Source organism: Neoarius graeffei, chromosome 17 (assembly GCF_027579695.1).
Source record: "Neoarius graeffei isolate fNeoGra1 chromosome 17, fNeoGra1.pri, whole genome shotgun sequence".
NCBI lineage: Eukaryota > Metazoa > Chordata > Actinopteri > Siluriformes > Ariidae > Neoarius > Neoarius graeffei.
The window spans coordinates 14,972,466-15,044,554 of NC_083585.1; the positions used below are offsets into that span (position 1 = coordinate 14,972,466).

Here is a 72,089-nt window from a genome sequence, read left to right on the forward strand (position 1 = left end):
TGATTTAATGAGACTGATTTGATGAGATTGATCATTTAAGACCAACTGCACCTACATGCATATCAAAAATACTTTCCTCTAATCGGTGTTTTTTCTCAAGATGCCGAATACTATTGACAAGTGAGATGAAGCGAAGGTACGGTACGTGAAATTGATGCTGGTATAAAAAACAAGTTTAGCAAAAGGAAAGCAAGAGAGCAGAAGAGAGCTAGGTTAGAGCATGTAAAAACACAGGAGGTGCTGGCTAATGAAAGAAAAAGGGGAAAAAAAGAGAGGACTGATAAGCTTTTGGCTTTGGCCAAGAAGCTGAAGTCTAAATGATCAAATGAAAATTTGTTTCAAAAATAACTGGGAACTGTAAACAACTTTTAACTGTAAAATGTGTAAATAGATATTTTCCTTTTGAAGAAAACATACAAGTGATGTGGACAATAAGATAAAGACAGTCCCCATAAAATATGCATTTGTTTGATTCAATACATTGAATATATGATAATTTGAATTATAGCTGACAGTGTTGATAACTATATAACTTTAAAGTTTAAATAGGCATTGTGAAGAAATCATATACAAGTAATGTGGACATTAGGAAAAGGTCAGTTTCCATAAGATATGAATGTTTTTATTTAATTCAATATATTGAATACAGGTAGTCGTCGACTTGCGACCTATGCGACTTACGACCGATCAACTTTACGACCGTCTGGTTATGACTGGCAAGTGTTTCCAAAGGCAAGTAGTTTTAAAGATATCGCCTGGAAACGAAAACATCACCAGACGGACAGAACCGGTTTCTATATCCCCTGCCGAACTTTGTTTGGGCAGGGGATAATTGATCTGGCCACCATACTAGATTTTATTGAAAGATTTAAAAATGTGGGCAGCACAGTGGTGTAGTGGTTAGCGCTGTCGCCTCACAGCAAGAAGGTCCGGGTTCGAGCCCTGTGCCAGCGCGGGCCTTTCTGTGCGGATTTTGCATGTTCTGTCCGCGTGGGTTTCCTCCGGGTGCTCCGGTTTCCCCCACAGTCCAAAGACATGCAGGTTAGGTTAACTGGTGACTCTAAATTGACTGTAGGTGTGAATGGTTGCCTGTGTCTATGTGTCAGCCCTGTGATGACCTGGTGACTTGTCCAGGGTGTACCCCGCCTTTCGCCCGTAGTCAGCTGGGATAGGCTCCAGCTTGCCTGCGACCCTGTAGAAGGATAAAGCGGCTAGAGATAATGAGATGAGATTTAAAAATGTGTTGCCTTATAAGAACTGTTATTTATTTATATATTTATATATATATATATATATCCTCCTAGGGCCTAGCGGTCACATACGTGGACAGCACTTTTTAGAAATTCAGAACAAGAATCCACATATGTGGACATACTTTTTCTCAAAAAGTACATCTTATCAAAGATGATGCTTAGTTTTTATTCTAATCAGGTTCTAATAAGCCCAAATAGCAAAAAGAAATAAAAAATGCATGTAAAAAAAACAGCTTGGGTCTTAGGAGGTTAAATATATATATATATATATATATATATATATATATATATATATATATATATATATATATATATATATTTTTTTTTTTTTCAGATCTACTGTGACATTTGTGGAAGGTGGTACTACGAGTGTGCACAAAAGCCTCCACTGGACAAAGACTACCTATGTCTGGCATGTACAGCCCTGTTTCCAAAAAAGTTGGGATGCTGTGTAAAATGTTAATAAAAACAGAATGTGATCATTTGCAAATTATGGAAAGCCTATATTTCATTGAAAATTCGTCGTCACTGCCACTCAATTCAAGTAAGCCGCCATGATACTTCTTATGTGTCCGCAAATGGGAGAGAAGGCCAGTGCAAGTTTGGCAAGCATGGCCACACTTTGGACACACATGGTCTCCTGTGATGTCAGCCATCTTATTTGCTGTCGCCTTCCTTTTTTCTCTTGCAGCAGTTTCTCGGGCCACTCGCTGAGTCTCAAAGTGGAGGACTCCATCATGCACTGTTCTTCACCACTTCTTGTGGTCCACTGCAAGAGCTTCCCAGTTCTCGGGATCTATGCCGCACTTCTTCAGGTTGTACTTCAGCTCATCCTTGTAATGTTTCTTTGGGGCACCAACCTTGCAAGTTCCTTCCGATAGTTCAGAGTAGAAAACTTTCTTTGGGAGCCTGGTGTCACTCATGCACACCAGATGTCCAACCCAGCAGAGGCGGTGCTTCATAATGGTGGCTTCAATACTGGTCATCTGACATTGCTCCAGTACGCTGATGTTGATGCATTTGTCTTGTCACATCACTCAGAGAATACGTCTCAGGCAGCGCTGTTGGTATGCTGTGTAAAATGTTAATAAAAACGTGTTTTTATTAACATACAACTTAATATGTCTTTTGTAGGTGGTCCAAGTTTCTGCACTGTACAGCAGTGTTGGGACAATGATGGCTTTATAGACCAGGATTTTGGTGTTCAAAGTGATGTCACGATTAGTGAACATTCGCTGTTTGACTTTGCCAAATGCTACTGCAGCACTGTTTATCCGATGCGCAATCTCCTCATCACTGATGTCGTTGACGGATATCATTGAAAATAGTACAAAGACAACATATCAAATGTTGAAACTGAGGAATCTTATTGTTTTTTGGAAAATGTATGCTCATTTTGAATGTAGTGCCAGCAATATGTTTCAAAAAATTAGTACGGGGCAACAAAAGACTGGAAACGTTGTGTAATGTTAACAAAAACTAATTAGGTTAACTGGCAACAGGTCAGTTTTGGTCTAAAAAGAGCATCCCAGAGAGGCTGAGTCTCTCAGAAGTAAAGCTGGGGAGGGGTTAATCACTCTGAGAATAACTGTGTGGGCAAATAGTGTAACAATTTAAGAATAATGTTCCTCACTGTAAAATTGGGGATTTGGGGAATTACATCATCTATGGTACATAATATCATTAAAAGGTTCAGAGACTCCAGAGAAATTTCTGTACGCAAGAGACAATGCTGAAAACTGACATTGGATGCCTGTGATCTTCAGGACCTCAGGTGACACTGCATTAAAAACAGGCATGATTCTGTAGTGGAAATCACTATACGGGCATAGGAACACTTCTGAAAACCATCGTCTGTAAACACAGTTCTTCACTGCCTCCACAAATGCAAGTTAAAACCATATATAAACAATATCCAGAAACACTGCCACATTCTCTGGGCCTGAGCTCTTTTACAATGGACTGAAGCGAAGTGGAAAACTGTGCTCTGGTCTGACAATTCAAAATCTGAAATTCTTTTTTGAAATTATGGAGACTGCATCCTCTGAACTAAAGAGGAGAGGGAACATCCAGCTTGTTATAACCACACATTTCAAAAGCCAGCGTCTGTGATGATATGGGTGGCATTAGTGAGCATGGCACATCTGGGAGGCACCATTAATGCTGAATGAAATATGCAGGTTTTGGAGCAACATGCTGCCATCCAGACAAAATCTTTTTCAGGGAAGGCCTTCCTTCTTTCAGCAAGACAATGCCAAACCACATTCTGCATTTATTAAAACTGCATGGCTCCAAAGTGAAAGAGTTAAGTTAAGTTAAAGTCCTTCCTGCGCCATGTGGCGCATCGGGCGGCGCCGATCTCCGTTTCCGCAGCCCTCGGCCTCTCGCCTATTACATAGCTAGGGTTACAGTGGGGGGCTAGTCCTCTGGTAACCACGAGAGTAAAGTGAAAGAGTCTGGTTGCTAAACTACACTCCAGACCTGTCTCCCATTGAAAACATTTGGCACATTATGAAATGAAAAATATGACCCTGAAATGTTCAGTAACTTAAATTGTATATCAGGCAAAAATGGGACAACATTTCATTTTTAAAACTACAGAAATTGGTCTCCTCAGTTCCTAAACATTTACAGCGTTGTTGTGGCTACTGCCTCATAGAGGCTGTAGCCACTATGTCATCGTGTTGTAAGAATGTAAGGATGAGTGTAACAATAACACACTGCACATGCGCATACGCATATGTGTTCCTATTAAAATGTCCGGTGAGTGTATACACTTCGGTTCACCATTCAAAATAAATGGACCAGACTAAAGAAATCACTTTCAGACATCCATCCATCCATTCATTATCTGTAGCCGCTTATCCTGTATAGACAAGCTGGAGCCTATCCCAGCTGACTATGGGTGAGAGGCAGGGTACACGCTGGACAAGTCGCCAAGTCATCGCAGAGCTAACACATAGAGACAAACAACCATTCACACTCACACCTACGGTCAATTTAGAGACACCAGTTAACCTAACCTGCATGTCTTTGGACTGTGAGGGAAACCGGAGCACCCGGAGGAAACCCACGCGGACACGGGGAGAACATGCAAACTCCACACAGAAAGGCCCTCGTCGGCCACTGGGCTCAAACCCAGGACCTTCTTGCTGTGAGGCGACAGTGCTAACCACTACACCACCATGCCGCCTCACTTTCAGACACATTTATGCTTATTACCGAGGGAAAGTGCGTTCCTATTTTAAAATATACTCCAGTTTGTCCCCTTTTCCTCACCTTCTTTGGCCAGTGGTCCCATGTGTGATGTAGATGTGACGCACTTCCGAGTTGTTACAGGAAGTTGTTGAAAAGAGTATTGAGACCACTGAGCTCTAGCGCCAGGCCTTTTCCAGGAAATAAGAGTTTCAGTCATGGCGACAGCATGTGTATATCAGCTTCGGTTTGGAGGTTTCAGTTTCGAAAACTGTAAGATTTAAGAGTAGAATAATATAAAGTACAGATACTTGGTATATTTTACTTCTGTGATTTTTTAATTGTTCATTTTTAGATTACGCTTCATTTTTGTGGCTACTGCCTCAGAATAAATATATATGCTATATTTACTGTATGGACATGGTATCAGAAAACAATTTTATTAATAAGCGGTAGTTACATGTACTGATAGGGTACCTATTTTTAAAAGTAGAGGTGATGCAACACAGTGGTAAACATGCCCCTGCCCTAACTTTTTTGAAAAATGTTGCTGGCATCAATTTCAAAATGAGCATATATTTTTCAAAAAAACATAAAATTTCAGTTTCAACATTTTATATGTTGTTTTTGTACCATTTTCAATGAAATATAGGGTGATCTGCAAAATCATGGCATTCTGCCTTTATTTACATTATACACAGCATCCCAACATTTTTGGAATTGCGGTTGCAGATAAAGGTTCAGTTCTTGCCAGTTTTATTTGTTAGTTGTTGTATTTATTTATTGGTTTATTTATTTGTTTGCATTCTTGCAATTTTAATTTCTACAAACTTTATTTATTAGTTATTTGTAAAATTTATTTTCTTGTATTTTTTATTTGGGATTATCAGCTTGTTGTTAATTTACTAATGTTATTTATTATAGCTCATTGTTTTTTATTTTAACTAATTGCTTGGAAATTTTTCAGAAATTTGAGAGTTGTTTTCTTCTTTTCATTATCAAACAAAATTCAACCACAGATCCTTTGTTTTGAACATAAAATATGAGGTTATTAGCAGGACTACTAAGTCAACAATTTTATGACATACAGTAATACCAAGGAAGCTGTCCTATCATCATTTTAATACTACTGCATATTTCAATACAATTGACTTCAGTGGTATTGTTAACACAATTTAACACAATTTAAATGTAAATGGAGTGGAATTACTAGTACATATATAATTACAGTATGTTTTCTTATTTTCATCTATTTATTTTACATGTGCAAGTTTCATAAGTGTAGCTACAATACAGCAGATTAAAACAGGGAATATCTTTTCTGGCAGGTGGATGCTGAAAAAAAGCATCCCTCTTATTTTTGCATTTCTGTTGCTCCCATCATCAAGTGCTTTAGTATCACTCATGTTTGAGAGTGGTACGAGTTACTTGTACAAGTGTCTCATAACACTATAATCAGATTTCACAGAGGGATGCATTTCCTGGCAAGTAAAATACATCCCCTTTGTTATATTTATACTTACCCCAGCATCAAGCATAGTTTATAAATACAGTTTAGAGACAAGTAAGTGTCATTAAAATGTGTGTGATAAGTGCAACCCCAATTCCAAAAAGTTGGGACATTGTGTAAAATGTAAATAAAAACAGAATGCAATAATTTACAAATGTAAAAAGACATTGTCTGGATGGGAGCATATGTTGCACTAAAACCTGTATATACCTTTCAGCATTGATGGAGCCTTTCTAGATGTGCAAGCTAGCCCATGCCATAGGCACTAATGTACCCCCATACCATCAGAGATACTGGTTTTTGAACTGAGTGCTGATAATAAGGCAGATGGTCCCTCTTTTCTTTAGCCTGGAGGACACATCATCCATGATTTCAAAAAGAATTTCAAATTTCAATTCGTCTGACCACAGAACAGTTTTCCACTTTGCCTCAGTCCATTTTAAATGAGCTTTGGCCCAGAGAAGACTGCGGCGTTTCTGGATCATGTTCACATATATTTTTTTCTTTGCATGATAGAGCTTGAACTTGCATTTGTGGTGAACTGTGTTCACAGACAATGATTTTGGAAGTGTTCCTGAGCCCATGCAGTGATTTCCATTACAAAATCATGCCTGCTTTTAATGCAGTGCCGCCTGAGGGCCCAAAGATTACGGACTTCCAATATTGATTTTCAGCCTTGTCCCTTGCGCACAAAGATTCTCTCAGAATCTTTTGATATTATATACTGTAGATGATGAGATATTCAAAGTCCTCACAATGTTATGTTGAGGACCATTATTCTGAAATTTTTCCACAATTTGTAAATGCAGTTTTTCACAGATTTGGTGAACCTCTGCCCATCTTTACTTCTGAGAGATTCTGCCTCTCTAAAATGCTCTTTTTATACCCAAAAACTACAGACCTGTTGCCAATTAACCTAATTAGTTGCAAAATGTTCCTCCAGCTGTTTCTTTTTAGTACCACTTACTTTTCCAGCCCCCATCCCAACTTTTTTGAGACGTGTTGCTGCCATCAAATTCAAAATGAGCATGTATTTTTCATGAAATAGTAAAATGTCTCAGACTTCCGGTTACAACATAGAGAATTAGGCAGCAGGACATCAGATCTCTTGATAGTCAAATGTAAAAACTCCCCAAAAACTCGAATAAACAGAGCTAGAAATCATACCTGCTGCAATGAGAAGGGGGAAGAGTAGGAATGAATAAGAAAACTCAAGCTCATCAGACTAAAAACATGGTGAAAGACAAAATGGAAAAATCACCAGCAAACCGTGAGATGGAAGAAGATGGCAACCATGAAACAACACACCTAGCTGGAGGTGAGGCTGAGACGTGCTCGCACCTAAAAACTATCAGCAAGGAGATACGAGACCTGAAAGCAGAAATTTAAGATGGCTTTCGTGCATTTGGAGAAACACTGAGGAACAGTATGAGAAAAGACTTGGAGGATTTCAAACAAAATATAAACCAACAACTTGTTAAGCTCACCACTGAACAGCAGCTGCAGAGTGGCAAAGTAAATGAGGCAGAGTTGTGGATTGAGAAGCTAGAAAACTGGGCACAGGAGGCAAACAATGCTTTCATTACCTCCTTGAAAGAACAAAAAACTCTCCAGGAAAAATTAATGGAGTTGGAGTCTAGGTCAAGAAGAAATAACTCTGTATCTACGGGGTTAAAGAGGGGGAAGAGGGCGAGTCTGCTGCCAAATTTGTGCAAGACCTGCTTAGACGCGAACTTCACATGCCAGAGGACTTTAACTTCCAAATTCAAAGAGCACATCAGTCGCCTGCACAGAAGCCTGCAGACGGGGCCCAGCCGAGACCCATCATTGTGAATTTCCTGGAATTCGCCATTAAAGAGAGAGTTTTGAGGGAGGTATGGAAAAAGAAAGTACAACTAGGAAGCAAAATACTATCATTCGATCATGATTATGCGATAGAGGTTGTTCAAAAGAGAAAGGAATACAATGCTGGTAAACAAGTCTTGAAGGAGAAAGGAATTTGGTTTCAGACACCATTTACCAGGATGAGGATCCACTGGGAGACGGGAACCCGAACCTATAACAGCACAAGGGAATGAGGAATTGGAGAGACGTGGGCTCGCAGTGTTGACACCAAACTAGGTGGCTAATTCAGGGGCTGGAGATGTGGCTCCGCATGGCAATGGAGTGGCGGCACACAGAGGGATCCCGGAGTAGCAACGCAACAACAGCAGTGACACGAGCTAAGGAAAAGCTACAAGAATTTAGAAGATCTCTTGACTAAAGTCAGAAAATATAAAGAAATGAAGATAGCAAAACTGGTAGGAATGTTCTGATTCTGCCTGTGTATTGAGTAACCTGAATAATGATCAGCATACTAACCATATGTAAACAGAAAAGTGACTATCAGGGGTCTGAGGGTTTTTTCTTTTTCTCTTTTGTTTTCACATTGGACTCATTTAGTATGACTAAAACCTTTACTGTAGGTGCTAATGTCAAATGATAGATACTAAGTTAGGCCCCTCTTTGAATAAGAAGTTATTCCCTAGGTCCACCAAAGGAATCGGAATATTGGAGGGCGAGAAGATCTTCTGTTATTTGGAAGTTCATCTGTTTTATGTGTTTTGTTTGTTTCATGCCACCATTTTGGCAATGTTAGTGGGGCCACTGATATTTTCTTTTGTTTTTATAAGTGATGCAGTGTAACAATGTGAGGATAGTGTCTTTAAATGTGAATGGTTTAAATAATCCAATTAAAAGAGGAAAAGTAATGGCTAAAATGAGGAAAGAAAAGATTCAAGTGATATATTTACAAGAAACACATCTTTCTCAGCAAGAACATGATAAACTGAGATTTGGATTTAAAAATACCTTCTTTAGCTCTTTTAAGAAGGGTCCAAAAAGGGGAGTTGCCATATTAATCTCCAGCTCTGTTAATTTTGAAGTCAATAAAGAAATAAGTGACAGAGAGGGGAGGTATGTAATTGTAAAAGGGAAAATGGATAATAATGTAGTTACTTTCATCAATGTTTATGTGCCACCTAATTGTGATAGAGCATTTCTGAAGTCAGCATTTGAGATCATAGCCTTGGGAAATGAAGGAATTCTAATCTGCGCAGGGGACTTCAACGTGATTTTGAATGTGAAACTGGACACAACCAACAATAAGAGAAATAAGACCCAACTATCAAAACTTGTCAGCACCTCACTAACTGAACTGGGGATGTTTGACATATGGAGGGAACTCCACCCCTTTAAGAGGTTAGAAAACATTTAGGGAAGAATTAACTCCGTTACTTTTAAATTCTTTCAATCTAACTCTGACAGAGGGTAAAATACCCCCCTCATGGAAAGAGGCTATAATTTCAGTTATTCCAAAGGAAGGGAAAAATAAAGAACACTGTGAATCCTTCTGATCCATTTCAATCCTAAATGTAGATTATAAGATTTTTACTTCAATAATTTCTAAAAGATTTGAAAACTTTGATTGATTTGATTGATGAGGACCAGTCAGGTTTTATAAAAGGTAGACAGACTCAAGATAATGTTAAGCACATCCTAACATTAACATAATAGATCAAATGACCCTAACACATAACTACGTCATCGCTTGTTTACCGCAATGCATTATGGGCGATATCCGGGGTCAGCTCTGCCGTATTGCTTACTTTCGCCTTTGTTAAACACTGCATTGTTCTGTCGAACTGGTTTTAACCATGCCGAAAGTGAATTTCTGTGTGCCTTACTGTGTCTCCACAACAAAGAGAACACCTAATTTGAGCTTTTATCAGCTGCCAGTTGAGAAGAAGAGAAGAAATGGACAAGTTTAATCCGCAATGAAAACCTTCGAACTGAATCGGAATGGACAAGTGTTTGTAGCTTACATTTCTCTGATGGGAAAAAGACATACTTACACTGTGACCCAGCAATATTTCCAAGGTCTGCGGAATGGCCTTCGGTTATAGAAGATTATAACAATCGACACTGTTCATCGTCTGAAACTAGCGATATTCCAAAGCCTGTGTAATCCGGTTAAAAACATGAGGTATTAAGTGATGCTTATAGTATCATTTAGTATTCAAAGCATATAGTGTGATTAAAAAGGTTGAAACTCATTTTTAAAAGTTATGATAAAAAGGTTAAAAGCAGTTAAAAAAATATTATATGTTTATTGTTTATCTAAAAGACAATGTATTTCTAAAAACTGTCTAAACCAGCATTTATGGGGTTAATAACGATCGGCAGGAGTGTCAGGTCTCAGGTGTTTCAGCATGGACAAGGGAGAGAGACAGCCTACGAGAGAGTGGCGAGAGTGAAGCTAAAGAGTGAGCGTGATACAGAGATTTTCGGTGTTAATTTGAAAGTTAGGAGTGCACAAACCAGTGTGTAACTTGTGTTTTATGATTGTTTGCACGAAAATCAGTGAGAAGAGAGACAAGCTGCATGTTGAGAAACGGGAGGAATTTCTACATGAAGTTCAGAGACTGTTTACGTTTTGTGTTACCGCTAATACTAACACTTAGCCACCTGGAAGTATAAGCTTGAGTCAGTCCATTACAAGTGAACAGACATTTTCTAGTTAAAGTTTGACTCCATCAGTTGAACTGTTTGAGGGGTTTATCTGCTGCTTTCAACTTGAAGACAGAGAAGAAACCCAGACAGAGCTTAGAGCAACCAGGACTGCACTCGTGAGTTCTTCTGGCAATGTGGGAGGAGAAAAGAGAAACCGACAGAGTCTGTGGTGAGATGCTGATCTGATGCTGAGCCTGCACCTGTAACTGTGGGAGGAAGGACGGGACTGGAAAATTAACTCAGGTATCATTCATTTTGTTTTGCTCGCTGACGAGTGAAGCAGCCATTAAGTTTTGGGCCACAACGAACACAAGCTAAAATGTACATTTTAGTTTTATAATAATTTTAGTTGCTGGCTTTAGTAGACAGTGCATTAAGGTGTGCGTGGGCCCACAAATTATGTTTCTTTAAGTGACCTTGAAGTTTGTAAATTGAACTTTTCTGAGTTAATCATTTGGAGGGTTAAGTGTTTATATTGTTGTTTATGCATTTATATATGTGTGGCAGCGGGGGCGTGGTCAAGCGTCGGTCTGTGAACGGAGGGTGGAGTCAGGGAAGGCAGTGGCAGAATCACTGCACCTGATGTCAGTTAATCTGTGTTTGTGTGTCTTCCCCAGTGACCGCGCCCTATAAAAGGAGAGAGCAGAGGAAGAGAGCTCTCTCCCCAACCAGACGACTTACAGTGGTGCTTGAAAGTTTGTGAACCCTTTAGAATTTTCTATATTTCTGCATAAATATGACCTAAAACATAATCAGATTTTCACACAAGTCCTAAAAGTAGATAAAGTGAACCCAGTTAAACAAATGAGACAAAAATATTACACTTGGTCATTTATTTATTGTGGAAAATTATCCAATATTACATATCTGTGAGTGGCAAAAGTATGTGAACCTCTAGGATTAGCAGTTAATTTGAAGGTGAAATTAGAGTCAGGTGTTTTCAGTCAATGGGATGACAATCAGGTGTGAGTGGGCACCTTGTTTTATTTAAAGAACAGAGATCTATCAAAGTCTGATCTTCACAACACATGTTTGTGGAAGTGTATCATGGCACGAACAAAGGAGATTTCTGAGGACGTCAGAAAAAGTGTTGTTGATGCTCATCAGGCTGAAAAAGGTGACAAAACCATCTCTAAAGAGTTTGGACTCCACCAATCCACAGTCAGACAGACTGTGTACAAATGGAGGAAATTCAAGACCATTGTTACCCTCCCCAGGAGTGGTCCACCAACAAAGATCACTCCAAGAGCAAGGTGTCTAATAGTCGGCGAGGTCACAAAGGACCCCAGGGTGACTTCTAAGCAACTGAAGGTCTCTCTCACATTGGCTAATGTTAATGTTCCTGGGTCTACCATCAAGAGAACACTGAACAACAATGGTTTGCATGGCAGGGTTGCATGGAGAAAGCCACTGCTCTCCAAAAAGAACATTGCTGCTCGTCTGCAGTTTGCTAAAGATCACGTGGACAAGCCAGAAGGCTATTGGAAAAATGTTTTGTGGATGGATGAGACCAAAATAGAACTTTTTGGTTTAAATGAGAAGCGTTATGTTTGGAGAAAGGAAAACACTACATTCCAGCATAAGAACCTTATCCCATCTGTGAAACATGGTGGTGGTGGTAGTATCATGGTTTGGGCCTGTTTTGCTGCATCTGGGCCAGGACAGCTTGCCATCATTGATGGAACAATGAATTCTGAATTATACCAGCGAATTCTAAAGGAAAATGTCAGGACATCTGTCCATGAACTGAGTCTCAAGAGAAGGTGGGTCATGCAGCAAGACAACGACCCTAAGCACAGAAGTCGTTCTACCAAAGAATGGTTAAAGAAGAATAAAGTTACTGTTTTGGAATGGCCAAGTCAAAGTCCTGATCTTAATCCAATCGAAATGTTGTGGAAGGACCTGAAGCGAGCAGTTCATGTGAGGAAACCCACCAACATCCCAGAGTTGAAGCTGTTCTGTATGGAGGAATGGGCTAAAATTCCTCCAAGCCGATGTGCAGGACTGATCAACAGTTACCGGAAACATTTAGTTGCAGTTATTGCTGCACAAGGGGGTCACGCCAGATACTGAAAGCAAAGGTTCACATACTTTTGCCACTCACAGATATGTAATATTGGATCATTTTCCTCAATAAATAAATGACCAAGTATAATATTTTTGTCTCATTTGTTTAACTGGGTTCACTTTATCTACTTTTAGGACTTGTGTGAAAATCTGATGATGTTTTAGGTCATATTTATGCAGAAATATAGAAAATTCTAAAGGGTTCACAAACTTTCAAGCACCACTGTATGTGTGTGTACGTGTATGTGTGGCTGGGAGATCGTGAAATCACTGAAAAGTGTAAAAATAAAGAGTTTTTGGAAACTCAGTTCTGGCCTGCCGTACTTCTGTGCTCCACCCACTCGCTCGAAGACCTACAATATGGTACAGCATTTACAGTATTTTCCTTAAAAAGAGGGATTTTTTATTTTGAAGGTTTAAAAGAACATTCATATTTTTATTTAATTTTCTTATTTCATTAGAAATAATCATTTCTTTATTAAGTAAATAATTGAGACGTATTTTTCTAAAACCCTGTGTTGTGTTACTTTATTACTTACCTGGAAAAAGGGAATGAGTTCATTCTGAGAGAGACATATACAGACACATTTGGTTAAAAATCTTTATTAAAACTATAACTGAAGAAAGGTGATTTCATAGGTAGGTTAAAAACATTTCATGTGTGTGCTTTAAAAAGTGATCCAAGATAATATTTAAAACTGAGTTAATCAGGGTTAAAAAAAACATTTGATAAATACCTTAAAAGAACCCAAAAGCCCTGCCCTCATCAATATGGCCGTAGAAATTATGGTAAAAAACTGACAAATAGCAGCATTAAAAGACCGTAAAATGTAAAATAGTATATCACCGTAGTAAATACAGTGAATTATTGTAAAGAAATTATTGTAAGAAACAGTACATAACTGTAATTTTTACGGTCATAATATGTAGGAAACAGGAAAATTTAAAAAATTTTAAATTAATGGGAAAATACCATAATATCACAAGCATGCAAATACCATAAAATTAACAGTATTATTCTGTCTAAATTACAGATTTTGCTGATGTGTACATTTAAATTTACAGTATAAGACCGTTAACCATTCAACAAAATCATACCTTCTTTTCTACAGAAAGATGTTAAATATATGGTATGTTTGTTATATAATGTTGATCTCAAGGAAAAACATATATGTTTAAATAATATAATTTGCTGTTATTTTATGTAAGGCCCTAATAAGTATGAATATAATCTGATACTTTATGCAATAAAAAACTATAGATAATGTCTTATTGTCATATTCCAATATGAACAAAAGACTACATATGGTGTTGCTGTCTTTTCAACCGCTGAACTGCTGATATACAGGCGTTTTCCTCATTTTAACTTTAAGCTATACCAGTTTTCTCAACAGTCAGCAGTAAATTTAGCCTAGAGCAGTGCTTCTCAATTATTTTCTGTTACGCCCCCAGGAAGAAGAAAACATTTCGCGCCCCTCTACTCTCCGCCGCGACTATAAATAGTATAATTTGTCTAAAATTGTTAAGACTTATAACAATGGTGTTAGGTGTACTTATAATAAGTACACCTCTGCATAATATTGTATCCTTATTAACATTAAAGGTCAACTAAGTTAAAAAAACAAAATTCCACGGTGATCCAAATGTGTTTTCATGTATCCAGAGTGATACCTTACATTTCTGAGCGTGATTTTGTGAATGTGCACTAATTGCTGGAAAGCGGTATTTCATCTGTTTTTCAGGACCCAAAGCTCCACCCTTCAAAAAATAAACTTATGAGCACGAGATACGTCACGCGACCTCGTGACGTATGTTTCAGAATAACACAGTGGCATAGTCGTTGCACCTGGACTGAAGTGCTGAAAGTAATTTGAGTTGATTTAGTTACTTACAAAGACTGAGTCCAGAGTTTTTGCCTACAGTCTCCAGCCATGCCTACTCAGTGTATAATTGCAGGTTGTAGCAATACATATAAAGACGGAGTAAGCTTTCATCGCTTCCCCAAAGATGAGACCATCAAAAAGGTATGGGTCAAGAAGGTGAGGCTGACGCGAGCGAAATGGAAGGGACCATCGGCCTCCAGCTCACTGTGCAGTGAACACTTTGCTGACTCAGACTTTCAGGACTCGGGGAGCTATTACACGCAATTCGGCATGAGGAAAAAAAAAACTCCTGAAGTCCACAGCCATACCCAACGTAACGCTGGGAGTAAAGCGCTCACCAAAACCTCAGCCAACAAGATCTGCTTGGATGAAGAGAGAGAGGAAGAGGGTAAGTTGATGTTCCATGCATTTATCTTCTCATGTGGGCTTCGATGAAAAATATTGTGCGTGTGGGACATGTTGGACACGTAGCCTATCTAACAGACGAGTGGCAGTAGACCACTAGGCTAGTTCAGTTGTTGGCGGTGGATTTATGTTTACGTTTATTATAATCCCAACTCGTTTATTAGGCCAGTTGGCTAATTCATGCTCGTGACCCACTGTCCCGCTAAACTGAAGTGTACGTTCTCGGCGAGACTATAATTCAGTCCTCCTCCTTATTAGCATCATTAGGCCAAAAAAAAAAGTGTGTGTTTCCGGTTACGTAGATTTCAAAACTAGGGTCGGTAGGCAGGCATTTTTTTTTTTTTGAATTTTTTTTCAAGATGGCTGCCATAACCTATATTTAGACAGGAATAATTTCACAAAATATAATTAATTTCTTTGCAGGTCACCTGAGTTACCACCTTCTGATGAATCTGATGCAGCATGAGACACCTTTTTAACATGAATTTTTCTGTAAATATAACAGCTCAATACACCATGTCTGTTTCAGTTCAGAGAGAGAGAGCAGCCCCCCTCCCCTCTCTGCTCCCTGAGTGGAGCTCGTCGCCTTGGTAACGGTGCAGGGAAAAGACACAATATAACAAGCATAGAGCGCTTTTTCTCAGAGTTCCCTCTCCTCGAACAACGCTGATTTACACAGAAACGGAAGGAGCTATTCACAAAATTCTTTCACATTGAGTGCTACAAGGCTCCTATGAACACATTAATGTAATTTTTTTTTGTCCCTAGTGTAAAAACTGTGGACACTAGAGCGAGTTAAAAACAAGTGACTTTTCTGATTTTGCAGTAAAAGCGCTGCCACGTTTATAATGGGAGTCTATGGGAGAGCGCGGCTGTCCTCTCCTTACTTTCAGGCTTCTCATTCAAAAACTGTAAATCCTATCGCTCAGGGAGACACTTGTCTTGATTCACACAATGTGTGACTACAACTTTTGAGAAAATTGTGTGTGTAGAGTGAAAATTGTGGCTGAGAAAACAGTTTAAATGAGAAAGTTAGAGCTTTTTTTTTCAAGCTACCTACACTCTAAACTCCTGAGCTCCACTGGTGTGTAACGCAATAGACACCCATTATAAAGCCGGAATTTCTCCAGATTTGCTCATGGTGTTTGATCTGTGACTGATCAAAAAGTATAGAACCTAGCAAAAAAGTTGAATGCCAGATCCACACAGGAGAATTTTGTCTCCATTTTAAAGTTTGAATCATGTCTCTAGGTGAAAGACAAAATAAGCGTTATCTCTGCTTCTGTTCCCTCCGACGGCCCCGACACACTACTGCCTCCGCCGAGTGCGCGCCCACACCGCATGTCGGGGCCGCGGATGAGTTACTCTCCCCTGATCAACGAAGTCTGCGGGGAATTTGTGATTATTATCGGTACAAACAGCGCGAATCACAACTTAAATGAGTGCGGTTCAGTTTGACATTATTGTCAGTCCGTTAGATAAACATTTAATTTTATTAAAATCGAAAATTAATATTTAGAGCCTGTGGGCTACAAAAATAAGTCATTAAAGTAGCCGGCTGGACTTAATTGTGTAGTCAGCTGTACGTCCGGCAGCCGGCGCTTGTGGAAAGCCCTGATTTTCCCAGTGAGTGACAAAAACTTCCGGTTCACGCGGTTGGGTTATATGTAAAAGTCGCGACTGGGAAAAAAACGAAAAAAAAGTTTAGGGTCGGGTAACCGGAAACACACACGTTTTTTTTTTTGGCCTTATATAAGACAGTAATACCATCATCAAATATTTGTCCTGTTGAATGGGTGTAAGCTTTTGCTCCAAATCCTGTTGTTACTAAAATTACGTGCACACGTGTATCGAGATTCATAAACTTTTCAGCAGTGCAGACTTCTTTCTATGGCCGTAATAGTTTACAACTCTCATAACGTACAGATGGAAGACTAGCTGCTTACTGTTACGAATCTGTCCTATATTATTCCCTCTTGTCCTATTCATATTCAGGTGTTGGAAGAAGCACTTTCAGGTGTGCAAACCGACCAGGCTTCTCCACATCAATCCGAGTCAGAACATGAACCGGGATGCAGCAGTTGGATTGAGGTAAACATCATCTAATGTTACAGGGAATCTGTATAATAAACCTTGTACATCATTGCTGGTCTTATTCTGCTTCCCTTCATCAAAAAGAAAATGTTGTGCTACATTATGAAAATACTACTGCAGTGATTTCGACACAATAACCCAGCATATTGCAAAAAATACTGCACTTGCAATGCAGTGTTTTTCACAAGGCTATTATGATTGTGAATGTCATTATTATGAATGTTATTGCTATGTCCTTTTCTGCAACAGCAACCTGACACTAGCAGGCAATCTAGCCAGTCTGCCGGTACCCAGACATGGGTCCCTACCAGTTCTACGGGAACCCAAACATGCAGGTCTGCCACATCATATGCAAAGCGTAAGTCTGAATGAAATTTTCTAAACATGTACCTAAAAAGTACACCACAGTCATGTTACAGTTTGAATAAACAAGAAAATGCACATGTAGCATTGACAATGTGGAAGTCAGTCTGACATCAGTCTTCCAAAAGATGACCACATATCTTTAGTGCAGACATTCATTATGTCATGATGTGAAAAATGTGAAAGCCATGGCTCATTATTGTCATGTATTTGTCTCATTTCATTTGTCTTTATACAGGTATCCAGGTGTCAGTACAGACACGTGATGCTTGGACACAATACATTGCACTGGATGTGACTGGAAGGAGCAGAGGGAGCTTTTGCGACCTGTCAGAGGAGGAAGAAGACCAGATGGACTTTGAAGAGGCGAGGGAGGAGGAGAAAGGCGCAATATCTTCCGACTTCACACCTGGCGGTGATTCCGACCCTGAGTCTTCTGATAGCCAAAGCACGCCTGAGAGACCCACACAAAGGCTTCGGAAATTGTACGTATGAAGCATTTCATATAATACTTAGTCCATAGCATAGTAAAACAAAACCCAGAAAACCGAACCATCGTCATGAATTCACCCCTAATACACCGATTCACTAAGTCACCGATGTGTGATGTTTTAGGATTCTGTTACACAATCTGGACGACATATAGAAAACTACTACTGAGTGACAATGATTTGTCATGTTTATCATACTGTATATCCTGTCACTGCAGACAAGGTGGAAGAGCTCCTTCAGTCGAAGTGAGGCACAACAGGCTTATTCCTCCCCATGAGGACACTAAGTACATTGTGTTTGAGACAAAGCTCCTGGACCTCTTCAAGCTCTGCCGGGATTGCAGGTCAGGCAATGTCTGCATCAGCAAAAGACTCATGGGCACACTACTGATTATAACTGTGGAGTGTTACTCATGCACCAGCACAAACAAGTGGGAAAGCCAGCCTTTCTATCAAAGTCGTCCAGCAGGAAATTTGCTGCTATGTGCTGCAACTCTATTTGCTGGAGGAAGCTGGATGATGATGTGGCGCATCCTTTCCCATCTAAGACTCGTTTGTATTGCTGACCAGACCTTCTATACCATCCAAAGAGACATCCTGCAACCAGCCATTGAGTGCCGATGGTCAGAGGAACAACAGCGAGTCGTTGGACAGCTGCAGTCAACCGGTACCCCTCTTGTTATCGCCAGCGATGGACGGGCTGACAGCCCAGGCCACTCTGCCAAATTTGGGGTGTACACTGGACTGGAGGCCACCCTCAACAAGATTGTCGATCTGGAACTGGTGCAGGTATTATGTCTTTCATTCATTATTGATTTTACTAAATATGCACATATTACACATTGTAAGGAGTTCCATCTTTTACCTTAGGAAGTTTGTTTTGATATCTTTCCATTTCCCAGAGCAATGAGGTTACGTCCTCATACCATAAAATTAGCTCATGTTTTAAGTTGTTCAAATTCTGTAAAGCTGCTTTGCGACAATGTTTATTGTTAAAAGCGCTATACAAATAAACTTGACTTGACCATATGGAGCTCGAAGGATTCAAAAGACTCCAGGGTTTCCTGTCTCACCATGGACTGCAGATTGGTAAACTGATCACCGATCGCCATCGTCAACTGGCCAAGCATGTCAGGGAAAACCTACCACACGTCTTGCATACGTATGATGTCTGGCATATAGCAAAAGGTAAACAATGTGTGGTTTTGGAGTCACAAATGTTTGCATGAAAACACCACATGGAAAAATCTGATCTAGTACTTTTAGATTCTTTCATATGTCATGTTTACACACAGTAGAAAGTGTCATTTGATATTCTTTACTTACACCTTTGTTACATATAACTATCCCCTGTGACTTCTAGACATGTTCTCTTATTTCACCTGGCGATTATATATTCTGTTCTCTGGTTTATCAACAGCTGTCCAAAAGAAAGTCCATGCTCTCGCTAAACAGAAGAACTGTGACGATCTTCTTGGTTGGGAGAAGAGCATCAACAACCATGTGTATTGGGTTGCATCTTCAACTCGGGACCAAGAAGAGGAGCTTCGTGGTGCAAAATGGAATTCCTTGGGAAACCACATACAGGGGATCCACTGTGGACATTCAGCCATCTTCCCAACCTGTCTTCATGGAGACCTACAGGAAGAAAGAGCCAAGAATTGGCTCAAGCCAGGTAAATGTAGTATTTCAGCTTCATCTGTCTTGACCTATCCTAAACAGGAATACTATGAAATAATATATCATAACATCCCCTGAGCTGGCCAGGAGACCAGGGAACCTATAATGTCCTTCAAAATAGTGAAGCCCTGTGCATTGAAATTGATTACAAAAGTTAGATATAGTTGTCTAGACATAGCTATCTAGTAATAAGTTATGTTATAGCTGTAATATGAAAATGACAAATCCTCCTCAATCACCAGCCATGCTCCAAACCATGTTTGATAAGCCATGTTAATAAAAAGTAGACTTGTATTGTTCTGTATTCTCATGACATCTTGTGTACTCTTGTTCTGCCCAGGCACAAAAGTGGCCGAAAAGTTTGATGACATCATCAATAATACAACCTTGGTGAAGGACATCAAGAAAATGTCATCAGGTCACCAGACATCTCTTGAATCCTTCCATAGTGTCATCAATCAATTTGCGCCAAAAATGAAGTCGTACAGATATCATGGCATCCTCAGCAGGTAAGTTCATACCTCTCCCTAATCTTGATAACTCAGAATGTTGCTGTTTTCATGCTGATAATAGATAACATCACATTCAGTATCAATATTAACAGCATCAACAAAATCATTGTTTCTTTCCTATCATTTCTATCTCAGGATTCATTTGGCAGCACTACACTACAATGCAAACAGTGACAGACAGCAGGCAAGGACAAGTAAAGGGGACTGTAGCGAAGATTGCGTGTGGGTGGAGCACAGAGGACGGCAGGACAGAGATCAGGTTTAGCTCTCGGCTTTATTGCCACACTTTTCAGGTTTACAATAATGCTCAACAAATAGCGAGAGAGACACACACACAGCGTCTCGTCCGGGGATGCTCCCCTCTGCTCTCGCTCTCCCTCCTTAAATAGGGCGGTTTACTGGGGAGAACACACAAAACACAGGTTAATGACACTCAGGTGAAGCGATTCTGCCACTTACCTTCCCCAGCTCCGCCCTCCTGTCACAGACCGGTGCTTGACCACGCCCCCGCTGCCACATACCCCCACCGCCCGACTCAGGCCGGGCGCCCGTCCGGCCCGCAGCCGACTCCCCCCCCCCCCCCCCCTTGACGGGAGAGGAAGTCCGCCACGACCATCTGCGCCCCCGGCCTGTGGACCACCTTGAAGTTGAAAGGTTGGAGCGCCAGATACCAACGGGTGATCCGCGCGTTGGCATCCTTCATGCGGTGGAGCCACTGGAGGGGCGCGTGGTCCGAACAGAGGGTGAAAGAGCGCCCCAGCAGGTAGTAACGGAGGGCGAGGACCGCCCACTTGATGGCCAGGCACTCCTTCTCGATAGTGCTGTAGCGCCCCTCACGCACTGACAGCTTCCGGCTGATGTACAACACGGGGCGGTCCTCTCCCCCCACCTGCTGGGACAAAACGGCCCCCAGCCCTCTGTCCGACGCATCCGTCTGCAACAAAAAGGGGAGAGAGAAGTCAGGGGAGTGCAAAAGTGGCCCCCCACACAGTGCAGCCTTTACCTCAGAGAAAGCCCGCTGGCACTGCTCCGTCCACTGGACCGGATCTGGTGCCCCCTTTTTAGTGAGGTCAGTCAGCGGGCTGGTGACGTCCGAATAATTAGGTATAAACCTACGATAATAGCCAGCCAGCCCCAGGAACTGTCTCACCCCCTTTTTGGTCTTGGGTCTCGGGCAGGCCGCAATCGCTGCTGTCTTATTAATTTGGGGACGCACCTGCCCGTTACCCAAGTGGAAGCCCAGATACCGTACTTCCACCCGCCCAATCGCACACTTCTTCGGGTTGGCAGTGAGCCCCGCCCGCCTCAGCGACCTAAGGACGGCCCTCAGGTGTTGCAGGTGCCGCTGCCAGTCATTACTATAAATGATGATGTCGTCTAAGTAAGCGGCCGCATAGGTGGCGTGGGGCCGGAGGATCCGGTCCATCAGCCGCTGAAACGTAGCGGGCACCCCAAACAGCCCAAACGGAAGTGTGACGAACTGGTGTAAGCCGAACGGTGTGGAAAAGGCCGTTTTTTCCCGGGATAATGGAGTCAAGGGGATCTGCCAATATCCCTTCGTCAAATCCAGTGTCGAGTAAAAGCGAGCCGTGCCTAGTCGATCGAGCAGCTCATCAATACGAGGCATTGGGTACGCGTCAAATTTAGACACCGCATTGACTTTTCTATAGTCCACACAGAACCGGACCGAGCCGTCGGCCTTGGGAACCAAGACCACCGGGCTGCTCCAGTCACTGTGGGACTCCTCGACGATGCCCATTTCGAGCATGGCCTGAAGTTCTTCCCGAACCACCTTTTTTTTGTGTTCGGGTAATCTATAAGGACGGCTACGCACTACCACCCCCGGGGGCGTCTCTATGTGGTGTTCTATGAGGTTGGTGCGTCCGGGCCGGGGCGAGAACACATCCGAAAACTCGGCCTGCAACTGGGCGACCTCCGTGAGTTGGGTCGGGGAGAGGTGGTCTCCACAGGGGACCAGAGAGGTGCGAGATGCCAATGACCCTTTTTGGATCTCCGGCCCCAGCTCCGCCTTCTCCGGAACTACCGACACCAACGCCACGGGGACCTCCTCATTCCAGAGCTTCAGCAGATTGAGGTGGTAGATCTGTAGCGCCCCCTCCCTGTCCGTTCGCCTAACCTCATAGTCGACGTCCCCGACTCGCCGTGTGACCTCAAAGGGCCCTTGCCACTTGGCGATTAATTGGGAGCTCGACGTGGGCAACAGGACGAGTACCTTATCTCCCGGAGTGAACTCTCTAAGGCGCGTGCCCTTGTTGTACAGGCGGGTTTGCCGTTCCTGGGCCTGCCGCAAATTCTCCTGAGTTAAGTGGGTGAGCGTGTGGAGTTTTGCGCGCAGATCCATAACGTATTGAATTTCATTTTTGCTCTGCGAAGGTCCCTCCTCCCAATTTTCCCGCAGTACATCTAAGATGCCACGCGGCTTACGCCCATACAGTAATTCAAATGGGGAGAACCCCGTGGAGGCTTGGGGGACCTCTCGCACTGCAAACAACAAGGGTTCGAGCCACTTATCCCAGTTACGTGCGTCCTCACTTACGAATTTTTTGATAATATTCTTGAGGGTGCGGTTGAACCGTTCGACTAAACCGTCCGTTTGTGGGTGATACACGCTGGTGCGGATCGGCTTAATACCCAGTAGCCCATACAGTTCGGCCAGTGTTCGTGACATAAACGAGGTGCCTTGATCAGTCAGAATCTCTTTCGGGATTCCGACCCGGGAGATGACGTGGAAGAGGGCCTCTGCAATACTACGTGCGGAGATATGGCGAAGAGGCACCGCTTCCGGGTATCGCGTTGCATAGTCCACCAGAACCAATATAAAGTGGTACCCTCGTGTTGACCGATCTAATGGCCCGACGAGATCCATCCCAATTCGTTCAAACGGGGTCTCGATTAATGGTAGGGGGCGCAAGGGCGCTTTTGGAATGGCCGCTGGATTTACTAACTGGCATTCGCGGCACGCCGTACACCACTTACGGACGTCGCCACGAATCCCCGGCCAATAGAATCGGGCCATTATCCGGGCGAGTGTTTTATCCTGCCCGAGGTGTCCCGCCATGGGATTAAAGTGAGCCGCCTGGAATACCAATTCCCGGCGGCTCTTTGGAATTAACAACTGGGTGACACGCTCCTTCGTCTGAGTGTCCTGCGTCACTCGGTATAACCTATCCTTTAAAATGGAAAAATAGGGGAAGGTCGGGGTGGCGTTCGGCTGGAGCGTTTGACCATCGATTACTCTCACTTGGTCAAACGCGTGTCGCAGAGTTTCGTCTCGCGATTGTTCCAGTGGGAAATCCGCGAGGGATTCCCCAATAGAAAGAGGAGGGGCCGGGGGCTCCTCACTCTGGCGCGGAGATGACGTAGATGGCTCTGCGACCGCAGCTCCAGCCAAAACGACACCGGGACCCCCCCCGGCTAACTGGCAGGACCCACTCTTTACTAGGTGTGCCATCAACCCCCGGAATCCCGGCCAATCAGTCCCCAAGATTAAAGAGTGGGTAAGGCGAGGATTAACCGCCGCCTTTACTATAGATTTGTCCCCTCTGAAATGTATGTGGACCGACACCAACGGGTAGCAGTGAACATCCCCGTGCACACACAACACCTTCACCCCTTGTGCTCCCCCCAATGCCTCGTCTTGCACCAGGCTTTGGCGGATCGAGGTCTGGTTGCAACCCGAATCCACCAACGCCTGATAGGTCGCCCCTTGTACACTTACCGGTATGCGATATGCTCCGGCCTGATCGAGGGCAGCCTCTGGCGCGTCGGGGATCCGCACCACCGCCCCCACCTCCATCGCGGCACACTGTTGCTGCAGGTGGCCCGGTTCCCCGCAGCGCCAGCAAACCGGCCCGGGCCTCCCCTCTGCAGCTGTGGATTGAGGGTCACTCACCTGAGGGGGGGGAGAGACAGACACAGAAGGGAGAAACGGGAGGGCACCACGGGTGCGGCGGGCCGGCTGGGGTGGGGCCGGCCCCCGCCTCCGTGGTGGGGGAATGGGGCGAGGACGGGACACGGGAGGAGGGGGGAGAGAGAGAGAGAGAGAGAAGAGGAGAGAGAAGATGACATCCGTTGTCCTGCCGCCGGGACAGCCGCCAGATGATCCTCCGCCAGTCCTACGGCCTGATCCAGCGACGCCGGGCGGTGGCACTGGACCCACTCCGCGGTTCCGGCGGGTAGGCGGGCGATGAACTGCTCCAGCGCCACCTGGTCGATGATCCCCTCGGCGTCGCGATCTTCGGCCCTCAGCCACCACCAGCAGGCGTCCCGGAGCTGCTGGCCGAACGCGAACGGGCTGCCGACTTCCTCCATTCGCAGCGCGCGGAAGCGCTGGCGCTGCTGCTCCGGCGTGCGCCCCACGCGCTGGAGGACAGCCCGGCGAAGGTCGGCGTAGGCCAGCCGGTGGTCGGCGGGGATCTGTAGTGCGGCTAACTGCGCCTCTCCCGTCAGGAGGGGGAGGAGGCGCGCCGCGCGCTGTTCCATCGGCCACCCCGAGGCTTCGGCAACCTGTTCGAACAACGCGATGAACGCCTCGGGGTCGTCCTGCGGGCCCATCTTAGTCAAGGTGATGGGAGATGGGCCCGCGGCCAGGGCGCTGGTGGACCCCCCCGACGCGAGGAGGTGCCGGAACGCCTCACGGTCTTCCTGTTGAGCCAGCACCAGGGCTTCGAAGCGGCGCTCCTGCTCCTTCCGGAGCGTGACGAGCGCCTGGTGCTGGCTCTGCTGAGCCGTGGCGAGGGCGTGGACCAAGTCCGCGAACGGGGAGGATTCCATGGGGCTGCAGGACAGGTGCTCCACGATCCCGGGTTTCAGCACCACTGTAGCGAAGATTGCGTGTGGGTGGAGCACAGAGGACGGCAGGACAGAGATCAGGTTTAGCTCTCGGCTTTATTGCCACACTTTTCAGGTTTACAATAATGCTCAACAAATAGCGAGAGAGACACACACACAGCGTCTCGTCCGGGGATGCTCCCCTCTGCTCTCGCTCTCCCTCCTTAAATAGGGCGGTTTACTGGGGAGAACACACAAAACACAGGTTAATGACACTCAGGTGAAGCGATTCTGCCACTTACCTTCCCCAACTCCGCCCTCCTGTCACAGACCGGTGCTTGACCACGCCCCCACTGCCACAGGGACCTACGCTATAGTATTCGAAAACCAAAGTACAAGCCAGGAAGTGCTTCAGCTAAGCCAGTCAAAGAACCATGCAACTACTCTAAGTCAAAGGTGGAAAATGTCACGTTATGTAGGTTGTGATTTCCCCCATACATTTGTCACATATTGGCTTTGCACTGATTTGTAAAACGCTTTACCTAGTGTTACAAAACAGACAGCCCACCAAAACTAAAAGCAGTAATCTTCTTTTGAATGTTTGACACGTTTTTTTAATGTGTGTAGCCTATGTTGAGGAACTCATGGCTGATGTATCGGAGCAAGACTTTGACACTTCACCACCAGAGAGGCACCCATCACCACCACCTTTGAGCAGCGGCCATGTGTACACCCCCCCCCCCCCCAAAAGAGGAGATAATCCGATGCCATCACAGCCGATTTTCCAAAAAATGATTGATGTGTACATACAGCACAATACAGAGAAACTTTTAATGGGCAAATGTGTGTCATGTATGATCTTGTGCCTTTTTGGGTCTTTGAAAACTTTTTCAGTTCTGTTTCAACACCATACATATTATTTATTATTATTTTATTTATTTATTTATTTTTATCATCATTGCTGAGGTTATTTCAGGCAAGTGTTAGTGTTGATTATGGACATATAATGTATCCACACTGGATTGGAAAGGATTGCTGTGTGAATCCTTTTCCCAGGTCTTTGGACCTCTGGTTTGTCTTTGTTATAGGGTTAACAAATGCATTAGAACAAATAAATCTGATTCAAGTATGCATTCAAACGTCTTTATTTGCCACATTACACCACATCCTGGAAACCTGTATATTCAGTGGATGGGAATGTCTTTGTGACTGCACAGGATGGCAGTGGAACGTGAACATGACGGCCTAGGTACTCCCAGCACCATCTAGCCAGCTGCCGATATGCAGTATGTCTGAATTTCCTGTAAATTCAATGTACTTTGTGAATTTACTTTGTGTGTGGTTTTATTATTATTTTACTACAGTAGTGATGACTTTAGCTGCAGCAATACATGAAATCTCGGCACTTTTGTTACCAATCAGAGTTTTAGGGGGACAACTCACTCATTTTCAGATGGATCCTGCCTTGCATGCCCACCATCACCGTTCGAACTACGGGGGTACTCGGGGGATCCGAGATCCCCTGAAACAGACATGAGATCCCTTGAAAACATGATTTGGGAAATGTTGGGGGGGGGTCTCTAAAATATTGGCAAAATGATGTTTATTGACATAGCAATCGTGTGTAACGGGAAGCATTTGCATATCCGAAGTGTTGTGGAAGATTGGTTGTTGACATGATTTCCAGTGATGCTTTGGTGCTGCTGTGGATCAGATGTGTTGAGTAGCCTGACTGTTTTTTTTTTTTTTTTTTTGCATGTGGTATCATTGTTGACGCGAGGTTGTTTTTTGAACATGCCAATGCGGACACGATTTCCCCTGATGAGTTGACTTCAGACGCGATGCGTGTGTGGAGGTGTGGAGTCCGCGTGATATGTGCGTAAGATAGGCTTCTCATGTGTTTGGAGATCCGCGCTCTGAGACAAGCGCAAGCGCCCCCAGGGGAAAAAAAAAGGGACCCCCCGAAAATATCGGCATAGTTCGAACACTGCACCATACTGCTGCACATACTGGTAGTGTGCTGTCTCCAGTACCCATCTATCCAGGCAGACTGTTTGAAAGCCTGGGTGAGACGTGATGCACTCTAGTTGTGCATTCTGTTGCTCATTGTAGGCTTGTATTTTTGCAGCCACTTCGGGGATCTCTCTGCAGCACACTGATTCGACGGCAGTCGGCATTGACGCACAGGCAGAGCATGTGTACCTGTGTCACGGAATGAAAATAGTCAACCTACAAATCAGGGCGTTGAAATAATAACATCTTATTTGCTACACAGGCCTACACCTTTCGTGACACAATGGAAAACAATGCAAAACACAATGTGTCCCTTTTTATTTCGATCCTTATCGATCATTTCCACAAAAACTGCAGGGAGTTCTTCAGGTACTTTCTGCATTGTATTCTGAAACATACCGGTATGTCATCACCTGTTGTCCAATCAGAAAGGGATATTTTGTAACTTCACTAAAAATATACGATTTTGAGAAGAACAACTTTCTTGCTTTACTTCCAAGTTGGGTTTTGTGTTTTTAGGTAAGAATAAACATATTATGAAAGTTATTTTTTTAACTTAGTTGACCTTTAAAGAAAAAAGAAATATAGATCAACTTACAACAAAGAATAACTTTATTAACATTGTTTTTTAGTCTGTAACAGAAAAGATTTAAAGTCCATCAAAGTGCTTGCAATTTGCAAAATTAAAAAAAAAAAACATTTAAACTATAGAGTGCTTCGAGGTCAGCGCGAACCCAGCGGCGGCCATATTGGAAGTCAAAGGTCGCTGTGTCAGTGCATTGTTGTTGTTCAGCGAAGCAAAAAGGGGTGACAATGCCGAATACATGTGTCATTGTTGGCTGTAGTAGCCGGGGGGAAAAGGGTGGCAAAAGCTTCCACAGACTCCCTAAAGTCGTGACTAACCAGGGAATTGCAGCACAGGAGAAAAGCGAGCGGAGGAGACGACAGTGGCTGGCTGCCATTAACCTATCAAATTTAGGACAACTTGACTGTATCCGGATTTGTTCTGATCACTTTGTGACAGGTAGGTTAAATTGTCTTGAATTTCATAGTTACTAAAATAAATGTGATACAAACTTATCTTTTCTATGTACTTTCAGCAATGATTAATGGATATATTTGTCACATTAGGTAGCTTATGTCTACTGCAGTGCATTGTTGCATCAAATGCCATTTAAGATCTAGGCCTAGTAATGTTTATGTACACATGCTTTAGTTCACAAAATGGACTTGGGTGAAACACTAGATAGTTCACAAGATCAATGTATGTCACATGTGGCAACAAGCTGGGGTCAGCTTTCCATTCCTTCTCACTAACAGTGTATGGATCTACATTCCCAATGAAACGTACCTTCTCAGCATAACGCTCCCGTGCCTGCTTATCCAAACTTTCACAGTAGTGCTCCATCACTTCAGATGTCTAAATTCTTAAAAATCCAAGCTTCTAAGCCCTCTAACGCGGAAACAAATTGGTGAATGTGTACTCTATGAGCGATCTGGAGCGAGTGACTTCCAAGATGGCCGCGCAGACCGCAGTGTTACTATTTTTAGCATCATCTCGGAGCACTCTATAAACATTTTTTAACAGACTAATTCAGTCCTTTTCAAATAGTGGCGCGCGCCCCATTTGATACTGAAAAATAAAATTAAATAAAATCAATAAATAATAATAAATTCAAATTGATCAGCAACATTAACTCAGGAGCACAATATCATCTCATCTCTAGCCGCTTTATCCTTCTACAGGGTTGCAGGCAAGCTGGAGCCTAAGGAGCACAATATATAAAACTAAATAAAATCAATGCAAGTTCACTGCACTTCTTATCTCCTGCTCTGTGCACGCAAAAAAAACCCTACCCCATAGCGCGAATACTCCCCGCGCACACCCTGACCATGAGAGCGCCACTGCCACCTACTGTAGTGGATGTGCAATTACACTTTATTCTAGTACGGCAAAAGCATGTTCCCCGGGGTCACATGCGCCCCCCTGGCATCGTACCGCGCCCAGTTTTGTTTTGCTTTGTAAAAACTTAGCCAACTTTATCTAACCTATTTATTTAGGGGTAAGTTAACTTAATACTTATTTTGGGAGTTGAGAGAGAGTTGACTGTTGTTGGGTTTTGTGTTGAACGTAGTGGTTGATTATGAATTATTGTGTTCACAAAGGTGTTTCTTCAACATCAATCCAGAGAAGGGCACAAAAGTTGAAACCAAAACAAACAAGAAGCATCTGTCAGTGAATCCACGAGTCCTCACCCTCATCGCAGATCTCTCTGATCATGAGTGGACAAGTTAAAGATGGACTTGAACTGAACTGTTTAGACTGTCTAGCAGTCTTGTTACATGGAACAGTATACACTATACTGTAGTTTACAGTATTATTTGATTTAAGTCTAGTGTTTTAATAAGCAGTTTTATGGGTTATGTTAAATGCATTATTAAAACTCTGAAGAACATTTGAGGTTTTGTTTCTGTGCTTTTTGTGACACTTCAGAGTAGGCTGAAGGCTGGTGGTATTGCTAAGACTCTCCTTTAAGGTAAGTAAACTGAACACATCTAATAAATCTTTTAACACGATAAGGGTAAATTGTTCTCTTCATAACAAGTGTCAATATTCAAGTCTTTTGCTCCTGCCACCTTTCAGGTATTGCATTCAAACTCCTATGAGTGGTTGTGGACTAAGAGGAAACAACTTGCTGATGTTTGTGACACCCCGGAAAACAGTGAGTGTCTAATCCATTTAAATGCCAAAAACAACCTGTTTTTTTTTTTGCTATATACTCTTCTTCGTCCTCGTCGTCGTAGTAGTAATTTTTCTTTTGTTGTCTTTTTTTTTCTGCCTGCAAAGAGGATCTTGCCAGGCCACAGTGTACACCTGATAGACAGCTTGTGAGTCTTCAAGGAGAAATGATGACAACACCTGCTCAAAGTTCCAGTTTCCTGAACATCATACTGTCTGTATGAGACTGTCCCACCTGCCTTCAAGTCTGGACCCAATGAATCAGACACCAGTCCTGTCAAAGCTAATTAGAGGTAAGAATTGGTTTATGTCAGTGTAGCAAACAAAAGGTAGATGCAAGCACAACTCAAACTTCACTCAATCGATCTTCCTCAGGTGCATGCTTCTGATGACCTGCAAAACTATATTCCAGAATGCTGGTTTCTTCTATGTATAGCTCATTGGAGCTCAGTTTAACAACAAAAGGCTGAATTTATCTCTGTGTAGCCATCATGCTCAAGCAGTGCATCAATCTAACTTTTGCTTTGTTTCTGTTTCTGGCTGCAGAGAGGATCATGCCAGTCCACAGTGAACTCCTGATGGACAACATGTGAGTCCTCAAGCAGAACTGGTGACTGGGGAATGCTTTAAGTTCCAGTTTCTTGAACACCATGTCCATGTTGAGTGCCCTCTTCAGCCAAGTCTGGACTCAGTGACTCGTTACTCTTGCTTAACCCAGGGCAAGTTCATGATGTATAATTCCTTCCACCATGGATTATCCTTCACATATGGACACTTGCTGTTTTTTCAAGATCTCACCACTGCTTTGTAATCAGTTATTTGATCAGTTCAATCTGTTTTTCACAGTGTGTGTAAATGCAAAAACAGTTTCTCAAAGTTTACCAGTAATAGTCTGTACCTTGGTTTACATTTGGCTTGGTTATTTCCTTTATAATTTACCATATGCAGTTGCTGACTGTAAAATCTACGCCAACCAACTGTAATTCCTCATGTGTTATACTGTATTTTTACGGTGAAATTCTGGCAACCACAGCTGCCGGTAATTTACCGTAAAGTTGAATTTTGCAATAAAAAAACAGTACTATATCATACAGTTGTACCGTGTTTATCACTGAGATATACTGTAAATCTGATTACAGTATATCTGTTATTTTTAATATAGTCTCCTGTAAACAGGTTTATATCTCATCTCATTATCTCTAGCCGCTTTATCCTGTTCTACAGGGTCGCAGGCAAACTAGAGCCTATCCCAGCTGACTACGGGCAAAAGGCGGGGTACACCCTGGACAAGTCGCCAGGTCATCACAGGGCTGACACAGACAACCATTCACACTCACACCTACAGTCAATTTAGAGTCACCAGTTAACCTAACCTGTATGTCTTTGGACTGTGGGGGAAACCGGAGCACCCGGAGGAAACCCACGCGGACACGGGGAGAACATGCAAACTCCACACAGAAAGGCCCTTGCCGGCCATGGGGCTCAAACCCGGATCTTCTTGCTGTGAGGCAACAGCGCTAACCACTACACCACCGTGCCGCCCAGGTTTATATTAAAACTGTTATTTTTAAAGCAAATTACCGTAAACAGGTTTATAATTTAATTGTTATTTTTACACTAAATTACTGTAAACAAGTTAACAATATATCTGTTTTTTTCATAGTAATTTACCGTAAACAAAAATAGTTCTCTATTGTGAAATTAACGGTTGCCAAAAGAACATACCGTAATGTCTCATACATTGTGACCGGTATTTTACCGTAAATTCTACAGTTTTTTTTTTTTTTTCTTTACAGTGTACTGAGGGGAGCGCTACACCTGCAAAACAAAGAAGCATTCTTCGGCCTTTTCCTCTCAACGTGCCGAAGTACTCGGCAGCCGAACGAGCCTGTTGGACCAATAAAACTCCCAAACCACGAAGGGTTTTTCAGGTATGTATAATGTTCAGTGTACCTCACTAGTGGCATTCACTGAAGAAAATGCATTTATACGGAACATGACACAGCAGATCAGTGGGTTTCCAAAGGTTTTCTTTTTTAATGTTTCCTGATATCAAGTTTTATTTAACTAATCACTCATTTATCAGTCGGACTGTTATTCGCCCACAAGTCCCCCATGAGAGCACTGCTCCACGCCAATTCCCGATATTCAGATAGATTTCTTTTCTCGATAAAGTTTAACTGGTGCAATATCCGTCTTCAGAAATAAGACATTCTGAGATTTGATGTTGTTGTACAGCAGGGCCGTGCAAAGACCTTTGGAGGGGCAGGAGCTCAACATTCAAAAAAGGGCACTTGGAACAAATTTTTCACACAAGTTAACTTTATTCAAAACTAAATTTCAATTGCAACTGAACATTCTGTATGTCTTGATAGAATATGTTGTGGACGTCGTCATTCAGCCTTAAGTTTTCGAAGCTGCTAGAATATGTTATTAACGCCGTCGTTCAAACTAAAGTTTCCGAATCTGCCACGTTAATGAAATGGATGGAGCAAACGGTTTAAATATAGCCTAGGCGGCTTCATTAAATGATAAACAACCCTACGCATTTACTGTTGTGTTCTAAGCTGCACAATATTGCATGTTCAGATAAGAAATGAAAGGAGACTTTCAGTGTGACCTTACCATGCCGTTCCTCGCACTGTCTCCCACTGTCAACCGCCTGCATGCGCTTTCTGCACGGAGGCTCACTGAATGCATGACGTCACGGATTGATGCCCGCATTATAATCTATAATTTCATATATTATTGTCAAATTGTAGAGAATATTGATGTTGGAGCTAACTTATCTTTTACAAATATAAAAAAACAACAACAACAAAACAGTCCCTATGAAAAGGGCACTTTGGACAGCAAACAGAAAAGGGGCAGGGGCTAGAGCACCTGTAGCACCGGTTCATTGCACGTGGGTGCAGGGGCGCAGATAGGATTTTTGAACTGGGGGGGACTGAGCTGTCAGCAAATGATTCCATTTTGTGTGTGTGTGTGTGTGTATATATATATATATATATATATATATATGAGTGATTCCACGCTTATGGGTACTGAAATGGGGACATGAACTTATTTTTAAAAATTCACCTAAAACCATTTCTTTTTTTTACCATCAGGTCACAAAACATGTAATCTTTAATGAATGATATGTTAAAAGATAACTTTAATTTTCTGAGATGTAATAAAAACATATTTATATGCCAAAGTCAGAACGTAACAGAAGTGTTGTGGACATATATATTCTCAATTTTAACAATGTAGAATTACTTTTTGAAACATAGGAAGGTGATATTTTAGCAAATATAATTAATAAACATGTGTAGTAGAATAAACATACACATTCTTTCAATAAGATTAACATGGTATATAGCTAGATTGTAATTAATTTGTAACAGACGCGAGATGGACAATCGTAACAGAAGTAATGTAACAGACATCATTTTGGAACTCATAGGCTTGACTTTGGCATATAAATATGTTTTTATTACATCTCAGAAAATTAAAGTTATCTTTTAACATATCATTCATTAAAGATTACATGTTTTGTGACCTGATGGTAAAAAAAGAAATGGTTTTAGGTGAATTTTTAAAAATAAGTTCATGTCCCCATTTCAGTACCCATAAGCGTGGAATCACTCATATACTCATATATTGAGACTATACACTAAGCGGAAAGAGGGAGGCCGAGGGTTAGTGAGCATCAAGACCACGGTCCAGGATGAAACATCGAAAATCCGAGAATACATCAGAAAGATGGCCCCAAAGGATGAACTGCTAAGTGAATGTCTCAGGCAGCAGAACCCTGATGAGAGTGCAGAGGAGGAGGAGGAACAGACAACCTGGAGGGACAAACCCCTACATGGCATGTACCACCGTCAGATAGAGGAAGTGGCTGATATCAAGAAATCCTACCAGTGGCTGGATAATGCAGGACTGACAGACAGCACAGAGGCACTAATCATGGCAGCACAAGAACAGGCCATAAGCACAAGAGCCATAGAGGCCAGGATCTACCAGAGTAGATCAGACCCAAGATGCAGACTGTGCAAAGAAGCCCCTGAAACAGTCCAGCACATAGTAACAGGGTGTAAGATGCTAGCTGGATCAGCATACATGGAGAGGCACAACCAAGTGGCTGGGATAGTATACAGGAACATCTGCAACCAGTATGGAATAGAAGTACCCAAGTCCCAATGGGCCATACCACAGAAGGTGGCTGAGAACAACAGGGCCAAGGTTCTGTGGGACTTCAGCTTCCAGACTGACAAACAGATCCTGGCTAACCAACCGGACATAGTGGTGGTGGACAAAGAGCAGAAGAGGGTGGTGGTGATAGATGTGGCGATCCCAGCTGACGCCAACATCAGGAAGAAGGAACATGAGAAACTTGAGAAGTATCAAGGGTTGAAAGAGCAGCTGGAACGGATGTGGAAGGTCAAGGGTTGCGTGGTCCCCGTGGTAGTGGGGGCACTTGGGGCAGTAACCCCCAAACTGGGAGAGTGGCTCCAGCAAATCCCAGGAACAACATCTGAAGCCTCAGTCCAGAAGAGCGCAGTCCTAGGAACATCGAAGATACTGCGCAGAACCCTCAAACTCCCAGGCCTCTGGTAGAGGACCTGAGCTTGAGGATGACATGGATACCACCCCCCCCCCCCGCCGGGGGTGAGAAGGAGATTTTATATATACACTACCGTTCAAAAGTTTAGGGTCACTTTGAAATGTCCTTATTTTTGAAAGAAAAGCACTGTTCTTTTCAATGAAGATCACTTTAAACTAATCAGAAATACACTCTATACATTGCTAATGTGGTAAATGACTATTCTAGCTGCAAATGTCTGGTTTTTGGTGCAACATCTACATAGGTGTATAGAGGCCCATTTCCAGCAACTATCACTCCAGTGTTCTAATGGTATAATGTGTTTGCTCATTGCCTCAGAAGGCTAATGGATGATTAGAAAACCCTTGTACAATCATGTTAGCACAGCTGAAAACAGTTTAGCTCTTTAGAGAAGCTATAAAACTGACCTTCCTTTGAGCAGGTTGAGTTTCTGGAGCATCACATTTGTGGGGTCGATTAAATGCTCAAAATGGCCAGAAAAATGTCTTGACTATATTTTCTATTCATTTTACAACTTATGGTGGTAAATAAAAGTGTGACTTTTCATGGAAAACACAAAATTGTCTGGGTGACCCCGAACTTTTGAACGGTAGTGTGTATACATGTTATTTCACCTCCCTCACTGCCATCACCAGGAACTACCTGCAGGCCAGGACAATGTTAACATTTTAACATAGCCTATGGAAATCCAAAGTTTACACATTATCATCACGCACAGAAACTGCAAAACTAGTTTTAAAACCGCTAAATTCCAACTGTTAAACATACGGTAGCGAGAGGCTGGGCTACGTGTGTGTGTGTGTGTGTGTGTAAAGTGTAAACCAGTGCATCCTGACTTTCTGACTATGCCTGTGTGTTGCGTGAGCGGTAGTCAGTCAACAACTCTTCGCAAAGTTTCCTTATGAAACAATATGCTCGCTGAAATTATGGCAGGGAATGCCAGATTAAACATTAAAACTGCCTTCTGAGCACTGTATCTACAGGCTACCACCGAAAGGAGGCTACCAGAAAGGCATCTCTCCGTACGATTTTACTTTCACTACGACATTACTTTGAACAGACTATCAAAGAATTGCAAGGTGATATGATAAAGTAAGGCACAGTTTACTTACAGTCGTTTTTCTTTTTTAAACGATGCAATCATTTTCTGCCTTTTGGCACCCTTCATCATGCCGTGTTGGGGTCCTGAACTAGGAGGAGCTGTCCCCGACATGCCTGTCAAACTTGTTGTGGGTAACCATAGCAACCAAGCTTGAGCTCGCAACCTGTGCAGTCTGCGCAGTTGCAACTACAGTGGTGCTTGAAAGTTTATGAACCTTGTAGAATTTTCTATATTTCTGCATAAATATGACCTAAAACATCATCAGATTTTCACACAAGTCCTAAAAGTAGATAAAGAGAGCCCAGTTAAACAAATGATACAAAAATATTATACATGGTCATTTATTTATTGAGGAAAATGATCCAATATTACATATCTGTGAGTGGCAAAAGTATGTGAACCTCTAGGATTAGCAGTTCATTTGAAGGTGAAATTCGAGTCCAGTGTTTTCAATCAATGGGCTGACAATCAGGTGTGAGGGGGCACCCTGTTTTATTTAAAGAACAGGGATCTATCAAAGTCTGATCTTCACAACACATGTTTGTGGAAGTGTATCATGGCACGAACAAAGGAGATTTCTGAGGACCTCAGAAAAAGTGTTGTTGCTGCTCATCAGGCTGGAAAAGGTTACAAAACCATCTCGAAAGAGTTTGGACTCCACCGATCCACAGTCAGACAGATTGTGTACAAATGAAGAAAATTCAAGACCATTGTTACCCTCCCCAGGAGTGGTCGACCAACAAAGATCACTCCAAGAGCAAGGCGTGTAATAGTCGGCGAGGTCACAAAGGACCCCAGGGTAACTTCTAAGCAACTGAAGGCCTCTCTCACATTGGCTAATGTTCATGAGTCCACCATCAGGAGAACACTGAACAATAATGGTGTGCATGGCAGGGTTGCAAGGAGAAAGCCACTGCTCTCCAAAAAGAACATTGCTGCTCGTCTGCAGTTTGCTAAAGATCACGTGGACAAGCCAGAAGGCTATTGGAAAAATGTTTTGTGGACGGATGAGACCAAAATAGAACTTTCTGGTTTAAATGAGAAGCGTTATGTTTGGAGAAAGGAAAACACTGCATTCCAGCATAAGAACCTTATCCCGTATGTGAAACATGGTGGTGGTGGTAGTATCACGGTTTGGGTCTGTTTTGCCCAAACAGGCCAAATATCATTGATGGAACAATGAATTCTGAATTATAGCAGCGAATTCTAAAGGAAAATGTCAGGACATCTGTCCATGAACTGAATCTCAAGAGAAGGTGGGTCATGCACCAAGACAACGACCCTAAGCACACAAGTCATTCTACCAAAGAATGGTTAAAGAAGAATAAAGTGAATGCTTTGGAATGGCCAAGTCAAAGTCCTGACCTTAATCCAATCAAAATGTTGTGGAAGGACCTGAAGCAAGCAGTTCATGTGAGGAAACCCACCAACATCCCAGAGTTGAAGCTGTTCTGTACAGAGGAATGGGCTAAAATTCCTCCAAGCCAGTGTGCAGGACTGATCAACAGTTACCGGAAACGTTTAGTTGCAGTTATTGCTGCACAAGGGGGTCACACCAGATACTGAAAGCAAAGGTTCACATACTTTTGCCACTCACAGATATGTAATATTGGATCATTTTCTTCAATAAATAAATGACCAAGTATAATATTTTTGCCTCATTTGTTTAACTGGGTTCTCTTAATCTACTTTTAGGACTTGTGTGAAAATCTGATGATGTTTTTGGTCATATTTATGTAGAAATACAGAAAATTCTAAAGGGTTCACAAACTTTCAAGCACCACTGTATGTATGTACTGCTGTGCACCGCAATAAACCGAATGGTAATTAGTCTTTTGATTTTTCCGTGAGGTTTGCCTTATGCAAAGAAAGACAGCATAGACGTTTTTTCCTCCCTATAAGTGGGGGGGACCGAACGAGGTGAATTTAAATCTGGGTGGGACGAATCCCCCCCGTCCCCCCCTCTATCTTTAAACCACATTGTACCATTAGAACACTGGAGTGATAGTTGCTGGAAATGGGCCTCTATACACCTATGTAGATGTTGCACCAAAAACCAGACATTTGCAGCTAGAATAGTCATTTACCACATTAGCAATGTATAGAGTGTATTTCTGATTAGTTTAAAGTGATCTTCATTGAAAAGAACAGTGCTTTTCTTTCAAAAATAAGGACATTTCAAAGTGACCCCAAACTTTTGAACGGTAGTGTGTGTGTGTGTGTGTGTGTGTGTGTGTGTGTGTGTGTGTGTGTGTATATATATATATATATATATATATATATATATATATATATATATATATATATATACACAAAATGGAATCATTTGCTGACAGCTCAGTCCCCCCCAGTTCAAAAATCCTATCTGCGCCCCTGCATTCAAGGTCTCTACCAAGAACCTACAGCGAGGATAAAAATCAATGGACACTTAACTGATAGATTTGTCTTACAACGAGGGACTCGTCAAGGATGTTGCCTTAGCCCCACCCTGTTGGCAATATTTACTGAACCACTGACACAAATTATCAGACAGAATAACAGCTTAAAAGGAATTCATATAGGAAAACAAGAACACATCATGGGGCTTTTTGCAGATGACATTATTGGGACTCTCCAGGAGACAGAACCTTCCCTAAGTTAATGTCAGTATTAGAAGACTTTGGTAGATACTCAGGTTATAAATTAAACATAGCAAAAACACAAATTCTCACATTAAATTACTCTCCTGGCCAAGAAATTAGAGAAAAATACAAAATCAAATGGAATGCTAAAGTAATTAAATATCTGGGTGTGGTATTGGCAAAAAAAAATCTAAATAAAATGTTTGAAATAAATTATAATCAAATTAATAATAATATAAAGGTGGATATCAGGTGGTGGTCTACCTTCAACCTGGATTTTGGCACATGAATTGAGGTAATCAAAATGAATGTGTTACCAAGACTGCCATACCTTTTTCAGTCCATTCCACAAATGATTCCAGTAACACAATTTAGGCCACTGGGACAAATATATATCAAGATTTATTTGGGCTGGTAAGCCACCAAGGGTTAGGTATAAAACACTTCAATTACCAAAAGATGAAGGTGGAATGTCTATACCCAACCTGAAGAAATACTTTTACACAGCCCAAGTGAGATTCCTAGTATGTGGATGCTGCCCTCTATACCAGAAAAGATGGAAAGACATAGAAACCAAGATAGATACTTTCCAAACCCAAGCAACTTTAGGAGACATAGGGAGTAAAAAGCATCAGGAAAGCAATAATGAAATTATTAAACAGACACTGGATATTTGGGGGAAAATGGAAAAAAAATATAATATGGAGGGAGACATCAAATTATTAATTTGGCCTGGCCTTGACCCCAAATTCAAACCAGGAATACATGATGTAATCAGACAGTGATGGTACATGGGTATTACAGCAGCATGTACACTAACTCACAGTGGGATCTTAAAAGGTTTTGGAGAATTGCAAAAGGAATTTGGACTCGAAAACAAAGACTTCAGATACCTTCAAATAAGAGATTATGATAAAATGATAAAACCAACATTATCTGGAGATGCAATGATCGATATTATGACTGAAGCCTATAAAAAGAAGAATGAGAAAATAATTTTGAAAATATACCAGGGCCTTCAGAAATGGAATGGGAAGAATATGGGATACATTAAAACAAAATGGGAGAAAGAACTAAACATAGAAAGATCACAGGAGGACTGGCATTCAATGTGGAGTACACAGCATTCTTCCAGAAGTTCAAAGAAATGGAGAGAATTCGGCTGGAAAAATTTGATCCGTTTCTTCATTACACCACATCTCATCTCATTATCTCTAGCCCCTTTATCCTGTTCTACAGGGTCGCAGGCAAGCTGGAGCCTATCCCAGCTGACTACGGGCGAAAGGCGGGGTACACCCTGGACAAGTCGCCAGGTCATCACAGGGCTTCATTACACCACATATTAAAAGTAAACTATCTCAGTCACGGGAACAGTGCTGGAGGTGGTGCGGAAACTTGGATGCCAATCACTCTGATATCTTCTGGTCATGTCCAAAAATCCAAACATTTTGGAGAAATATATGTCTTACTGACTCTAAATTGACCGTAGGTGTGAATGTGAGTGTGAATGGTTGTCTGTGTCAGCCCTGTGATGACCTGGCGACTTGTCCAGGGTGTACCCCGCCTTTCACCCGTAGTCAGCTGGGATAGGCTCCAGCTTGCGCGACCCTGTAGAACAGGATAAAGCGGCTAGAGATAATGAGATGAGATGAGATATGTCTTACTCTAAGAAAGAGCTTGGGATATGAAATTACTAATAATGTTAAGATCTTGTACTTTTGTGTTTTAAAAGAGATGATTTAAAAAAAAAGATTGGTATCTATGTAAAATACTTCTAATGGCCTGTAAAAAAAAAAAAAATATATATATATATATATATATATATATATATATATATATATATATATATTTTTTTTTTTTTTTTTTTTTAAATGGTATAAAGCTGAGTCCCCAGGCCTCAATCAGTGGATGGACAGAGTTAAGGAAATCTATACAGTGGAGATGACATTCCGCCTGAGGTCCAGAGAAGCAATCTTTCCCAGAAAATGGGAGAAACTGACTGCTTATATCAAAGGGGTAGAGGATACTACCTGAACATTGGATACAGTCTGGGTTGCCAGATTGGACTAATTTCGAACTTCAATGTGCTGTTACATGAAGTACAACCCCGATTCCAAAAAAGTTGGGACAAAGTACAAATTGTCAATAAAAATGGAATGCAATGATGTGGAAGTTTCAAAATTCCATATTTTATTCAGAATAGAACATAGATGACATATCAAATGTTTAAACTGAGAAAATGTATCATTTAAAGAGAAAAATTAGGTGATTTTAAATTTCATGACAACACATCTCAAAAAAGTTGGGACAAGGCCATGTTTACCACTGTGAGACATCCCCTTTTCTCTTTACAACAGTATGTAAACGTCTGGGGACTGAGAAGACAAGTTGCTCAAGTTTAGGGATAGGAATGTTAACCCATTCTTGTCTAATGTAGGATTCTAGTTGCTCAACTGTCTTAGGTCTTTTTTGTCGTATCTTCCGTTTTATGATGCGCCAAATGTTTTCTATGGATGAAAGATCTGGACTGCAGGCTGGCCAGTTCAGTACCCGGACCCTTCTTCTACACAGCCATGATGCTGTAATTGATGCAGTATGTGGTTTGGCATTGTCATGTTGGAAAATGCAAGGTCTTCCCTGAAAGAGACGTTGTCTGAATGGGAGCATATGTTGCTCTAGAACTTGGATATACCTTTCAGCATTGATGGTGTCTTTCCAGATGTGTAAGCTGCCCATGCCACATGCACTAATGCAACCCCATACCATCAGAGATGCAGGCTTCTGAACTGAGTGCTGATAACAACTTGGGTCGTCCTTCTCCTCTTTAGTCCGAATGACACGGCGTCCCTGATTTCCATAAAGAACTTCAAATTTTGATTCGTCTGACCACAGAACAGTTTTCTACTTTGCCACAGTCCATTTTAAATGAGCCTTGGCCCAGAGAAGATGTCTGCGCTTCTGGATCATGTTTACATACGGCTTCTTCTTTGAACTATAGAGTTTTAGCTGGCAACGGCGGATGGCACGGTGAATTGTGTTCACAGATAATGTTCTCTGGAAATATTCCTGAGCCCATTTTGTGATTTCCAATACAGAAGCATGCCTGTATGTGATGCAGTGCTGTCTAAGGGCCTGAAGATCATGGGTACCCAGTATGGTTTTCCGGCCTTGACCCTTACGCACAGAGATTCTTCCAGATTCTCTGAATCTTTTGATGATATTATGCACTGTAGATGATGATATGTTCAAACTCTTTGCAATTTTACACTGTCGAACTCCTTTCTGATATTGCACCACTATTTGTCGGCGCAGAATTAGGGGGATTGGTGATCCTCTTCCCATCTTTACTTCTGAGAGCCACTGCCACTCCAAGATGCTCTTTTAATACCCAGTCATGTTAATGACCTATTGCCATTGACCTAATGAGTTGCAATTTGGTCCTCCAGCTGTTCCTTTTTTGTACCTTTAACTTTTCCAGCCTCTTATTGCCCCTGTCCCAACTTTTTTGAGATGTGTTGCTGTCATGAAATTTCAAAATGTCTCACTGTCAACATTTGATATGTTGTCTATGTTCTATTGTGAATACAATATCAGTTTTTGAGATTTGTAAATTATTGCATTCCGTTTTTATTTACAATTTGTACTTTGTCCCAACTTTTTTGGAATCGGGGTTGTATAAAGAGACCAACTTTAAACCAAAACTGCAACATTTAATACAAATAAAAATAGTTAAAAACAAAATAGATTTGCAAAATTCTAATTCCAAAAGTTTTTTTCATGTTCCAGATGTGAATTCATCCTTTCGTGTTCTGGATTTAAGAGGGGATTTGGCATCCCAGGATACAATGGACAATTAAGGACACTGGTCATGATGTATCACAAACTAAGGTGCCCCCACATTGTTTTTCTTTGTCAGTCGGTTATTGCTCATTTGTTTCATTTTATGCCAAAAATACTAAATAAAAGTATTTTATTTATCAAAAAAAAGAAATAGTAAAATGTCTTAGTTAAAACATTTGATATGTTGTCTATGTTCTGTTGTGGGGGAAAATATTGGTTTATGAGATTTGCAAATCATTGCACTGTTTTTATTTACATTTTACACCGCGTCCCAACTTTCTTGGAATTGGGGCTGTAGCAACAAACTGTTTTTCAGAATTTAAACCTATTTTTATTTTTGTTTATTGTATATCAGTATTTTAACAAAATACCATGTATGATATATTAAGTTTTATAACTTTACATGAATAGAAACAGCCGTTTTTATATGTTAAAAAAAGCTTTCAGTGGTGCGCGCTACCATAGGTATGTATTCTACAGGAGACATGCTTTTCTCAGCATAACACCCACGGATGGTTGTGCCACCACTGGGATTTGAACTCGCAATATCCAGAGAACAGGATGAGTGCTTATCTCTCTCTCTCACTCACTCACTCACACACAAAAAGAATTTTATTAAATTTTATTTTATTTTCCATTTTTTTTTAAATGGAAAAATGGGCATTGAACCTGTTATGATCTTTGTCTCATCCATGTGATATGATTAAACTGTATTTATATTTATTTCTCCCACTGCTCTCCCTCTAAAGCCAAACAGGCACGAAAATGTTTTTCTCCAAGCTGTCTCTCTCTCTCTCTCTCTCACCTATTTGTCTCTTTCCCCCCATCTTTCTGTTGTTTCCTCCTAGAATGCCATCTCTTTCTTCCAGCTCTCTTTATCTTTCTCTGGGACATCTATCAACTCTGCTATTTTTTCCTCATTCCTCAAAGTGCAAGATGTGTTGCTGAATTGCAGTGTTCCTCTCTTCCACTTGCAGCGTTCAACTCTTCCAGGTTGTCTTGTTCCTCCAATTCTCCAGCCTGTGTTTCTGCATCCATAAGCATCAGAACGACTTTCCGTCTCAGCTTCTTTAGCCACTGTCTCGCTCTGCTACAGCTCTTTCTGTCTTTCATTTTTGGATGACTGTAAAACTTTTGGTTTCACGAACATGAATCACATGTGGAGGGCTTTCTTAATCGGCAGTTTCTGCTCAGCAGAAAGATTCTGTGGGAACTGTGTATTAAACTGGATGATCAGGTCTCCACGTGCAGCTGGGTTGCTGGATAAAGGCATTCCCTCTCCTATCACCAGCTTGCTGTACTCCGGGTGTACAATGTCATTGACAGGAATATTGAGAAGTTTGCCATCTAGTGTCTCCACATCCACTGAAAACCCAGTTAATGCCTCCTTCAATGAGATGTTTTCTGTGTAAATCAAGTTGTTATTTTGACGGACAAACAGGGGGTGGGGCTTTTGACGAACAATGAAAATGATGTCTGCTGGGATGATGTTCAGCCCCTGATTACCCTCTTTAGGGAATGTAATCCTTGTACCTTCCTTCCAGCCTGGTTTCACCATGATTGTTAAAACCTTGTCTTTGATGCTTGTTGTCTGACCATCTTCATTCATCACACTTCGGGATATCTTTATCTTTTTGGTGCATCCATGGTAAAGGTCCTCTAAGGTTAAATACAGGTCACGTTCAATAGGTGGATCCTGCCTTTTCACCAGCTGTCCATGGAGGCCTCCAAAACTGAGGTCCACTTCTGTGGTTTGAAAATCAGCGAAAGGATTATTTCCGCCAAAGAACTGTCTGAATGTTTCCTCAGGATTTTTATGGTAGGTGTATCCCGATGACCATGCGCCACTTACCACTGACTCTGGAGGTATTCCATGTCTTAGGCCTTCCTCTCCAAACTTATCATACGTGGCCTTTTTCCGAGGGTCACCCAGAACATCGTAGGCTTCTCCAAGTTGGTTGAATATTTCAGAAGCACCTGGCTGGCAGTTGTTCTGAGGATGATATTTCAGTGCTAGTCGACGATACGACTGTTTAATGTCCAAGTCAGTTGCATTTCGGTTAATCTGCAAAGTAGTGTAATAGTCTTTTCCCATTTCTAATTGAAGTCGCTAAGGAAACTTTACACACGTCTTATTGCATTCACCAAAGGTTTCCTTAACATCCCTTTGACGTCAGATCCCTATGACGTCTTCCTTCGTGTCGTCATAAAGGAAGCGTAAGTACAGGTGCCACACTGGTCACGTGATCGCGCATGAGCCCGTGTCCTGCGCCGTTTCCCAAAAGCATATCACATCATTAAATGGTAGAGCAAGTAGTACAATGAATGCTCTCTCTCTCTTTAAGACGCTCTTAGCGTTAAGAGGCTTTTGGGAAACTCGGTACTGGTGTTTTAATAAGAAAACTGCATTGATTCTGCACGACTGGAACCGAAGGCTGCGGATATCGTGCATTTTAGCCGACTTTGGAGCGCTATTTCTGTTTCCTTCAAAGGGCAACAAGAGCTGCAGTTCCGGGTCTCAGCCACTAGGTGGCGTCAGAGACTGAGTGAGAGAGAGAGACGCCATGTGGTGGTATTCAGCGCTGAAGAAGAAAAAAAACAACAACTCAGCACTTGACACATAATCAGTCCTGGAGTTTTACACTGTGACGGAATAATAAAGAAATAAATCTTTTATTTGGATTTACTCCACAGTGCAGTTAATGCAGTTTGATGTAATAATAATAATACAGTACGACGTATTTTTGAAACAATACAAACTTTTTTTTTTAACTCGTATGGAAATAAATGACAGCAGTGATTTAAAAGGAATCTGAAACAGGCTACGCTGAGCTCTATTATTATTATTATTATTATATTTTCAAAGATTCACAGTATATCAGCCAGTTCGTAGTTCCTATTGTGTATGCTCACAGCTGAGCGTATAGTTTCCGTGTCAAAGGTCAAGCTTGGTCATGAAACATTATCTAATCTCATTATCTCTAGCCGCTTTATCCAGGGTCGCAGGCAAACTAGAGCCTATCCCAGCTGACTACGGGCGAAAGGCGGGGTACACCCTGGACAAGTCGCCAGGTCATCACAGGGCTGACACATAGACACAGACAACCATTCACACTCACATTCACACCTACGGTCAATTTAGAGTCACCAGTTAACCTAACCTGTCTTTGGACTGTGGGGGAAACCGGAGCACCCGGAGGAAACCCACGCGGACACGGGGAGAACATGCAAACTCCGCACAGAAAGGCCCTCACCGGCCACGGGGCTTGAACCCGGACCTTCTTGCTGTGAGGCGACAGTGCTAACCACTACACCACCGTGCCGCCCCACGAAACATTATATTGTCTTTTTTGAAATAAGTATTTTTACAGATAAATAAGCATTTTACATGCCTGTTTGTGCAGTGGTAGGTTGTGGAAACTGTGATTATGGTTTGACTAAATGGAAATCAATTGACTGTAAGGAGTAATCCTGCAAATATGGTGTTGGAAATTATACGTGCACCAACATTTACACTTTTTCCATTTCCTACAACAGGGGTTCTCAACCTTTTGCAACCTGGGCCCCACCAAAGCTGGTTCATTGCAGTTGGGGGCCCCTCTTCTCGCCCCGCCCCCATCCCCCCCCAAACACACTCACCCGCAGTGACGCCACCCGACCTACAGCACCTTATATCGACCGATAGATAGATAGATAGATAGATAGATAGCCCTGGGCTAGATTATTATTATTATTATTATTATTATTATTATTGGCGGCACGGTGGTGTAGTGGTTAGCGCTGTCGCCTCACAGCAAGAAGGTCCTGGGTTCGAGCCCCGGGGCCGGCGAGGGCCTTTCTGTGTGGAGTTTGCATGTTCTCCCCGTGTCCGTGTGGGTTTCCTCCGGGTGCTCCGGTTTCCCCCACAGTCCAAAGACATGCAGGTTAGGTTAACTGGTGACTCTAAATTGACCGTAGGTGTGAATGTGAGTGTGAATGGTTGTCTGTGTCTATGTGTCAGCCCTGTGATGACCTGGCGACTTGTCCAGGGTGTACCCCGCCTTTCGCCCGTAGTCAGCTGGGATAGGCTCCAGCTTGCCTGCCACCCTGTAGAAGGATAAAGCGGCTAGAGATAATGAGATGAGATGAGATGAGATTATTATTATTAGTAGTAGTAGTAGTAGTAGCAGTAGCAGCAGTAGTAGCATTATCCATTCCATAGAAATACATAGGCCTATTATCATTATTAGGCTACTGTTATAATTGGCAGTAGCACCACATTTCTAATCTGCTTTCGGGCATTATTATAATTATAATTATTATAATAATAATTATTATTATTTTATTATGGCCTATTATCATTACTAAGCTGTTGGCAGTAGTACAAGACTTATGTTCTTTCAGGCATTATTATTATTATTAGGCCTATTATTATTATTATTATTATTATTATTGCTGTTGTTGGTTGTTGATATTATTATTATTATTATTATTATTATTAGTGTTTTTATTAGGTATTTTATTAGGCTTATCATTAGCTGGCTATTGATATCATTGGGAATTGGGACCAGGCGTGAATTTAGGTTTTACTTTTTACTGTGCCTTTGTGATCTGCATTTGCGTTAATGCGAGACCTGAGCCTGCTTTGCCTTACAAAGATCCTCGATTCTTGGCGAAATGTTTGACAAGCACAGTCTCAAGTCATCCTCAATTTGCGCACGATTGCGATATTTCGTTTTGAGCGCAGTCATTTTTGAAAATCCTGCCTCACACAAGTAGGTCGATGCGAATGGGATGAGCAGTTTCAAGGCTACGTCACACAGTTGCGGGTACTCCTGCATCAATGCTGCCCAGAATGTCGAAAGAGGGCATGAGGTGAAGACTGCCTTAAGTCTACTGTCACTCTTCAGCTCAATAAGCTGTTCCTGCATGTCAACTGAAGTTCGTCAGCAGTACACACAAATGGATCTCGAACCCATGCAAAAGAGCGATAATCCTCTGTGAAGTATGCCGCAAACTGTTTTCTCATTACCTACAGGTGCTCTGACGCTGCTTGAAAGAAAGATGAGAAATCGTGGGAAGTGCCTGCATTACTGATAAAGTCTGCAAGGCTTGGGAACATATCACAGTTCCCCCGACTGATGCGGCCACACCAGAGGTCAAGTTTTTGCTTGAAGGCATCCACTTTCTCTGCGAGAAGCAAAATGTGAGTTTCTCGGCCTTGCAAAGACAGGTTCAAGCCATTCAAGCGGTCAAATATATCGACCAAATAGGAGAGACACGCCAGCCACAAAGGGTCATCCAGATTTTTCGCCAGGTTTGAATTGATTTGTGTCAAAAACCGCTTCACCTCATCTCGCAGCTCATACAAACGTTGTAACACCCGCCCCCTGGACAGCCAGCGAACCTCAGTGTGCAGAAGCAGCTGTTCGTGCTCTGACCCCATCTCCTGACAGAGGACCTCAAACAAGCGAGAGTTTAGCGGCCGTGACTTGATGAGGTTGATCATTTTTACTGATTGGTTCAGCACGGATTCCAACAGAGACGGCATTTTTTTTGCAGCGAGTGCTTCGCGATGAACCATGCAATGGGTCCATTTTACAAGTGGAGCTACCTGCTTAACGCGAGCAGCTAGACCTTGCTCACGGCCCGTCATTGCTCGTGCGCCATCCGTGCACAAGCCAACGCATCGGTCCCACGCCAACCCATTCTCGCGAATAAATGAATCAAGGACACTGAAGATGGCCTCTCCAGTTGTGTGTGACTGAAGAGGGCGGCAAAAAAGGACATCCTCCTCAATTAATTTATCCCTGACATACCTGACATATGTAAGAAGCTGTGCCTGTCCAGCAATATCGGTAGACTCATCCAACTGCAAGGCATAGTATGGACTATTTTTAATAAACTGTATTAATTGCTCTCTGATATCATTGGACATATCAGCAATTCTCCGAGCAACTGTATCATTTGAATGTGGCACGGTGCCTAATTTGGCTGCTGCACTATCCCCGAAGAATATTCTGCACATGTCCTGCGCAGCTGGCAAAACGAATTTCTCGGCATCAGTGTGCGGTTTGCCTACACACAAGATTTTATGATAGATTGATGATAGATTTTATAATAGTATTGATTTGTATGTAATAGTCCAATGTCCTGCATTTTGACATGGGTAAATGTGTTGCATCTGCTTAGCTACTATAGCCTGTTAGCCCCAGATTTTTTTTTTCCTCCATACATGAAGCCTACTCGCGACCCCCCTGGAGTACCTCCGCGCCCCACCAGGGGGGCGCGCCCCCCCGGTTGAGAACCACTGTCCTACAATAAAGACCCAGAAAGGAGTGGATTAAACTAATAAACAGAAAGGATGAGAAAGGTGCTAAGTTTTTCAGTATTGTATTTTTCGGAGTTGCTGTATAGTGCTAGCTTTGGGGGGGGTTTGTTTGCTTGTTTTTACATGTGATTTGTACTGATCTATAATGGCAAATGTCATAAAGAATCACCAATGCATTTACCTTTTCAGCCTCTTCATCAAAACAATATATGATAAACTATATTTTGATATTTAACTTGTGCATAAAATCTATACATTTCATCTGGGGAAAAAAACGCTAAACTAAGAATATTCCAAAAGTAACATAAGATAGCAATCTGGAGTCAGTAATTAAAAGTTAGTCATTAGTAGAAATCTTACTGTTTAAATTTATCCAAAAGCATATTGACATTATACAAGACACATCTGTTTGTTTTATCTGTAACCGCTTATCCCGTGCAGGGTCGCAGGGGGCAAGCTGGAGCCAATCCCAGCTGACCATGGACGAGAGGCAGGGTACACCCTAGAAAAGTCACCAGCTCATCGCAGGGCTGACACACACAGAGACACAAACAACCATTCACACTCACGGTCAATTTAGAGCCACCAATTAACCTAACCTGCATATCTTTGGACTGTGGGAGGAAACCCATGCAGACATGGGGAGAACATGCAAACTTCACACAGAAAGGCCCTCATCAGCCGCTGGGTTTGAACCCAGAACCTTCTTGCTGTGAGGCGACAGTGCTAACCATTACACCACCGTGCCACGTATTTCACTGTATATCTATTAAAATAAATGCCATGATTATTACCTTAACTACTGATATAACATAATGAATGCAAATAATAATCTGTGGAATCTTCAACAGTATAAAGCCCTAAAAAATAAATGCATGTGTATGTTTAGATTCATGCTTGAACATCAACATTCAAACATTTATATGGAGATATATGAAAATCATGGTGGGACGGTGGTGTAGTGGTTAGCGCTGTCGCCTCACAGCAAGAAGGTCCGGGTTCGAGCCCTGTGGCTGGCGAGGGTCTTTCTGTGCGGAGTTTGCATGTTGTCTGCGTGGGTTTCCTCCGGGTGCTCCGGTTTCCCCCAAAGACCATGAAGGTTAGGTTAACTGGTGACTCTCAATTGACCGTAAGTGTGAATGGTTGTCTGTGTCTATGTGTCAGCCCTGTGATGACCTGGCGACTTGTCCAGGGTGTACCCCGCCTTTCACCCGTAGTCAGCTGGGATAGGCTCCAGCTTGCCTGCGACCCTGTAGAACAGGATAAAGCGGCTAGAGAAGATGAGATGAGTTTTGTTTTTTTCCATTAAACATTGTAAACTGTACAAGTATATTTACATTACATTACAGGCATTTAGCAGACGCTTTTATCCGGAGTGATGTACAACAGGACCCACATACCCCCAGCAGTGGGCAGCCCAGGGAGCAGTTGGGGGTTAGGTGCCTTGCTGAAGGGCACTTCACCCATTCCTGCTGGTCCAGGAAATCGAACCAGCAACCTTTTAGTCACAAAGCTGCTTCTCTAACCTTTGGCCATGGCTTAAATTTACTTATATATATATGTGGCAGTGGGGGCGTGGTCAAGCGCCGGTCTGTGACAGGAGGGCGGAGTCAGGGAAGGTAAGTGGCAGAATCACTACACCTGAGAGCAATTAACCTGTGTTTGTGTGTCTTCCCAGTGACCACGCCCTACTTAAGGAGGGAGAGCGAGAGCAGAGGGGCTCTTCCGGAACCAGACGCCGAGTGTGTGTGTGTCTGCAAAGTGCATACCAAGTTGTTATACTAAAAAGTGTGGCAATAAAATGCTCTGTCAAACCTGATCTCTGTCCTGCCGTCCTCTGTGCTCCACCCACCAACACTGAACGGCTACAGTGGTGCCGAAACCCGGGAGAATTGTGGAGTACAGCAGCCGATCAGCCCCATGGAGTCCTCCCCGTTCGCTGACCTGGTCCACGCCCTCACCACGGCCCAGCAAAGCCAGCACCAGGCGCTCGTCACCCTCCGCAAGGAACAAGAACGGCGCTTCAAGGCCCTGGTGCTGGCCCAGCAAGAAGATCGGGAGGCGTTCCGGCACCTCCTCGCGTCGGCGGGGTCCACCAGCACTCCCACCTCGGGCCCATCCCCCCTCACCGTAACCAAGATGGGTCCGCAGGACGACCCCGAGGCTTTTATCATTCTCTTCGAGCAAGTCGTAGAGGCCTCAGGGTGGCCGATGGAGCGGCGCGCCTCCTCCCTCTGCTAATGGGAGAGGCGCAGCTAGCTGCGCTACAGCTCCCCGCCGACCGCCGGCTGGCCTGCGCGGACCTCCGCCGGGCTGTCCTCCAGCGCGTGTGGCGCACCCCACACTCTTCTGCGCCTTGCACTTGGAGGAAGTCGGCCGGCCTTTCGCGTTTGGCCAGCAACTCCAGGACGCCTGCTGGCGGTGGCTGAGGGCCAACAACCGCAACGCCGAGGAGATCGTTGATCAGGTGGTGCTGGAGCAGTTTGTCGCGTGCTTGCCAGCAGGAACCGCGGAGTGGGTCCAGTGCCACCGCCCGGCGTCGCTGGATCAGGCCATCGAGTTGGCGGAGGACAATGTGGCGGCTGTTCCGGCGGCAGGACAGCAGACAGCCTCTTCTCTCCTCTTCTCTCTCTCTCTCCCCCTCCTCCTGTGTCCCGTCCTCGCCCCATTCCCCCACCGCAGAGGCGGGGGCCAGCACCACCCCAGCTGGCCCGCCTCACCCGTGGTGCCCTCCCGTTTCTCCCTTCTGTGTCTATCTCTCCCCCCCCCCTCAGGTGAGTGAGCCCCAAAACACTGGTGCAGAGAGGAAGCCCGGGCCGGTTTGCTGGCGCTGCGGGGAACCGGGCCACCTCCAACAGCAGTGCACGTCAATGGAGGTGGGCGCAGTGGTTCAGATCCCCGACGCGCCAGAAGCCGCCCTCGATCGAGCCGGAGCGTATCGCATACCGGTGAGTATTCAAGGGGATACATATCAGGCGTTGGTGGATTCTGGTTGTAATCAGACCTCAATTCACCAAAGCCTGGTTCAAAACGAGGCATTGGGGGGAGCACAGGGGGTGAAGGTGATGTGTGTGCACGGGGACGTTCACAGCTAACTTTTGGTGTCAGTCCACATTTTTTTCAGAGGGGAAAAAGTTATAGTGAAGGCGGCGGTTAATCCTCGCCTTAACCACTCTTTAATTTTGGGGACTGATTGGCCGGGATTTCAGGATTTAATGACACACTTAGTAGAGAGTGGGTCCTGCCATTTAGCAGGGGGAGGTCCCGGTGTCACTTTGGCGGGAGCAGCTGTCACAGAGCCGTCTACGTCATCCCCGCGTCAGAGTGAGGAGCCCCCGGCTCCTCCTCTCGCTCTCGGGGAATCCCTCGCGGATTTCCCGTTAGAGCAATCGCGAGACGAGACTCTGCGACATGTGTTTGACCAAGTGAGAGTAATCAATGGTCAAACGCTCCCGCCGAACGCCACCCCGTCCTTCCCCTATTTCTCTATTATGAAGGATAGATTATACCGAGTGACACATGACACTCAGACGAAAGAGCAAATCACGCAGCTTTTAATTCCAAAGAGCTGCCGGGAATTGGTATTCCAGGCGGCTCACTTTAATCCCATGGCTGGACACCTAGGGCAGGACAAGACACTAGCCCGAATAATGGCCCGATTCTATTGGCCGGGGATTCGCGGCGACGTTCGTAGGTGGTACAGCGTGCCACAAATGCCAATTAGTAAATCCAGCGGCCATTCCAAAAGCGCCTTTGCGCCCTCTACCTTTAATCGAGACCCCGTTCGAAAGAATTGGGATGGATCTCGTTGGGCCATTAGATTGGTCAGCACGAGGGTACCGCTTTATATTAGTTCTGGTGGACTATGCAACGCGATACCCGGAAGCAGTGCCTCTGCACAATATCTCAGCATGCAGTATTGCAGAGGCACTCTTCCGCGTCATCTCCCGAGTCGGAATCCCGAAAGAGATTCTGACTGATCAAGGCACTACATTTATGTCACGGACACTGCGCGAACTGTATGGGTTATTGGGGATTAAGCCGATCCGCACCAGTGTGTATCACCCACAAACGGACGGTTTAGTGGAACGGTTCAGTCGCACCCTCAAAAATATCATTAAAAAATTCGTAAGTGAGGACGCACGTAATTGGGATAAGTGGCTCGAGCCCTTGTTGTTCTCAGTGCCAGAGGTTCCCCAAGCCTCCACGGGGTTCTCCCCGTTCGAATTATTATATGGGCGTAAGCCGCGCGGCATCCTAGACATGCTGTGGGAAAATTGGGAGGAGGGACCTTCACAAAGCAAGAACGAAATTCAATGCGTTATGGACCTGCGTGCAAAACTCCACACGCTCACCCACCTAACACAGGAGAATTTGCGGCAGGCCCAGGAACGGCAAGCCCGCCTGTACAACAAGGGTACGCGCCTTAGGGAGTTCACACCGGGAGATAAAGTACTCGTACTGTTGCCCACATCGAGCTCCAAATTGATCGCCAAGTGGCAAGGGCCCTTTGAGGTCACACGGCGAGTCAGGGACGTCGACTATGAGGTGAGGCGAATGGACAGGGGTGGGGCGCTACAGATTTACTACCTCAATCTGCTTAAACTCTGGAATGAGGATGTCCCCGTGGCGTTGGTGTCGGTGGTTCCGGAGTAGGCAGAGCTGGGGCCGGAGGTTCAAAAAGGGGCATTGGCATCACGTACCTCTCCGGTCCCCTGTGGAGCCCACCTCTCCCCGACCAAACTCACGGAGGTCGCCCAGTTGCAGACCGAGTTTTCGGATGTGTTCTCGCCCCTGCCCGGTCGCAATAACCTCATAGAGCACCACATAGAGACGCCCCCAGGGGTGGTAGTGCGTAGCCGCCCTTACAGGCTACCCGAACACAAAAAAAAGATGGTTCGGGAAGAACTTGAGACCATGCTCGAAATGGGCATCGTCGAGGAGTCCCACAGTGACTGGACCAGCCCGGTGGTCTTGGTACCCAAGGCCGACTGGTCGGTCTGGTTCTGTGTGGACTATAGAAAAGTCAACGCGGTGTCTAAATTTGACGCGTACCCAATGCCTCGTATTGATGAGTTGCTCGATCGACTCGGCACGGCTCGCTTTTATTCGACACTGGATTTGACGAAGAGATATTGGCAGATCCCCTTGACTCCACAATCCCGAGAAAAAATGGCCTTTTCCACACCGTTTGGTTTATACCAATTCGTCACACTTCCGTTTGGGCTGTTTGGGGCGCCTGCTACGTTTCAGCGGCTGATGGACAGGGTCCTCCACCCCCATGCCACCTATGCGGCCGCCTATCTCGACGACATCATCATATATAGTAATGACTGGCCGAGACACCTTGAACACCTAAGGGCCGTCCTTAGGTCGCTGAGGCGAGCGGGTCTCACAGCCAACCCGAAGAAGTGTGCGATTAGGCGGGTGGAAGTACGGTATCTGGGCTTCCACTTGGGCAACAGGCAGGTGTGTCCCCAAATTAACAAGATCGCAGCAGTTGCGGCCTGGCGGAGGCCCAAGACCAAAAAGGGGGTGAGACAGTTCTTGGGGCTGGCTGGCTATTATCGTAGGTTTATACCTAATTATTCGGACGTCACCAGCCCGCTGACTGATCTCACTAAAAAGGGGACACCAGATCCGGTCCAGTGGATGGAGCAATGCCAGCGGGCTTTTTCTGAGGTAAAGGCTGCACTGTGTGGGGGGCCACTTTTACACTCCCCTGACTTTTCTCTCCCCTTTATGTTGCAGACCGATGCGTCGGACAGAGGGCTGGGGGCGGTTTTGTCCCAGGAGGTGGAGGGGGAGGACCGCCCTGTCCTGTACATCAGCAGGAAGCTGTCGGTGCATGAGGGGCACTACAGCACCATAGAGAAAGAGTGTCTGGCCATCAAGTGGGCGGTCCTTGCCCTCCGGTACTACCTGCTGGGGTGCCCGTTCACCCTCTGTTCGGACCATGCACCCCTCCAGTGGCTCCACCGCATGAAGGATGCCAACGCGCGGATCACCCGTTGGTATCTGGCACTCCAACCCTTTAATTTCAAGGTGGTCCACAGGCCGGGGGCACAGATGGTCGTGGCAGACTTTCTCTCCCGTCGGGGGGGCGAGTCGGCTGCTGGCCGGACGGCCGCCCGGCCTGAGTCGGGCAGTGGGGGTATGTGGCAGTGGGGGCGTGGTCAAGCGCCGGTCTGTGACAGGAGGGCGGAGTCAGAGAAGGTAAGTGGCAGAATCACTACACCTGAGAGCAATTAACCTGTGTTTGTGTGTCTTCCCAGTGACCGCGCCCTACTTAAGGAGGGAGAGCGAGAGCAGAGGGACTTTTCCGGAACCAGACGCCGAGTGTGTGTGTGTCTGCAAAGTGCATACCAAGTTGTTATACTGAAAAGTGTGGCAATAAAACGCTCTGTCAAACCTGATCTCTGTCCTGCCATCCTCTGTGCTCCACCCACCAGCACTGAACCGCTACAATATATATATGACATGTATGCACTGACAATCACATTACCTGCAAAACAAGAGCAATAGGCACAGATAATTTTTCCTATTTTCTTTGAGATGCACACCCAGACATCATGTGGAAAATGGCTTACTGTGTATATATACAGATGGGCAGCACTTTGATTTTAAAAAACAGTACAAAAATTCCTCCAAAATGGGATGATAGAGAACTTCCTTCCTATCTACCTTGACTCAAAATAGGAGTATGCTTTACACTCCTTGTCATCAGTAAGAAGTCTTGATCTAAGGTCTCTTTCTTTTTTTTTTTTTGACAAGATATTCTGATAAAATCACCAAACGTTGTGGGCCATAAAGATATTCCACATTCCTCTCTGACCCAACTATCAGCTAAATCTGATAAGGGATCAGGTAATTGTTTGTCATCAACTGTCAGTAAATCCTGGAAAGAATCTGCCTGAATTTTCCTCTCCTCTTTAATGGTACATTAAAATATTCAGCCTCATAAACCAAGGCAACCATATCTTCCTTTCTACCTGTTGTAGGGAGTCCGATCTCTCACAAGTATTCTTTTAAACAATCTTTTTTCCACAGCACTAGTTGATCATAACTAAAGGCAGAAGCCCATTTTATCACATTTGTTTATCTGCCTTGACCTTTGACATTACCCACAACTCACTGCACACATGGAATTCCAAAATCGCGGATTACATTTCCTGCATCATATATAAAAACGCAACATGATGCATGTGTGTCTTTTGAACATGAATAAAATAACCATTAAATGACGATCTACATTCTTAGAAAGGATGTGTTCAAACTGATAAACTGTATTAAATTTATACACATCAGTGGGGGAGGTTTAGGAGAACGCTTGTGTTAATTTTGACACATTCACTGTGTAAATTATTAACACAGTGAATGTGTCAGGAAGGTTAACACGAAGATGTGTAAACGTATAATATTAACATATGTGCTGTCCTTGACTACACACATTGTTTTAAAAACATGCCTAAAGCCTGACACAAAAAAAGTGTTATTTGACACAAAATTAGTTCATGACAAGAATACACTATTTATGGGGTCAGTACATTTATTATCATGAAGGATTAACAATAAGATTCACAGAAATCTAACTGCAGAATCTGACAATACAAATTCATAGAATTTCAGCAGTAGTAAAGCAAATACAAAACAGGACAAAACAGTTATTTTTCCAATTTCATGGGGCAATATGGCCCATAACCACACTTTCTACATTTCACTTATTTCAAAACTTTGTATCTTGGATTGATATAGATCTGATTGTCTCAAGAACCCAGGAATCACTACATGCACATAGAGAAAATCGAATTTCTGCCGTTGCTCGACTGAAATTGAAGTTCTAAATGCCATGGAAACACCTTAGCTAGGCTGAAATCGAACCGAACTTGATTTCTCGTAATCGAGCTACACGACCTAGATGATGTGATTTTAGCCAAGCTACTTAGTGCATGTAAACCCTGTCGAGCTACAACCCCGATTCCAGAAAAGTTGGGACAAAGTACAAATTGTAAATAAAAACGGAATTCAATTATCTGGAAGTTTCAAAATTCCATATTTTATTCAGAATAGAACATAGATGACATATCAAATGTTTAAACTGAGAAAATGTATCATTTAAAGAGAAAAATTAGGTGATTTTAAATTTCATGACAACAACACATCTCAAAAAAGTTGGGACAAGGCCATGTTTACCACTGTGAGACATCCCCTATTCTCTTTACAACAGTCTGTAAACGTCTGGGGACTGAGGAGACAAGTTGCTCAAGTTTAGGGATAGGAATCTTAACCCATTCTTGTCTAATGTAGGATTCTAGTTGCTCAACTGTCTTAGGTCTTTTTTGTCGCATCTTCCGTTTTATGATGCACCAAATGTTTTCTATGGGTGAAAGATCTGGACTGCAGGCTGGCCAGTTCAGTACCCGGACCCTTCTTCTACGCAGCCATGATGCTGTAATTGATGCAGTATGTGGTTTCGCATTGTCATGTTGGAAAATGCAAGGTCTTCCCTGAAAGAGACGTCGTCTGGATGGGAGCATATGTTGCTCTAGAACCTGGATATACCTTTCAGCATTGATGGTGTCTTTCCAGATGTGTAAGTTGCCCATGCCACACGCACTAATGCAACCCCATACCATCAGAGATGCAGGCTTCTGAACTGAGTGCTGATAACAACTTGGGTCGTCCTTCTCCTCTTTAGTCCGAATGACACGGCGTCCCTGATTTCCATAAAGAACTTCAAACTTTGATTCGTCTGACCACAGAACAGTTTTCCACTTTGCCACAGTCCATTTTAAATGAGCCTTGGCCCAGAGAAGACGTCTGCGCTTCTGGATCATGTTTAGATATGGCTTCTTCTTTGAACTATAGAGTTTTAGCTGGCAGCGGCGGATGGCACGGTGAATTGTGTTCACAGATAATGTTCTCTGGAAATATTCCTGAGCCCATTTTGTGATTTCCAATACAGAAGCATGCCTGTATGTGATGCAGTGCCGTCTAAGGGCCCAAAGATCACGGGCACCCAGTATGGTTTTCCGGCCTTGACCCTTACGCACAGAGATTCTTCCAGATTCTCTGAATCTTTTGATGATATTATGCACTGTAGATGATGATATGTTCAAACTCTTTGCAATTTTACACTGTCAAACTCCTTTCTGATATTGTGCCACTATTTGTCGGCGCAGAATTAGGGGGATTGGTGATCCTCTTCCCATCTTTACTTCTGAGAGCCGCTGCCACTCCAAAATGCTCTTTTTAAACCCAGTCATGTTAATGACCTATTGCCAATTGACCTAATGAGTTGCAATTTGGTCCTCCAGCTGTTCCTTTTTTGTACCTTTAACTTTTCCAGCCTCTTATTGCCCCTGTCCCAACTTTTTTGAGATGTGTTGCTGTCATGAAATTTCAAATGAGCCAATATTTGGCATGAAATTTCAAAATGTCTCACTTTCGACATTTGATATGTTGTCTATGTTCTATTGTGAATACAATATCAGTTTTTGAGATTTGTAAATTATTGCATTCCGTTTTAATTTACAATTTGTACTTTGTCCCAACTTTTTTGGAATCGGGGTTGTACTTACTTCAGCACTGCCCCTTCCGGAAGTGACGAGTGACGAGACCACAAGCGGGAAACACAACAGCCTCGGTTGGCAGGACAACGAATCATGACAACGGCATGAATCTTTTCTTTTTGTGGCATTGTTTGCACTGTTAAAATTTAGCTCACTTACTGTATCACCAAATACATCTGTACAGCTGTTGCATAGCTGTGAATTGTGTACATAAACAAGTCACTGTATTTGTGTGTGTGTATATATATATATATATATATATATATATATATATATATATATATATATATGTCCAACATCTGAAGAATGTCAATAAAAACAAAACAATTGAACTTTTTGTGTGTTTATTAAGACATAAGTTAAATTGTAAGCAAAAAATGGACTTTAGAAAAATATACAATTGTGCAAAATAAGTTGTCTTACAAAACAGTGGTCTGCGCAGGACAGTTTGTAGCCATACAGTCTGTTAGAGCAAGCCTAACAGCTTGAGCACGGAACTTGTGAACACGGAACTGCCAGTGTTGCCAGATTGGGCGGTTTTAAGTGCATTTTGGAGGATTTGAACATGTTTTGGGCTGGAAAACGTCAGCAGTATCTGGCAACACTGCTGATAACTTTGTTTATACTCTTGAATAGCTCTTCTTCATGACGACAACCGGAAGTGTACCAACACGATGGGGCGTGTAGCGCCACCTGTGGCTCGGGTGCACAATGTACCTCACACAATAGCTCGATTTCCTTGTGTGCATGTAGGATTGGATTTCTCTGGCACCCCTGCTGGGACCCTTAGCTCGATTACCAACAGTAGCTCGATTTGGATGTGCATGTAAACGCACTGACTGGCCGAGCATCATCTTCAGATCTGGACCTAAATGAATAAAATGTTAACATTTAGAGAGACGATGCAGCAGCCTTTTTTTGTTTGTTTGCTTGTTTTAACAATATTTTTACACAAAGCATTAGCTGATATCAGAGCTCAACCCCCCACCAACATAAAATCTATAAACTAATTGTGAGGTAACATGAGGCTGCAGCTACACATTCATACACCAACATTCTTACAGATCTGAGCTCTATTTTCTTAAATGTATTTGTATTAAAAGTATTACAGTCATGTGCAATAATTGGATTAAACTAGCCATGGCTAAATGAGGGACATTTTAGTTAGCTATACCTAACTAGCAGTTAAGGCCTGGTCCCATAATACTGATAACTATAACTACAACTATAATAATAACTATAAATAAATCAGTCCCCTGCAGTTTATGTGGTTGGTCAAGTCAAGTCAAGTTTATTTGTATAGCACTTTTAACAATAAACATTGTCGTAAAGCAGCTTTACAGAATTTGACCGACTTAAAATATGAGCTAATTTTATCCATAATCTATCCCCAATGAGCACGACGGTGGCAAGGAAAAACTCCCTCAGACAACATGAGGAAGAAACCTCGAGAGGAACCAGACTCAAAAGGGAACCCATCCTCATTTGGGCAACAACAGACAACATGACTATAACATTAACAGTCCTAACATAAAGTCAGCTTCGTTGATGCTATAAACCCCCCACCGACAGAAACCCGAGCACAAAACCATTCACGACAACCGCAGTCCCAAAGTCAGCAAGTCAACTGCAGTCCTAAAGTCAGCAAGTCAACTGCAGTCCCCAGCCACAAAAGCACCACTGCAAGAGTCCAGAGTGTCCTCCAGGCGCGACCCCCAACTGTCCACATGGGGCCACCCTCCACAGAAGCGATGCAATGAGATTCCAACCAGACACAGGGCACCAGGATAGATCAGGCAGGTCCGAGGAGTAGAAGAGGTCAGCATCTCGATCCCAGGACCGACATGTAACTCAATCGGTTGGTGGTCACACCAGACCGATAACGATAATGATACCTGTAGCCTAGGCCTGGGTTTATCGGTAATTGTGAGGTTGCTTCTGGAGTGATTTTTCCAGGCCTGGACCTGATCCAATAAAACATCTGACCAATCAAGTAATTGTTTACATGTGACATTGTCTGAGTACATGCTATTTTCCCCGGGCATCTTTGTACATCCTTGTTGTATGATGAAGTCATGGAATATGGATTCACAGAAAATAAAAAATATAATACAAAGCACACATCTTTTTATACAAAAATATAATACAAAGCACGCATCATGGGGATAAATTAGGGATAAAATTAGCTCATGTTTAAAGCCTTTAATTTTCTGTAATGCTGCTTTGCGACAATGTCTATTGTTAAAAGCGTTATACAAATACACGACTTTTATTCATGGATATGTGATTTTCCATGAAATATCAATAGTAAATTAATAAAGTAATTATATAAGTGCAGGTAAGATATTTTAATTATGAACTTTGGTGGTCCAAACATTTAATTGTTTTAGACTTCTTAATTTTTTATCCGTGATGCATCATCCGTATGAAACCTGTAACCAATCAGTAATATACTGAAAAGTCTGTGGCCAATCCATAAATTATTAGCATCCGTGATGCATCCGTGTTAACCACTCTGTCTTTTGTATCCTTTTTTTATTATATTTCCGTAGTCCATGACCTATGCATATTTTGTCAACCTCCAGAGTACATGGGTTGTTTTGAAGTCCAAGCTGTATAGTATGGCCCAGAATAATGTGCAGTAACGCACAAGTAGTGCACTTGGAAAAAACTTCCATGACTATTCTTAAGTTGCATGCATTTATTTACCTGAGTGGCAGGACTAACCAATATCATAGTTGGGATTATAGTTGTGGTGTGACTGCTCCAGACTGGAACTAAATTCAGGCATAGGTATAGTCATAGTTGTAGTTATAGATATAGTTATAGTTATTGGTGTTGTGGGACCAGGCCCTTAGCCTGAAGATTAAAGCTATCAATAATGAATTAAGCTGAGATCAAGAGAATAGCTACCCATTTTAACTAAAATTTAACGTGTTACATTTGACATACAGCTCAAGGTTTGTGTCTTCCTGTGGGTTTTTAAACACCCATTTCCTGCTAAAATATGTTAGTTTTCTAGTTACAATGCTAGTTCAGTTTAGCACAGCCCAATTTTAGCGAACATGAGCTTTAAATGGACATTTCATCTATTTGAGCAGTTTTCGTGACATTTGTTGTCTTGAAAACAACCTCTTGTCTGAATTTGTAAAAAGCTTTAAATAACTTATTTTTGCACATTGCACATCACAACTTCAACAATCTGGCAAGGAGTGAGTGGGAAAGGGCCAGTTAAGTACTGTAGGGCTGGTGAGAGAAGTGGAAACAGGGGTGTAGATGGGTGGGTCAGTAAGGCAATGGGGAAAGAAGGGATGTCAGAGGGGATCTGGTGGACAACTTGATGGCAGGTTTGGGGTGTTGGAGAAGTGGCCTGGCAGAAGTGAGGACTGGAGACAGGAACAGAGAGCAATGCATAAAGCTTGGGGAGAGAGTGTGGCTGAAGGGAGGGATTGAGGAGCAGATTGTGACAGACAAATGCCGCTTTTCCACTACCAACGCGGCTGAGTTGGGCTGAGCCGTGCCATGCTGAGTTGGGCTGAGTCGAGCTGAGTGGGGCTGTTGGAGTTGCATTTCAACTACAACCGCGCTGAACCATGCTGGCTGGAAGTGGGTGGACACATTGGGTGGAGTTAGCGAAAGTGGGTGGACATCACGTGATGTCGTTAGGCGGCGCAAACAGTGACATCAGTGACCTTTTAAGCGGTAGTCTCATGACCCGGATAGTAAACAATAAACATGGAGGACATGGAGTTGTTAGTGTTGCTGGTCTTGGTGCTGTGGCTTGTTGTCACTGACAATGCCAACAGATACTGGCAAGAGCGTATAGATGAGGCGAGGTGCATAAGGCTTCAGAAATTCTCGTAATTCGTAATTATTCTTCTTCCGGGTTTACGGTGTTTACAGATCCCAGCGTGCTTGCGGGGCATGTGGGCATGTGAGGACACTCCTCCTCACCAATCAGTGCACAGGGGAGTGTCTCCTCATGCCCCTAGCCCCACTTGGCTCGGTTTGGCTCACTTCAGCCCCACTCCAAAACCGTGCGAGTTTTGGGTGCTGAGTAGGACTGAAGAGAGCTGAGTCGTGCTGCTCTGAGGTAGTCGAAACGTGAGCCGTGTAGGGCTGAAGTGAGCTGAAAAAGGGTAGTGGAAAAGGGCCATACGTACTTCTGTGAATATGCAAGGGGTGTATCCCTATATTGAGACATTGAAAGGAATGCCATAGGTGCTAAAGAAGGCAATTGGACTTGCTTGAAATACTTGAAGATGTTTCACCTCTCATCCGAAAGGCTTCTTCAGTTCTGTCTGACTAGTGGGGAGTTCCAGGTATTTATCCTCTAGTGGACCAAAAGCAATCCTAAGGAGAGTCATTGAGGTCACGTGAGTTGTTGACCATCTCAGTCATCCTGTAGGTTGTTAAGGTCACTGGAGGCTGGGTGTGAACAGAGTTAGCAGCCTAGAGGGTCGTTAGGGTGATCTGTGGGTCATTGGCTCTCTTTGCCATCATATGAGTTATTGAAGTCAGTTGAGTCTCGGGATGGATGTGTATTCCGTTTTCTGGGAAGTGTGCCAAGGACTGCATTGTAGGTGGCTGATAAGTGGTGTCTCAGGCTACATCCTCTGTTCAGTGATGGATGTTCCAGGTTGACAATGATGGCTTCTTTTACTCCTCTTTCAAACCACCGGTCTTCTCTGGCTAAAATGCATACATTGCGGTCCTGAAATGAGTGTCCTTTGTTATTGAGATGAAGATAGACTGCAGAGTCTTGGCCTGAAGAACTGGCTCTCCTGTGGTGAGCCATGTGCTTGTGAAGCAGTTGTTTCATTTCCCCAACGTACAGGTCTGTGCATTCCTCACTGCATTGAATCGCGTGCCACTATGTTGTCCTGTTTGTGTCTGGGTATTCTGTGCTTAGGGTGGACCAATTTCTGCCTCAGAGTGTTACTGGATCTGAAGTGTACAGGGATGTTGTGATTGTAGAAGATCCTCCTGAGTTTCTCAGATAGTCCAGAAATATAGGTAATGACAATGTTCTTGCATTTGTTGCTGTTTTCTTCCCTGTTCATTATGTTTCTTTTCTTAGTCTTGCTGAAAGCCTAGTTGGGATACCCACACTTCTGAAGTGCTTCCTTGATGTGTTTTTGCTCCTTTTCTTTTCTCTCTGTCGTTATAGGAATGTTCTGAGCTCTGTGATGGAAGGTCCTAATGACCCCCAATTTGTGTACCAGTAGGTGGTGAGAGTCAAACAGTAGGTACTGTTCTGTGTGTGGGGCTTTCCAGTAGACCTTGATGCTAAGGCTTCTGTCTTGTTTGATGTGCATGCCGCAGTCCAAAAAGGCTAGGTTGATTCCACTGACATCCTCCCGAGTGAACTTGATGTTGATATTTGCTGCATTGATGTGCTCTGTGAAGGCTTCCACCTCATGGGTTTTGATTTTTACCCAGGTGTCATCCACATACCTGAACCAGTGGCTGGGAGTGACTCCTGAAAAAGTGGTCAAGGGTTTGTTTTCCACTTCCTCCATGTATAGACTGGCTACTATAGGGGACACCTATGAGCCCATGATGCATCCATGTTTCTGTCTGTAGAAATATTGGTTGAACTGGAAAGAGGTGGTGGTCAGGCAGAGGTCAGGCAGGGTGGAAATGTGGTCTGTGGTGAGGTTCATTCTGTCTGGTAAGGTGCTGTCTTGAAGAAGTTGTTTCCTAACAGATTTGACTGCTTCTGTGGTGGGAATGCAGGTGAAAAGATAAGTGACATTGTATGAAACCATGGTTTCATCTGAGTCTAGCTTTAAGTCTGCAACTTTAGTGGCAAAATCTTGGGAGTTATTGATGTGATGTATGTTTCTGACAATGGTGACTAGGTGTTTGGCGATTGTGGCAGTGGGGGCGTGGTCAAGCGCCGGTCTGTGACAGGAGGGCGGAGTCAGGGAAGGTGAGTGGCAGAATCACTACACCTGAGAGCAATTAACCTGTGTTTGTGTGTCTTCCCAGTGACCGCGCCCTATATAGGGAGGGAGAGCAGAGAGCAGAGGAGCTCTAACCCTGAACACACACCCGTCGTGTGTGTGTGTGTGTGTCTGTCTGTCTGAGTGAATGTTATGCTGAAAAGTGTGACAATAAATACTAAATTGGAACTTGATCTCTGTCCTGCCGTCCTCTGGGCTCCACCCACCTGCTCCGAACTGCCACAGTGGTGCCAAAACCCGGGACCTGGAGCACAGCAGCCTCACAGCCCCATGGAGTCCTCCCCGTTCGCTGAACTGGTCCACGCCCTCGCCATGGCCCAGCAAAGCCAGCACCAGGCGCTACTCACCCTCCGAAAGGAGCAAGAAGAGCGGTTAGAGGCCCTGGTGTTGGCCCAACAAGAAGATCGACAGGCGTTCCGGCACCTCCTCGCGTCGGCGGGGCCCACCAGCGCTCCTACCGTGGGCCCATCTCCCCTCATCGTCACCAAGATGGGCCCGCAGGACGACCCCGAGGCGTTCATCACGTTCTTTGAGCAAGTCGCCGAAGCCTTGGGGTGACCGATGGAGCAGCGCGTGGTGCATCTCCTCCCCCTGCTCACGGGAGAAGCACAGCTGGCCGCGCTACAGCTCCCCGCCGACCGCCGGCTGGCCTACGCGGACCTCCGCCGGGCCGTCCTCCAGCGCGTGGGGCGCACTCCAGAATAGCAGCGCCAGTGCTTCCGCGTGCTGCACTTGGAGGAAGTCGGCCGGCCGTTCGCGTTTGGCCAGCAGCTCCGGGACGCCTGCTGGCGGTGGCTGAGGGCCAACAACCGCAACGCCAAGGAGATCATTGATCAGGTGGTGCTGGAGCAGTTCGTCGCTCGCTTGCCAGCAGGAACTGCGGAGTGGGTCCAGTGCCACCGCCCGGCGTCGCTGGATCAAGCAGTCGAGCTGGCGGAGGACCATTTGGCAGCTGTCCCAGTGGCAGGACAGCAGATGGCATCTTCTCTTCTCTCTCTCTCTCTCTCTCTCTCTCCCCCTCCTCCTGTGTCCCGTCCTCGCCCCATTCCCCCACCGCGGAGGCGGGGGCCGGCACCACCCCAGCCGGCCTGCCGCACCCGTGGTGCCCTCCCGTTTCTCCCTTCTGTGTCTGTCTCTCCCCCACCTCAGGTGAGTGAGCCCCAGATCACCGGTGCAGAAGGAAAGCCCGGGCCGGTTTGCTGGCGCTGCGGGGAGCCGGGCCACCTCCAACAGCAGTGCACGGCAATGGAAGTGGGCGTGGTGGTTCGGATCCCCGACGCGCCAGAGGCCGCCCTCGATCGGGCCGGAGCGTATCGCATACCGGTGAGTATCCAAGGTGCTACATATCAGGCGTTGGTGGATTCTGGTTGTAATCAGACCTCAATTCGCCAAAGCCTGGTTCAAAACGAGGCATTGGGGGGAGCACAAGGGGTGAAGGTGTTGTATGTGCACGGGGATGTTCACAGCTACCCTTTGGTGTCGGTCCACATTATTTTCAGATGGGAAAAATTTATAGTGAAGGCGGTGGTTAATCCCCGCCTTACCCACTCTCTAATTTTGGGGACTGATTGGCCAGGATTTCGGGGTTTAATGACACGCCTAATAAAGAGTGGGTCCTGCCATTTAACAGGGGAAGGTCCTGGTGCCGCTTTGGCGGGAGCAGCTGTCGCAGAGCCGTCTACGTCATCTCCGCATCAGAGTGAGGAGCCGCCGGCTCCTCCTCTCTCTATTGGGGAATCCCTCGCGGATTTCCCATTAGAACAATCGCGAGACGAGACTCTGCGACATGCGTTTGACCAAGTGAGAGTAATCGATGGTCAAACGCTCCAGCCGAATGCCACCCCATCCTTCTCCTACTTCGCAATTATGAAGGATAGGTTATACCGAGTGACGCAGGACACTCAAACTAAAGAGCGAGTCACGCAGCTTTTAATTCCAAAGAGCCGCTGGGAATGGGTATTCCAGGCGGCTTACTTTAATCCCATGGCTGGACACTTAGGGCAGGATAAAACACTAGCCCGAATAATGGCCTGATTCTATTGGCCGGGGATTCGAGGAGATGTTCGTAGGTGGTGTACGGCATGCCGCGAATGCCAGTTAGTAAATCCAGTGGCCTTTCCAAAAGCGCCTTTGCGCCCTCTTCCATTAATCGAGACCCCGTTTGAGAGAATTGGGATGGATCTCGTCGGGCCATTAGATCGGTCAGCACGAGGGTACCACTTTATATTAGTTCTGGTGGACTATGCAATGCGATACCCGGAAGCAGTGCCTCTGCGCAATATCTCAGCACGCAGTATTGCAGAGGCGCTCTTCCACGTCATCTCCCGAGTTGGAATCCCGAAAGAGATTCTGACTGATCAAGGCACTACGTTTATGTCACGGACACTGCGCGAACTGTATGGGTTATTGGGGATTAAGCCGATCCGCACCAGCGTGTATCACCCACAAACGGATGGTTTAGTAGAACGGTTCAACCGCACCCTCAAAAATATTATTAAAAAATTCGTAAGTGAGGACGCACGTAATTGAGATAAGTGGCTCGAACCCTTGCTGTTCTCAGTGCGAGAGGTCCCCCAAGCCTCCACGGGGTTCTCCCCATTCGAATTATTATATGGGCGTAAGCCGCGCGGCATCCTAGATGTGCTGCGGGAAAATTGGGAGGAGGGACCTTCACAAAGCAAAAACAAAATTCAGTACGTTATGGACCTGCGCGCAAAACTCCACACGCTCACCCACCTAACTCAGGAGAATTTGCGGTAGGCCCAGGAACGGCAAGCCCGCCTGTACAACAAGGGTACGCGCCTTAGAGAGTTCACTCTGGGAGATAAAGTACTCATACTGCTGCCCATGTCGAGCTCCAAATTGATCGCCAAGTGGGAAGGACCCTTTGAGGTCACACGGCGAGTCGGGGACGTCGACTATGAGGTGAGGCGAACGGACAGGGGTGGGGCGCTACAGATTTACCACCTCAATCTGCTTAAACTCTGGAACGAGGAGGTCCCCATGGCGTTGGTGTTGGTGGTTCCGGAGAAGGCGGAGCTGGGGCCGGAGGTTCAAAAAGGGACATTGGCATCACTTACCTCTCCGGTCCCCTGTGGAGACCACCTCTCCCCGACCCAACTCACGGAGGTCGCCCAGTTGCAGTCCGAGTTTTCGGATGTGTTCTCGCCCCTGCCCGGTCGCACTAACCTCATAGAGCACCACATCGAGACGCCCCCGGGGGTGGTAGTGCGTAGCCGCCCTTACAGGCTACCCGAACACAAAAAAAAGGTGGTTCGGGAAGAACTTCAGACCATGCTCGAAATGGACATCGTCGAGGAGTCCCACAGTGACTGGAGCAGCCCGGTGGTCTTGGTACCCAAGGCCGACGGGTCGGTCCGGTTCTGTGTGGACTATCGGAAAGTCAACGCGGTGTCTAAATTTGACGCGTACCCAATGCCTCGTATTGACGAGCTGCTTGATCGACTAGAAACGGCTCGCTTTTATTCAACACTGGATTTGATGAAGGGATATTGGCAGATCCCCTTGAATCCACTATCCCGAGAAAAAACTGCCTTTTCCACACCGTTTGGGTTACACCAATTCGTCACACTCCCGTTTGGGCTGTTTGGGGCGCCCGCTACGTTTCAACGGCTGATGGACGGGGTCCTCCGCCCCCACGCCACCTATGCGGCCGCCTATCTTGATGACATCATCATATATAGTAATGACTGGCCGAAGCACCTTGAACACCTAAGGGCCGTCCTTAGGTCGCTGAGGCGAGCGGGTCTCACAGCCAACCCAAAGAAGTGTGCGATTGGGCGGGTGGAAGTACGGTATCTGGGCTTCCACTTGGGCAATGGGCAGGTGCGTCCCCTAATTAACAAGACCGCAGCGATTGCGGCCTGCCCGAGGCCCAAGACCAAAAAGGGGGTGAGACAGTTCCTGGGGCTGGCTGGCTATTATCATAGGTTTATACCTAATTATTGGGACGTCACCAGCCCGCTGACTGATCTCACTAAAAAGGGGGCACCAGATCCGGTCCAGTGGACGGAGCAATGCCAGCGGGCTTTTTCAGAGGTAAAGGCTGCACTGTGTGGGGGGCCACTTCTACACTCCCCTGACTTTTCTCTCCCCTTTATGTTGCAGACCGATGCGTTGGACAGAGGGCTGGGGGCGGTTTTGTCCCAGGAGGTGGAGGGGGAGGACCGCCCCGTCCTGTATATCAGCAGGAAGCTGTCGGTGCGTGAGGGGCGCTACAGCACCATAGAGAAAGAGTGTCTGGCCATCAAGTGGGCGGTCCTCACCCTATGGTACTACCTGCTGGGGCGCCCTTTCACCCTCTGTTCAGACCACGTGCCCCTCCAGTGGCTCCATCGCATGAAAGATGCCAACGCGCGGATCACCCGTTGGTATCTGGCACGCCAACCCTTCAATTTCAAGGTGGTCCACAGGCCGGGGGCGCAGATGGTCATGGCAGACTTCCTCTCCCGCCAAGGGGGGGGGGGTCGGCTGCAGGCCGGACGGCCGCCCGGCCTGAGTCGGGCGGTGGGGGTATGTGGCAGTGGGGGCATGGTCAAGCGCCGGTCTGTGACAGGAGGGTGGAGTCAGGGAAGGTGAGTGGCAGAATCACTACACCTGAGAGCAATTAACCTGTGTTTGTGTGTCTTCCCAGTGACCGCGCCCTATATAGGGAGGGAGAGCATAGAGCAGAGGAGCTCTTCCCTGAACAGACACCCGTCGTGTGTGTGTGTGTCTGTCTGAGTGAATGTTATGCTGAAAAGTGTGACAATAAATACTAAATTGGAACTTGATCTCTGTCCTGCCGTCCTCTGTGCTCCACCCACCTGCTCCGAACTGCCACAGCGATGTTTATGCTGTGACCGAGTTTATGCTGCTGCTGATGGGTTTGAGTGGAGCTCCTTCTTTGTGAATCTTTGGGGAGTCCATAAATGAGAGGAATCCATACGCAAATGTAATGTATATATTTTGAATTTCCATATATGAAATATATGTACATAAGAGGTAAACACACACTATATATATATATATATATATATATATATATATATATATATATATATATATATAAAGTAGTGGAGGAGTCTAAGTATCTCGGGGTTTTGTTCACGAGTGAGGGTAAGGGGGAGTGGAAGTTGGACAGATGGATTGGGGCAGCATCAGCAGTGATGCAGGCACTAAACCAGTCTGTGGTGGTAAAGAGAGAGCTGAGCTAATAGGCAAAGCTCTCAATTTACTGGTCCATCTATGTTCCCACTCTCACCTATGGTCGTGAGCTGTGGGTTGTAACCAAAAGAATGAGATTGCGAATACAAGCAGTAGAAATGAATTTTCTCCACAGGGTGTCTGGGCCCTCCCTTTGAGACAGGGTGAGAACCTTGGTCATTCGGGAGAGACTCAGAGTAGAACCGCTGCTCCTACACATCGAAAGGAGTCAGTTGAGGTGGTTCAGGCACTTTGTTAGGATGCCCCCGGGATGCCTCCCAAGGGAGGTTTTCTGGGCATGCCCCACCAGGAGAAGACCTGGGACAGACCCAGGACACACTGGAGAGATTACATCTCTCAGCTGGCCTGGAAACTTCTTGGTATTCCCCTGGAAGAGCTGGTGGAGGTGGCCAGGGAGAGGGAAGTCTGGGCTGCTCTGCTTAGGCTGCTACCCCCACGACCTGGATCTGGATAAGTGGTAGAAGATGGATGGATGGATGGATGGATGGATGGATACACATATAACCTATTAGAAATTAGAACAATTTCATATATTGACATGTATGTCTATCGCCTCACAGCAAGAAGGTCCTGGGTTCGAGCCCCGGGGCCGGCGAGGGCCTTTCTGTGCGGAGTTTGCATGTTCTCCCCGTGTCTGCGTGGGTTTCCTCCGGGTGCTCCGGTTTCCCCCACAGTCCAAAGACATGCAGGTTAGGTTAACTGGTGACTCTAAATTGACCGTAGGTGTGAATGGTTGTCTGTGTCTATGTGTCAGCCCTGTGATGACCTGGCGACTTGTCCAGGGTGTACCCCGCCTTTCGCCCATAGTCAGCTGGGATAGGCTCCAGCTTGCCTGCGACCCTGTAGAAGGATAAAGCAGCTAGAGATAATGAGATGAGATGAGATGAGACATGTATGTCTAGCCCATACAAATATGTACTGTATGTTTATGTATGTATAATGCATATTTTGACATATGTAATTTATGTAAGTATTTATACATTGACATATATGTATATATATAAATTATATATAAATTAAATATATATAATTAACATATATGGTTGCAACATATAACACCATATAAAAAATCCTCATATAAATATTTTTAATACATGTACATATGCAAATTTTGCTATGGGTATTTCATATATGTTATAAACTTATATCTTCATATACAACCCCGATTCAAAAAAAGTTGGGACAAAGTACAAATTGTAAATAAAAATGGAATGCAATGATGTGGAAGTTTCAAAATTCCATATTTTATTCAGAATAGAACATAGATGACATATCAAATGTTTAAACTGAGAAAATGTATCATTTAAAGAGAAAAATTAGGTGATTTTAAATTTCATGACAACAACACATCTCAAAAAAGTTGGGACAAGGCCATGTTTACCACTGTGAGACATCCCCTTTTCACTTTACAACAGTCTGTAAACGTCTGGGGACTGAGGAGACAAGTTGCTCAAGTTTAGGGATAGGAATGTTAACCCATTCTTGTCTAATGTAGGATTCTAGTTGCTCAACTGTCTTAGGTCTTTTTTGTCGTATCTTCCGTTTTATGATGCGCCAAATGTTTTCTATGGATGAAAGATCTGGACTGCAGGCTGGCCAGTTCAGTACCCGGACCCTTCTTCTACGCAGCCATGATGCTGTAATTGATGCAGTATGTGGTTTGGCATTGTCATGTTGGAAAATGCAAGGTCTTCCCTGAAAGAGACGTCGTCTGGATGGGAGCATATGTTGCTCTAGAACCTGGATATACCTTTCAGCATTGATGGTGTCTTTCCAGATGTGTAAGCTGCCCATGCCACACGCACTAATGCAACCCCATACCATCAGAGATGCAGGCTTCTGAACTGAGCGCTGATAACAACTTGGGTCGTCCTTCTCCTCTTTAGTCCGAATGACACGGCGTCCCTGATTTCCATAAAGAACTTCAAATTTTGATTCGTCTGACCACAGAACAGTTTTCCACTTTGCCACAGTCCATTTTAAATGAGCCTTAGCCCAGAAAAGACGTCTGCACTTCTGGATCATGTTTAGTTACGGCTTCTTCTTTGAACTATAGAGTTTTAGCTGGCAATGGCGGATGGCACAGTGAACTGTGTTCACAGATAATGTTCTCTGGAAATATTCCTGAGCCCATTTTGTGATTTCCAATACAGAAGCATGCCTGTATGTGATGCAGTGCCGTCTAAGGGCCCGAAGATCATGGGCACCCAGTATGGTTTTCCGGCCTTGACCCTTACACACAGAGATTCTTCCAGATTCTCTGAATCTTTTGATGATATTATGCACTGTAGATGATGATATGTTCAAACTCTTTGCAGTTTTACACTGTCGAACTCCTTTTTGATATTGCTCCACTATTTGTCGGCACAGAATTAGGGGGATTGGTGATCCTCTTCCCATCTTTACTTCTGAGAGCCGCTGCCACTCCAAGATGCTCTTTTTATATCCAGTCATGTTAATGACCTATTGCCAATTGACCTAATGAGTTGCAATTTGGTCCTCCAGCTGTTCCTTTTTTGTACCTTTAACTTTTCCAGCCTCTTATTGCCCCTGTCCCAACTTTTTTGAGATGTGTTGCTGTCATGAAATTTCAAATGAGCCAATATTTGGCATGAAATTTCAAAATGTCTCACTTTCGACATTTGATATGTTGTCTATGTTCTATTGTGAATACAATATCAGTTTTTGAGATTTGTAAATTATTGCATTCCGTTTTTATTTACAATTTGTACTTTGTCCCAACTTTTTTGGAATCGGGGTTGTATCTTATTATGAATTATCTTATTATCACCTATAGGGTGATAATATATCATTATCACCCTATAGGTAACATATATGACAATATCATTCTTGATATAAGGCCATATGTATATGCCATATATTACATTTCAGTATGGGAATGGCTTCCCCAGGGTACAGTCTGTAGTACAGAGATCAGTTGATGGCATGGTGCTTTTCTAGTTGTTGTAGGCAGCTCACAACTTTCTTTTTGTAACTGCTGGTGGGCTCCGGCCTCAGGGTTTTCATAGGTGCAAGGGCTGCTGAGGAGACTGGTCATCTTTGAGTGGTAGTCCGCTATGTTTAGCACCACTGTACATCTCCCTTTGTCAGCAGGAAGCATGGTGATGTTCCAGTCTCTTTGAAGCGATATAAGAGCCCTCCTTTCTTTTAGCCCACTAGAGGATAAATTCTTGGAACTCACCAATAGTCAGACAGAACTTAAGAAGCCTTTCGGATAAGAGGTGAACCATCTTCAAGTCCAGTTGCCTTCTTTAGCACCTACGGTTTA

The 72,089-nt window shown here is 44.2% G+C and overlaps 2 protein-coding genes and 1 long non-coding RNA gene across 5 annotated transcripts; 2 read left to right on the forward strand and 1 right to left on the reverse strand.

Annotated features, from left to right (window-relative positions):
- The first annotated feature begins 10,215 nt into the window (after positions 1-10,215).
- Positions 10,216-20,635, forward strand: LOC132864618 (uncharacterized). 3 transcript variants are annotated; one of them, XM_060898037.1, is made up of 10 exons: positions 10,216-10,752; positions 14,319-14,847; positions 16,860-16,955; positions 17,208-17,316; positions 17,560-17,806; positions 18,031-18,601; positions 18,847-19,000; positions 19,233-19,487; positions 19,833-20,001; positions 20,140-20,635. In XM_060898037.1, exons 2-10 carry the CDS (start codon positions 14,827-14,829, stop codon positions 20,267-20,269), a joined length of 1,752 nt encoding a protein of 583 aa, XP_060754020.1. In that variant the 5' UTR covers positions 10,216-10,752; positions 14,319-14,826; the 3' UTR covers positions 20,270-20,635. The 3 variants fall into 3 exon arrangements, with proteins under 3 accessions (XP_060754020.1, XP_060754019.1, XP_060754021.1); XM_060898036.1 differs by lacking the exon at positions 10,216-10,752 and having other exon boundaries at positions 13,895-14,847; XM_060898038.1 differs by lacking the exon at positions 10,216-10,752 and having other exon boundaries at positions 13,895-14,847; positions 18,898-19,000.
- Positions 20,636-24,060: 3,425 nt separating this feature from the next.
- On the forward strand, positions 24,061-30,511 carry LOC132901404 (uncharacterized). Its single transcript, XR_009656850.1, has 6 exons — positions 24,061-24,897; positions 26,013-26,081; positions 28,975-29,345; positions 29,453-29,531; positions 29,657-29,841; positions 30,095-30,511. It is a non-coding gene; the product is annotated as an uncharacterized LOC132901404 (long non-coding RNA).
- A 12,365-nt stretch (positions 30,512-42,876) lies between these two features.
- Positions 42,877-43,818, reverse strand: LOC132864619 (dnaJ homolog subfamily B member 13-like). The gene has a single exon (XM_060898039.1). The coding sequence runs from the start codon at positions 43,816-43,818 to the stop codon at positions 42,877-42,879; it is 942 nt and encodes a 313-aa protein (XP_060754022.1).
- Positions 43,819-72,089: the final 28,271 nt, after the last annotated feature.

What these genes read in the sequence shown, in the direction of transcription:
- LOC132864618 (XM_060898037.1), top strand. Translation starts at nt 14,827, where the DNA reads ATGAAGAGAGAGAGGAAGAGG. An exon ending in GATGCAGCAGTTGGATTGAG is followed by an intron (nt 16,956 to 17,207) that starts GTAAACATCATC and finishes TTTCTGCAACAG; the next exon opens with CAACCTGACACTAGCAGGCA. An exon ending in TCGATCTGGAACTGGTGCAG is followed by an intron (nt 18,602 to 18,846) that starts GTATTATGTCTT and finishes GACCATATGGAG; the next exon opens with CTCGAAGGATTCAAAAGACT.
- LOC132864619 (XM_060898039.1), bottom strand. Translation starts at nt 43,818, where the DNA reads ATGGGAAAAGACTATTACACTACTTTGCAGATTAACCGAAATGCAACT.